General features: G+C 43.6%; 1 protein-coding gene across 2 annotated transcripts; it reads left to right on the top strand.

The window, feature by feature from the left end:
* Positions 1 to 12,150: 12,150 nt before the first annotated feature.
* AP1S3 (adaptor related protein complex 1 subunit sigma 3) lies at positions 12,151 to 70,504 on the top strand. 2 transcript variants are annotated; one of them, XM_036255039.1, is made up of 5 exons: positions 12,151 to 12,286; positions 55,285 to 55,463; positions 57,199 to 57,307; positions 65,438 to 65,575; positions 70,176 to 70,504. In XM_036255039.1, exons 1-5 carry the CDS (start codon positions 12,284 to 12,286, stop codon positions 70,209 to 70,211), a joined length of 465 nt encoding a protein of 154 aa, XP_036110932.1. In that variant the 5' UTR covers positions 12,151 to 12,283; the 3' UTR covers positions 70,212 to 70,504. The 2 variants fall into 2 exon arrangements, with proteins under 2 accessions (XP_036110932.1, XP_036110933.1); XM_036255040.1 differs by lacking the exon at positions 12,151 to 12,286 and adding an exon at positions 14,288 to 14,951.
* The last annotated feature ends 1,585 nt before the right edge of the window (positions 70,505 to 72,089 follow it).

Here is a 72,089-nt window from a genome sequence, read left to right as displayed (position 1 = left end):
ACTCAATGCCCAGTCAATTTTAGCTATTTTCATGTACCAAAAGATCAGAAATGAAAGACTGAGTCTCAGAGCCTTCAAGGTGCTCAGAGTCCCCTCATCCCATGCAGGTAGAGTCTGGGGATTCTCGTCCAGGCAAAGATTGTCGGCTGATCCCAGACCTGGTTCCCAGCCCTGCTTGATGAGGTGGTGCCTGAAATTCCAAATTGCACCCCATGGTTTCATGTCTGAATCTTTCTTCTCTGGTTCCTGATTGGCCTTTGTGACTCATATCCTTTTGGGCACAGAGATGGAAGCTACCCCAGCCCAAGGGCCAAGGTTGGGGGTCACGTCGACTTAGATAAGTCAGGATGGTGACTGTCAGGCCTGTGAAGTTGGGTGGGAATTTTGAAAGTTACATGTTTAAAGTAGCTGGAAGGTGACCAAGAGAGTATTGAATCTAATCCTTCATCTCCTCGATAACTGTGAGGCTGACTGGACCACCCAAGTCAAAGGCAAGGCAAACGCAAGACTAGAACCCAGATCCCCAGTTCGCATCACAGGCTCCTGGGATTTTAGAAACGAAGACCCCTGGGCAGTGCACAAACGTCTGTTTTTACAGATGGTAACACTGAGGTTCAGTGGTTGAAAGCAAGTTCTCTACTGGCCCCAGTTCACAGTTTCATTGAATTTGAGCTGATATTCTCATTAATTGAGTTGTACTTTAAAAGGTGGCAACCAATTATAACAAAAATGAAATGTCTAAGAATAGACATAGTGCATAAAGGATGTTTTCCCACTAACACCTTTAATTTTCATTAGACAGGGAGAAAAAAGGTTCAGACTGGTAGCTATTCCTCCAAATGAACACAGGGGGTCACCATGGCCATACCTTGCCCTGAAATTAGCTCAGTCTCAGGTCTTTGAAAACCGTACTATACCAAACTCACAAGACTGTTAACACTGAGTCTTTAAGTCTGGCGAGGAGAGGCAAGGTTATTTACTGCTCTGGGAGCTTCCTTTTACCAGAAATCAAACCCCAAGCTAACATTCGGGCTCGTTTTACCTGGAGGTGTAGATTTGATGTAAGAGAACTATCTAGGCAAATGTTCAATGATTACGAAATAGGAGAAATGAAAAATGGGGAACGTTGCCAATAATCACATCCAAGAAAAATAATTTTCTGTGTGGCATAGAAAGCACATAGCTCCACTGCCAAAGCCTGGGATCGGTGATGTCATTTCAAACAGGATTCAGAGAGGGGGGAAGGGAATGTGGGACAAGTATTCTGTTTGAGATCCTTTAATCATGGGAACCAATAAGATGTGGGTGCCATTTGCACCTGGCTGGTTTCCTTTCAGCCGGCAGGTTACACATTCCTCAGTGTTGCTCTTTGCCCCCTTTGATGTGGCTTTCCATCATTCTCTCTCACTGACCCCCCTTTAGCCATCACAGAACTCATCACAATTTTCGATTATTCTGTTTTTGTTGGTACTTGTTTACTGTACACGGAATTATCACCTCATGCCCTGGCCAGGTGGCTTGGTTGGTTGGAGCGTCATCCTATACACCAAAGGGTTGCAGGTTTGATTCCCCATCAGGGCACATACCTAGGTTGTGGGTTCGATCCCTGGTTGGGGTGCATATGGGAGGCAATCAATTGATGTTTCTCTCTCACAATGATGCTACTCTCTCTTCTTTCCTCTCTCTCTAAAAATAACTAAAAATCAATCAATCAATCAATCAATCAATAATAATAAACTCACCTAGGGCAGGGGTACAGTCTGTTCCAATGCATGTATACCGAGAACAGCACCTAGCACATAGTAGGTGTTGAATGCAAAATTGCCCAATCTGTGGTGCATGTGAATACGGAAAGTGGCTCTGGGGTCTTCGTAAGCTGTGAGTTCTATAATGGTTCATGTTAAAAACCGAGGGATAGGTGCTGCAACTTTGGGGTTCTCTAGCTAGGTAGCCCTCAGGGAGAGCTTCTTAGTAAGTAGCGTTTGGGACTGAACCAAATTTAAAAATCAGTGACTTTGGGGCCCATGGAAAGTGCAAGGTTGCCAGGGGCAGAGAAGCAGAACTCAGAACCCGCACTCTTCTGCTGGTCTTGGGGAAGACCAGTCTGAGCGAGAGCTTTGTTTTTGCCCAAGAGAGAGTCTCACAAACTTTAGTATCAAGGAACGGTTAGCTTTTATTAAGTGCTTACTGTGTTCCAGGACCACACGAAACACTTTACAGGTATTACGATTGTAGTTAATTCTCACAGCAAAACTGCGAATTGCACGGTGATACTGTCTTTACTTATAGATGAGAAAACTGAGGCACAGAGATGCTACACAATCAGTGCAAGGTTGTAGAGCTAAGCAGTGGTGAGGCTGGGACCAAACGCAAAGCCTTGTGGGAGAATCTGAGCACACAGCTACCTCGCTACAACCCTTGAACAGGTCTCCCGAATCAGCGTTTCTCTGGGCAGGGCTGGGCATGTGTATATTGAGCATGTTCCCTCAGTGGTTCTGTGCACACCAAAGTTTCAAGTCCACACTGGCTACAGGGAGAGGGGGTCAGAGTTCTTGTGGCTTCCCATGGCCCCGGCAGGACTCATGTCATGGCTGTTTGAGTTTGCCCTTGGATCGGTGGGGCCCTGACCGTGTCCAGGGTGGTGGCCCCACACCTCAGACTGGAGGAGGAAGTGAACGCTGAGTGCAGGATAGGGAGCCTGTCAGACTCTTACACATGTTGCAAGGTTTAGCTAGAATACACACAGCCAAGTGTCTTGGGAATGAAGAGGCTGAGAATCAGGGACAGCTCAGAGCTTGGATAAAGCCTGCAGGTGGCTGAAAGATAGCTGTGGGGAAATGATAATGGACTTCGGAGCCAAGGTTGCCCAAATCTGAATCCCAGCTCTGCATTTTACTAGAGAGCTGATCCCAACAAGTTGTTCAGCTGCTCTGAGTCTCGGTTTCCTCATCTTTAACAGAGGGATGATAACTTACAAAGAACATCGGGAGCAGTCCCAGTACGTCCTCAGAGGTGTGAGTGGGGAGAAAACGAGTGTGAAACAAGCGTGTCAGTCAAGGATACAAGTGACTAGAGAGGAAAGGATGGTGGTTAAGAAAACAGTCAATTGTAATCACTACGTATGGTGTCCGATGAGTACTAGACATAGCAGGGTGATCACTTCATAAAGTACATAAATGTCTAATCACTACGTTGTTTGTGCCCCTGAAACTAAGATAATATTACATGTTAACTTAACTGAAAAATAAAAAAAATGGGCCCTGGCCAGTTTGGCTCAGCGGTTAGAGCATCAGCCTGCGGACCAGAGAGTCCCAGGTTCGGTTCCCACTAGGGGAATGTACCTCAGTTTGTCCCCGGCCCCAGCTGGGGTCATGTGGGTGGCAACCACTTGATGTGTCTCTCTCTCTCTCTTCACCCTTCTCTCCCTCCCACTCTAACTGAAGATAAATGCAAAAAAAAAATAAAAATAAAAATAAAAACATGTAGAAGTATACTAAACCATATCATTGTAGGAAAAAAAGAAAGTAGTTAAGGAGGAGGATGAGCTGGCACAGGAAAACCTCTATGGCTACATGGTTTCCTGGCAATTTCTGGCCTCACCCAACTCTTAAAATACTAGATCAAAAGAGCAGAATCTGTGTGTTACAGATAAGATAAACGGCCAGTATTTACTACCTTACACTGTTTTTAGAATTCTGACCCATCCTGGAGAAAAGCCAACATGTCACAGGGTATTTATGATGGCATAATGTCAAACAGACAGAAATTAGAAGGCAAAGGACCCGCTCTCCTTCAACAGAAGGGAAGAGGTTCGCTTACACACATTTCTGCACGCAGGAGCCAGCTTGCTGACACGGCCTCAGGTGACAGCGACTCTCGCCTTTGCAGGTCCAGCACACAGCCCTAGGCATTCACACTGCTCACCCTAAAGAGCCTGGAGACCATGTGATCGCCCAGATCCGGCTGCGTGTGCAGATTGCTGTTCTGCTTGTTTCCTGAGCTTCATGTGAAACTGGAGTGTGGCGTGTACTGCTGGCACCGGCTTGCAGGAGCGGAGACGCCACCAGCCCATGCGCTCGGCTCGCTCTCTCCATTGCTTTGAAACATGCTTTTAAGAAAGCACGTTTTGACATGCTTTGGAAAAGGTATTTTGGTCAGTGAGGAAGCTTTTTTAAAATTTTATTTATTTTTTGATTCATTCAAATATTTATTGAGCAGCTAGGGAGATGCAAAGGTGATTAAAACAGCAGCCCTGGCCAGTTTGGCTCAGCGGTTAGAGCATCAGCCTGCGGTCCAGAGAGACCTGGGTTCGGTTCCCGCTAAGGGCATGTACCTCGGTTGCAGTTTGTCCCCGCCCCTGGTTGGTTGTGCTGGTGGCAGCCACTCGATGTGTCCCTTTCACATCGATGTTTCTCTCTCTCTCTCTCCCTCCCACTCTATCTGAACAAGAAATGGAAAAATGTCCTCGGGTGAGGATAAAAAAAAATAAAAATAAATAAAAAATAAACAAAGATTAAAACATGATCGAAGAGTTGAGGCCAATGTACAGGGAAGGAGAAGGCAAACTGCAAGGTTGACTGAGTCACAGCAGTCAAAACAAAGTGCTGTGGGAGGTCAAGGTTTAAAAGAGTTAATACAAATTAAAATGTATTACTAGTATGATAACCGCAGAAATGATCGAGTACTGATATTTTAATCCTGCCAATGTCTTTAGGAGGTGTGGATGAAACGGGGTTCTGTGGAAGGTAACCTCATAGGGTAATCTGATTATAAATCCCTAACTGGGAGGTCATGCTGGGTAGTCATGCCCCAGGCATATAGCTTTCTAGTGAAAGGTTTATCTTTTTTTGTTTGTTTTGTTTTTTAATCCTCACCTGAGGATATTTTTCTATTTTTCTTCAGATAGAGTGGGAGGGAGGGAGAGAGAGAAAGAGAGGAGAGAGAAACATTGACATGAGAGGGACACATGGACTGGTTGCCTCCTGCACGACCCTGATCAGGGCTGGGACACACCACAACTGACCGGAATTGAACCCATGACTCATTGGTCCCTGGGCCGACTGCTCTAACCACTAAGCCAGATTGGCTGGGGCTCCTAGGTTTATCTTTGCCTTAAGCAAGCCTCATCCATTGTTTCTGAACATCTAGGTTAACACACCTCTGAAATGCTCTCCTCAGGCCCCTCTAAAGCAGGACCACCCTTAAGAGAACACATCATCTTAGTCCAATCCCTGCCTTGCTTTCTCCTACCTTCACATAATTGTTTTTAGGTTCCCTCCTTCATTCCAAATGCATAGAGAAGCTGTAAACAGTCATTTTCTTAGAAGCATTTATCAACTGAGACACTCACCTCTCCTGTAAGACAATCCCAGGGCTCCGCACAGGTGCATGGAGCCAGGTTACCTGGGGCAGAGGTTCGTTCTCAACCTTTCCCCAGTCCGAACTTGCTGGAGGGCTAGAATCCAGCCGCTAGATGGTTCCGATTGTTCTCTTTTGACCTCCCCACTCCCTGCCCCAGATTTTGAATCACCGGTCTTGAGGTTCAGTCCCCTGTCCAACATGCACCTTGATCTGTTGACTCGGTACTTATGCTCAGATTATACGTGGCCACTTGATGACCTGGAGAGTACAGCTAAATGCTACCAAACTAAAAGTGGCTACTCATCCAGAGCACCAGGGCTAATGATTCTTGAGTTGATGTTGAAATTTAAAAATCAACCACGGAGTTCTACAGAAAGCTGAGAAATGTTTGATGCCACGGTGGCACCCAGCTTCAGACCAAACTGAAGGCCCCTCAGAGGAATGAGCCTCTTCCCCATGAGCTATGCATCTGGCCCCCAAACGTCACACCTACATGTTGGGCCATTCATCAGCATCACCACTGAATATGTTGAGCTGGCACAAGAACTCCCTGGAGCGTGGCAATTGCTTGAGCATTCAGCATTCCAAAGTCCGACAAAAGTGGGAGGCACTTTATTTTATTTTTATCATTCTAATTGAATTTATTGGGGTGACACTGGTTAATAAATTTATATAGGTTTCAGGGGTACAATTCTATAATACATCATCTGTATATTGTATCGTGTGTTTACCACCCCAAGTCAAGTCTCCTTCCATCATTTGTCCCCCCTTCACGCTCTTCTTCCTCTCTGCATCCCCCTTCCCCTCTGGTAATCACCATGCTGTTGTCTGCATCTATGAGTTTTGTTTTGTTTTTCTTAATCCTTTCACTGTTTTCACCCAGGCACCCAACCTCCCTCCCCTCTGACACCTGTCAATCTGTTCTCTGGCTCTATGAGTCTGATTCTATTTTGTTTGTTAGTTTCTTTTGTTCCTGAGATTCGATATATAAGTGAAATCATATGGTACTTGTCTTTCTCTGACTGGCATATTTCACTTAGCATAATAGTCTCCAGGTCCATCCATGCTGTTGCAAAAGGTAAGATTCCATTGTGTAAATGTACCACTGCTTTTTATCCACTCATCTACTGATGGACACGTGGGCTGCTTCCAAATCTTTGCTATTGTAAATAATGCTGCAGTGAAGAGAAGGGTGCGTATATTCTTTCACATTTGTGTTTCAGGTTTCTTTGGATATATTCCCAGAAGTGGAATTGCTGGGTCACAAGGCAGTTCCATTTGTAATTTTTTGAGGTAAGTCCATACCGTTTTCCATAGTGGCTGCACCAATGTGCATTCCCACCAACAGTCCACGAAGGTTCCCTTTCTCCACATCCTTACCAACACATGTTGTTTGTTGATTCATTGATGGTGGCCATCCTGAAAGGTGTGAGATGCGATCTCATTGTGGTTTTAATTTGCATTTCTCTGATGATGAGTGACAATGAGCATCTTTTCATATGTCTATTGGATCTGTATGCCCTCTTTGGAGAAGTGTCTATTCAGGTCCTTTGCCCATTTTTTGACTGCAGTTTATGTTTTTCTGGTGTTGGTTTTATAAGTTCTTTATAAATTTATGATATTTACCCTCTTGTCAGATATGTCATTGGTGAATATGTTCTCCCATTCAGTGGGTTGTCTTTTCATTTTGTTGATGGTTTCCTTTGGTGTGCAAAAGTTTTTAGTTTGATGAAGTCCCATTTATTTATTTTTTCTTTTGTTTCCCTTGCCCAAGGCGATATATCAGAAAATACATTGCTATGAGAAATGTCTGAGATTTTACTGCTTCATTTTCTTCTAGGATTTTTATGATTTTGAGTCTAACTTTTAAGTCTTTATTCCATTTTGGGTATATTCTTGTGTATGGTGTAAGAAGGTGGCCTAGTTTCTTTCTTTTTTTTTTGCACATATCTGCCCAATTTTCCCAACACCATTTATTAAATAGACTATCTTTTCCCCACCGTATGTTCTTACCTCCTTTGTCAGATATTAATTGACCATAAAAGCATGGGTTTATTTCTGGGCTCTCTATTCTGGTCCATTGATCATTATGTCTGTTTTATGCCAGTACCATGCTGTCTCGACTACTATGGACTCGTAGTCTAGTTTGATATCAGTGGGATCCACTTTTAAAAGAAATGATGCCAATCCTTTTAAACCAAGACCCAGAGTGGGGATGGCAAAGCTCCAAACACTGCCTGGAGGATCAAATCAATGGCCAGTCCTCAAATGTGAAAATGGTTTCTGTTTTTTTAATTAATTAGTTTATTTTTGGTTCTGTATATATGCATATAAGTTCTTTGGTTTATCTCTTCCCGCTCTCCCCCACCTGGGGTTTGTCAGTCTGTTCCCTACTTCCATGTTTCTGGGTCTATTTTGTTCATCAGCTTATTTTGTTCATTATATTCCACAAATAAGTGATATCATGTGATACTTACTTGTCTTTTTCTGACTGGCTTATTTCACCTAGCATAATATTCTCCAGGTCCCTCCATGTCATCTCAAAGGGTAAGAGATCCTTCTTTCTCACAGCTGTATAGTATTCTATTATGTATATGTACCACAGCTTTTTTATACACTAGTCTATTGATGGACACCTGGGCTGTTTCCAGATCTTAGCTATTGTAAATGTTTTGATTGATTCATAGTCTCTCAATCTTTTTTTTTTTTAATGAAAAATCACTGATTTTATTATTTTCGATTTATGTATAGTTGGTATACAATATTATGTTAGTGATATTAGTTTCAGGTGTACAATATAGTGATTCAACTTTCCTACACTTTACAATGTGGTCAGCCCACTAATTCTAATAATCATCTGTCACCGTGGACACTTATCACAATATGGCAACTATCCCTTTGGTCTCTGTTCTTATGAATCTGTTTTTATTTTGTTTTGTTTGTTTGATTACAGAAGAATAAAAATGAATGAGAGCTTGCCATTTGCAATAAGATAGGTGGACCCAGAGGGTATTATGTTAGGTGACAGGTCACACAGAGAAAGACAAATACTGTGTGGTTTTACTTATATGTGGAATCTAAAAACCAAAGACTCTCATTTTTACTTGGCATCTATTATGCTGAGATCTACTGCATTTTTAATGGTGATTTTTAACAACCAATCAAGGTATGTCTGCATTCCATGCCCTTCTTTTTTTGTTGGAATAGCAAAGATGACCATCAGCCTACTTTGTGAAAATATCTTGTATTTAACAACACTAACAAAATGGGAAACCCAGGAGCTCCTCCTCCCCACCCCATTTATCTTTAGTTTAGTTACCTTTTAACCAGATCACCATTATGATTGGAAAGAAAGTCCTGGTTCACTTCCTGACTAATCTGGTTTGAAGGCCTCTCCTTTGCTTCTTTTATTTTTTTAAACTCTTAGCTTGATCTCCCTCAATTTCTAGAAAATTACTATTTTGGGTTATGGACTGGCATCATTTTTGATGTGCTATCATGTTCCCTAACTTGTTCTTCTTCCCCGTGGCCTCCCTGGTGGCCTTTTCTGCATTCTCTGTGGCTTCTGTCACTCTGCAGCTATGGAGCAATTTGAGAAGTGAAACTCATAAATCGAGCTCACCTAACACCCAGGCTGAGTCACTTTGCACACACAATCGCACGCACCAGCTCAGAGACGACCTACTCTGAAACACACAGCACACCGTGCACGCTGGCTTCTGCCGACTGTGCAAAGTAACAGAGACAGAGCCGCTTTAAAGTGGACTCAAAGCTGTCATCCCAGAGGAACTACCTTTCACATCTCATTCCTCAAACCTCTGTAATGTTAAAACTGGGCAAAATAACCTTTGGACTGGGCCTGGGCAGCACTGTGTCACAAACTAATGTTTGTTATGACTAGAAGGGGAAGTGAAAGACATTGTTTAGAATGAGCATCACTATTCAGCCTGTCTGCACCTTCTGTGTCTTGCTCCTATTCATGGAATTATTTCCCTTCCCTTTCTCACAAATACCCGTTGCATTCACTTTGTAATGGGAACACTTTTTGGGTTTCTGCCTGAATCAGTGCTTCCCAAAAGGATATTCTTTTAGATCCCAAAGAAACACTTTTGCCTTTCACTTTGGCTATTTATTTATTTATTATTTTAATCCTCACCCGAGGATATTTTTCTATTTATCTTCAGTTAGAGTGGGAGGGAGAGACAGGGAGAGAGAGAGAAACCTTGACATGAGAGGGACACATTGACTGGTTGTCTCCCACACAACAACCGAGGTATGTGCCCATGGCCGGAATCGAACCCGCAACTCTTTAGTCTGCTGGCCAACACTCTAACCATTGAGCCAAACCAGCCAGGGCTGGCCCTTTAGTTTTGGGTTAACATTGTGACAGCAGATTTCGAGTCTTAAGCTTCATTAGGATTGGACCAGGGAAGCTCTCTGGGCAGGGAGGTACTCAGAGCCTTTGGGTACTCAGTGCGGTTGGCCTCCTCGTGGACCTCATGCAGAGCTGGAGCTTGAAACGGAGCAAAGATGAGACAGGGAAGTCACGGCTCAAGAATGCAAGTTATTCCACTGAGACATGTGAATGTTCTGAATAAACATTGCTAACACCACTGCTTCGTCCCGAGTGGGTCTGCCAGGCGCGAGGCTGCGGAGGGAATCGGCGTGAGCCTTGGCGCCTCGAAGCCGGGCTTAGCTCTGCCTCTGGTCGCTGTCTGCACTTGCTCTGGCCTCACCATTTCCGAGTCTCAGGCTCTTACCTTTACAACGGGAACAGCACTCCTTGAAAAAAAAAATCAACAAAATAAAAAGGCCACCTATTAAATGGGAGAAAGTATTTGCAAACCGTGTATTAAATCACAGGGCATCTTGAAGGCCAGGTAAGAGAACCTATGTGAATTGTCCAGACCTGAGAGTGATTTGAAAATCTGGAGGGAAGAGCATTAGGGGGAGAAGCCCAGGAGAGCAGCCACAGCCTATCTCAACAGGCTAACGAGAAAAGGCAAGGGATGCCAATAGTTTTTGTTACATTCCCCTCATTCCCTAATCAAACTCATGAGCCACACAGTCAGGGAACTTTGTCCTGCTTTAATCTTTTACTTAATTGTCATGGCAAGAGCACTGAGGTTTCTTCAGCTTTAAAAGTTACCTTTAGTCTTCCCATCTCTTTCCACCAGCAATAAAAGCCTTAAAGCAGAAAGCTCTAGGTGCTTTTCACAGATCAGCAAGGTGCGTGCAGTAGAGCTGAGCCCTGCCTTGAAATTCGAAAGAGGAGACCCTCGGTACAGTGAGGCCAAAAGGTGCAAGACGGGAACATGGAGCCTGAGTGGAGAATTAGGAGTTTGGAAGGCAGCTCTCCTGAATTCACAGTACTGTGGTCCCTCTGTCAGGAGGCAAACTCGCTCCATCACCTGAGGTTTAATTGTTAAATAATCCCTTTTGGAGCCCTCTGGCGGATGCCACACCAGGACCGGTGTGTAGCAACAGAAACAGGGACATGGAGGCACTGAGCTTGTTGAGAACTTTGAGGTTGGAGGCTATTGTTGTCTTGGGAGCTTTTAGTGTATATGATGCCCTAATGTAGGATAGACCCATTCACTGCCTTCTGGCTTCTGCTCACCTCTTGAACCTGCTCTCACTTAACTACAGCCACAGGGGCCTTGTTTGGAGTCTTTTGAAAAGGACAGCTAACTTTTTCCTCCCCTTGAGCACTGGCTTCTCATCTCCAGGTCTCATGTCACCTCCTCAGCGGGCAGCCTTCCCCGACCCCCTCGCTAAGTAAATGTAGCTTCCTCTGTGCCTCCCCAGCAACCTGTTCACGCGTTCATTGGAATCGTCTCACCTGCTTAGCGCAGCTCCTATTTTGTAATTATTTATTTATTTGTTTATTAGTTGTTGTCCCCAAAAGGCTCTAGGCCTCAGAAGACAGAGGCTGGTTTGCTCCCAGCAGGAAGCCCGCGCTTGGGTAGGCTGGCCCAGGGTTAGCGCGGGTAAATGTACCTGCAGTGCGCTGGTGGATGGAGCGTCCCTTACTGCCCGGTCACCTGAGCCGGAGAAGGTACACAGGAGACCCTGGGAAGGACTTCCACCAACTTTGGCTTCCAGGGGCGACAAAAGCAAAGTTTCTTAACCTAAACGGGTGTGGTCCCTTCAGGTATTTGATAAAACCAACCGGCCCTCCCGAAAGAACATAAGCATGCACACAGAATCCTAACGCCCAGGTAAAAACTCTAGACTTAAGAACAATCAAGGGGAGAAGGAGAGAGATTGGAGAACCAACACCAGTCTTGGGAGAGACGTCTTAAAACCGGATGTTTAAATTGCCCAGTGTCTTTTGACTGCATATCTGTATTCTGTATATAACGTAATAAATATACAAGCATGACGTCCATTCTAGCGCGGGCAAACCTTCCCTCTATCCGGGTTAGGGCCAGGGCCGCCGGTAGTTTCCGCAGGTGTATGGGGAAATCTCTTTGCAGGGTCTGGTAAACGTTTGTCGAATGAATGGACACTTTGGGCGCGGCAGAATCAGGAGAGCGGCCCCCTCGGGCCTCCCGGCGCAGGGATTGCTAGCGAGGACCCCGCGGCCTGGCGCCCCCGCGCGGGGCAGGCGGGGCCCGGGCGCAGCGGCGCGAGCGCAGGTGGACTGGCACCTGCAGCCGCCAGCGCGGCGCGGGGCGGGGCGGGGCGAGCTGCGGGGGGGGGGGGGGTAGCGGGAGGAGCGGGAGGGGCCGGAGGGCAGCCGACGGGGAGGAGGAGTCTGCAAACTTTCAGTTCGAGGGCATTGTGGGAAGCAGCCGCGGTCGGAGGCGGATGCCTCACCTGTCAGCCGCGCCGGCTGCTGCCCTCGGCTCTCGCCCTCCGGTGCACCGCGCTCGCCCCTGGGCGCTCGTCAGGCTGGCGCGGCGGCGGCCCGGTCACCATGGTGAGTGCAGGCGATCGGGGCGGCGGCGCTGACCCGGGGTGCGCTCTCCGAGAGGCACCTGCGGAACCGGGCCGGGCGCGTCGCTCGGTGAGGGAGCTGCCAGGTCCTGCCGGAGTCCCTGGCCGGTCCGCACCTGTGGCCCCGCCGCCGGGACGGTGCGGACGCGCCCAGGCACCAGCATGCCAACCAGGGACTATAGCGGCTGCCCGGCGCCGCTGCTTCATTCATTCGACCAACGTTTGCTGAGCACTTAATCTGCACCAGGCATGGTGCCAGGCGCTGGGGGCATCGCGGGGACCAGATGGGGACTTGGCTGTCTGGGGTTCACATTCTAGGAGGGAGGTGTGGCTGGAGGGAGACGTGTAATACACCAGTAACATAAAGATAACCTCTGAACGTCAGTGCTCTGCCGTCTCAGATACAATGGCATGGAGGGGTGGAAAGGCAAGTGTGCAGAGTGGGCTTGCATGCCGGAAAGGCCTCTCGGCGGCGGTGGTGACATCTGAGCTGTTGGAGGTCCTGGAGGGCCTAGCCTTGGTGGGAGCAGGGAGAGCAGAGGCCAGGGAGAATCAACCCTTGCTTGTAGCAAGAAAGGTAGATGGACCAGATGAGGCAGGGCCTCATAAGTTAAGGAGTTTTTGATTTTTATTCCAACTGAGTCGGGGATCCTTGGGAGCGGTTTAGCAGGAAAAGTAACCTCATCGCTTCTATACATTTAAATATCTTTTTGATGGTTGGTGAAGAGTAGACTGGTGTGTGTGTGTGTGTAGGGGTGTCAAAGTGAAAACAGGGAGACCAGTTGCAGTGCTACAGGTGACAGGTCCTGGTGGCTGCTCTTGAGTGGAAGCCACAGCTTCAGGTGCATCTTGCTCTCTTCTGCCCAGAGAGCGTCTTGAGAGTGCAGTGGCCTCAACTGCACCAGACCCACTGCCCCAGGTGAACTCACTTCCTAAGTCCAAGAAGAAACAAAAGTGACCTGCACGCCCCTGGTCTCTCTGCTCAACTGGCCACTCATTGCAGGCAGGACGGGAGGACCACGTGGGTTCAGAAAGTTGATGGACAAGGAGAGCTGTGGAGAGCTGAGCCCCTGGACGGGAAGACCACAGGGGCCAGTTTCTAGAAGAGCAAACTGCACAGACAAGAGGCGCTGCTGCTCTTGTTGAGCGTTCCTTGTAAATACAGCGTGATGCAAAAGGAGGCTGTAAATAATGGAGCAGCTCTCTTGGCTTGCTCAGGTTTCCCAAGGAACAAGGTGACAGTGAGCAGTGCAGCCCGCCAGCATCATTTGCCGAATGGAGGGCAGCAAGAGGCCCTGGAGTTTCTGAGTAGCAAAGGACTGCTTCCATCCCAGGGGCTGGGCAGGGTCCATGCCCGAGACAGCACCTGCCGTGGAGGTGTCTTGTGTCTTATTTTCAGTTGATCAGCAATGTGCGAAAGTTTCCCTAGGTTTCCACCAGATCTTGCCCAACAGGAAATATTAACGTTCTCGAGCACTTGTGATAGGCCAAGCGGGATGTACCCTTTGTATTCATGATCTCAATCCTTGTAACAACCAGATGAGGACAACTATTATACTCTTTTCCTTTTACCTCCTCGGACCTGTTCTAGCAGTTTGTCCTTGGATAAGCCCTTGACCTTTCTGTGCCAGTTTGCTCATGGAGATAATTGTTCCAACTCGTAAGGCAGGGGTTCCTAAAGGGCAGGCTGGGTGCCCTTAGGACTCCCTAAGACTTTTCAGAGGGCTGCGAGGCCAAACACATGATAGTATCTTCCCTGTTCATGTCCTTTCCCATGTTGCTGTACATGGAGTTTTCTTGAGGTGAATATGAATTTGACAATGACCTGGGATAGAGCAGCCGAATGAATGCAGAAGCAGCTGGGAGAGTCCAACTGCCTTCTGTTGAGCCAGAAATGCCCGACATGCGCCAAAATGTAACGGGGCCACTCCTCTCATGAACCCCCCCTTTGGAAAATATTGTTACTCTTCATAAAAAGTTATTTCTGTTAGTGTGTAATAACTTTACTATTTAAAAAAAATGAACTGGTAAATTAAAAATTTTTTCTCTGTTGAAACGTGTAATATATGGCTACAATCGACACAAATAAAAATTGGGGCAGGGACTGTTTATTTTTAAAACTGTAAAGGAATCAGAGACAGGTTCTGTGAGTTAATGAAGATGAAAGTGTACAGAACAGCTTCGCCCACTGTACGAGCTCAGTGACTATGATGTCTCATCTGTTTTTACTGTCACATGGTAGAAAAGAATAAACGGCCCTCCCTGTTGCCCCACAGAGCGAGGCTTTTTGGCAAGGGCCACTTTGTAACCCCTGGTCTTTGTCCCACTCCGTTCCTGACTCTTGCCAACCCTTGCTCTAGGGAACCGGAAGGTGCTTATAGCATCCCACCAGGAATGTGCGCACTGGGAACGGCTCCGGATTCCACTGTACCAGTGATCCAGGTTCCTAGCACAGAGATGTCATACCTCGCGCACCTTGGAGCTGTGTTTGTGTTTGGATCATACTCTCTGAATCAGCTCTGTACTACTGCGCCCTGCCTTTGTTTTAGAAATCTCTGCCTTGGAAAGCAATGCTGGGCTTATTGTGTTTCAGGGGCTCCAGCCCAGAGCACTTACACGTCTCACTGGGAAGAATCTGCTACTGAATGGTGAGATGTCGATGGAAGAGTTTTCTCATCTGTTTCTTTCTTTCTTTTTTTCCCTGTAAGAAGATAGCAGTGAGGATTTATAGGGTGAAGTTTAAAAGCCTTTGGGGAAACCATTAATAAAAATGCAAGCAGACTTTGCTTAATGCAGGCCACATGCTTCTGAAAAGCTGAGGTGACTTTTAAAACCACGTTGTGAACAAAACAGGAGAACTGCCCATTGAAAGAAACCCAAATGGAAAGCCCTTTTGAGAGATGAGTAATCATCTTCTTGTGTTGCAGATCCAGTTCTCGTAATCTATGTTATTTATCTCAACTGAGATAGACAGATGCTGAAAATGTCAGAGATTTCTTGGTGTGATTTGAAATCTTTAGAGAGACCTTCCGAATCTGAACTGAGCAGCCGTTTCGTTCCCAGAATCCACATTAGTTTGAAGCAGCACGAGAGCACCCTTCTCCTAAATGAGACCATTCCATTTCCCATGTTCACTGCAGTCTCTTTATATTACACTGACATACGAAAGATGAAAAGGAAGAGAGTGAGGGGGGAGAACCCCAACTCTGGACCTTTAGATCCTGCCACAAGCCCCCGCCCCACCCAGTAAATATTAATTTTACTGTCTGAGGCATAAGTGGATTGTAATCAGTACGTAGTTATTCGGGCAGTTTAAGTTTCAGTCTGAGGGTGAAATAGTCTGTTACTGTAATGAGCACTTTCCTCCCCTTGGGGCCTGGTCTGGGCTGCTGGCCAGCGGTTAGTGTGGGGGTCAGGGGGGTGGGAATAGGGAGGGAAATGACCCTTTGTGGTGTTCAGCTGTCCCGAGAGGGTTCACCCACTTCCCTTCCCACAGATCTCCCAACAACACCAGGGAAACTTGTATTTGCCTCTCGCCAGGACTGTTACTTCTGAGTTCCCATTACTTGTTTTTATGACAAATACTGACAATAGCTTACAATTTTTTATGTGGCATTTTATTAACAACAGCCAAAAGGGAATGGTCAGCACACTGGCTGTGTGCCGCTCTGTATTGTCAATACTTGTCCCTTTGGGTCTCCTGAATTATTTCATTATGGACAGACATAATAAATAAAGTGACCCTCTCCCCTCTCACACAAATAAAGAAAATCCCTTTAGGAGCCCCCAAAGATATGCATTTCTTGACATCTCTTTGAATCATTTCTTCATTTAAAAGATTATTATAGTTGGCATACAATATTATACTACTTTCAGGTGTTCAACAGAGTAATTTGACATTGATATACCTTATGATATGATTACCACAGTAGGTCTAGTAACTATCTGTCCCTGTAAAAAATTATGGTATTCGCTATATTTCCTGTGCTGTACATTACACACTCATGGCTTATTTATTTTATAAGTGGAAGTTTGTCCTTCTTATTCCCCTTTACCTTTTTCACCCATCTCCCCCCGTCCCCTCTGGCAACCATCAGTTTGTTCTCTGTAACTCTGATTTTCTTTTTAAACTTATCTTTACTGTTGTATTTGCCTCTTTACAGAGGTCCCTCCTTTTTTTGCCTCCTTGACCCCCTCCTCCCCACTCCCACCCCACTCCTGCCTTCCCCACACTATTGTCTGTGTCTATTGCTTGTGCATATATGCATATAAGTCCTTTAGTTTCTCTCTACTCCCCCACCTCCCCTCTTCCCTTTGAGGTTCCTTAGTCTAACAACCAATTTGTATTTTTTAATCCCTTCATCTTTTCACCCAACCCCCCTCCCTTCTGGCCACCAATTAGAAGTTCTCTGTATCTATGAGTCTGTTTCTGTTCTGCTTGCTCATTTTGTTTGTAGATTCAATTTTTGATAGATATGTACTTATTGCCATTTTATTGTTCATATTTTTTTTATCGTCTTCTTCAAGAAGACCCGTCAACATTTCGTATAATACTAGTTTGGTGGTGATGAACTCCTTTAGCTTTTTCTTGTCTGGGATACTCTTTATATGGCCATCAATTCTAAATGATAGCTTTGCAAGATAGAGTAATCTTGGTTGTAGGTCCTTGCTTTTCATCACTTTAAATGTTTTTTGCCACCCCCTCCTGGCCTGCAAAGTTTCTTTTGAGAAATTGCCTGACATCCTTATGGGAACTCTGTTGTAGGTAACTAACTGCTTTTCTCTTGCTGCTTTTAAGATTCTCTCATTGTATTTAACCTTTGGCATTTTGATGATGATGTGTCTTGGTGTGGGCCTCTTTGGGTTCATCTTGTTTGGGACTCTGTGCTTCCTGGGCTTGTATATCTGTTTTCTTCACCAAGTTAGGGAAGTTTTCTGTCATTTTTGTTTCAAATAGGTTTTAAATTTCTTGTTCTCTCTCTTCTCCTTCTAGTTCCCCTATGATGTGAATGTTGGAATGCCTGAAGTTGTCCCAGAGGCTCCTTACACTATCCTCATTTTCTTGGATTCTTTTTTCTTTTTACTGTTCTGATTGGGTGTTTTTTGCTTCCTTATATTCCAAATGAATGGTTTGCTTCTTGGCTTCACATACTCTACTATTGATTCCCTGTAAATTATTCTTTATTTCAGTTAGTGCCGCCTTCATTTCTGACTCGTCCTTTATTATCCTCTGGAGGTCCTCACTAAGTTCCCTGATGTTCTCATGAAGTTCCTTGAAATTCTCATTAGGTTCATTGAACGTCGTTATAAGCAGTGTTTTGAACTCTGCATCTGTTAGATTGCTTATCTCCATTTCATTTAGTTCTTTTCCTGGAGTTTTGTTCTGTTCTTTCATTTGGGACATGTTCCTTTGTCTCCTCATTTTGCCTACCTCCCTGTGTTTCTTTCTATGTATTAGGTAGAGTTTCTGTGTCTCCTGGGCTTCCTAGGGTGGCCTGTTGTAGTAGGTGTCCTGTAGGGTCCAGTGGCACAGCCTCCCTGGTCATCCAGCTGGGCCCTCGTGTGGACTTTATATCCTTCTGTTGTAATAGAATCTTGATTGCTGTTGGCACATCAATGGGAGGGTTTTACTCAGGCTGATCAGCTGCAAGGACTGGCTATGCCCAGTAACTACTGACCTCTGACTACCTTGGAAGACCAGCTGTGTAGGGGCCACCATACAAAGCAAGGCTTACTTCAGCAGGGCTCTGGTACCCACTGAGTCCATTCCTTGAGTGTGTCACTTGTGGAGGTGGTTGGGTGGTGGTGCTTCAGCGTGGTCTGAAGCTGTCCACCGGGTGTGCTGGCTCTGGGGCAAGGTCAGCTTCGCCTGTGTTCTATCTGGGACCACCCAGCATAAGCTACAAAGCGATCTGCAGATGGCTGCTTCTTGTGCAAGGCTTGGAGGTGCCCAGGCAAAGCGAAGCTGCGAACCAAGGCTGGCTGCTTCTGGTGTCAGGCCTGGGGCCAGTTAGCTAGAGGTATGGGGCTTGCCGTGGCCTGATGTTGCTTGTTTCAGAGAATTTAGGAAAATCTGAAGCAGGAGTCAAAACAGGCCAATCCTATGGTAAAGCCTTTGGAAACAGCTTGGTGGGTCCAAAGGTTGGGTGGGGCAGGGCCTCAGGGAATCACCAGGGCGGGGCAGACAGGTTGCTGGAGTCCTAGATATGGCCGCCATCTGCCTGCCCTGTGGGGGAAGGGCTCACCAAAGGAACCAAAGGGTGTGGGACCAGCTGGGGCCTCCCCCAGCTCGTCTGTCCAGGGGAAAGCTGCCTCTCCAGCCCTCTCCCCAATGCCAAACAATTCAGTTCTTCCCCAAATGTCTCTGGTGCCTTTCAAACTGCCTCCCCTCCACACTGGAGCTCAGAGGGACTGGGTCTGTGTAAGTCCAAGTGCGGGCCCTTTAAGAGGAGCTGCCTGGAGCTCCAGCCGCCGCAGCCTCCTTCAGCCTCAGTTCCCGCTGGGTTTTCAGCCAGAAGTGATGGGGATTCTCTTCCGGCACTGGCACCCTGAGCGGGGCACCTGGTGTGGGACGGGGACCCCTCAGTCCCAGGGAGGACCTTCCCAGCCCAGGTATCCCTCCTGGTTTTTATCCGCCACACGTGGGTGTGGGCCCAGCCCGTCCCCTCCCGCTCCTACCAGTCTCCATGTGGCTGCTTCTCTCGTTTTGTAGTTGTGGGACTTCATTCAGCTCGATTGCAGGTGGTTCTGAAGGGTGTTTGCTCTGTAGTTTAGTTGTAGTTTTGATGTGGTTGTGGGAGGAGGTGAGGACTGTGGTTACCTACGCTGCCATCCTGACCGGAAGTCCTGTATCTGTGACTTTCAAACAGAACAGAACAGAAACGAACTCCTTGCATTTCTGTTGTTACTATAGCCAGAGACTGCCCCAGAGATCTGAAACTTCACTGAGTTCCTCCTTCCCTGGGCCTGTCCGTGCCCCTCAGAGTCTCCCTCCCAGGTAGATCTTATTCTTCTCTGATGGAATTCTTTGTTTCCCCTGAAATGTCCCAGCCATTTACCCAGGACAGACTCCCTGATCACCCTTTGAAGCCCCAGATCCTGGGATGGGATAAAATGTATGCAGATACCGAGGCAAATGCCCCTCAAATTCTCTCAGTGGGGTACTAAACTGTCATGCCAGGACCCTGCCTAGGAAATTGCTTACTGCATGGCTGCCAGTAGCGGAATACATTAAGAGTTTATACTGCAGATTGTTTAAGTTAGAAATGAAATGCCATTGACCCTTATGAGGAAGGTGGACTCAAAAAAAAATCTTCGATAAAGTTCCAAGTCTGAAAACTTTCTGACAGATAGATCTGGTGATGAGATAGCTCTCTCGGAATAGTTTCTAAAAACTGCCTGGGAAAAAAATAATACAACCACTTATTAGTCTCTCAGTCCACTGGGGCATAGACCTCAAGTACATACAGTCAAGAATAAGGGCATTCAGGGTTCTATTTTAAATGTCCTTGCCCAGCAGGACTGCAGGGCTGATAAGAAGTGATAAGTATGTGGGGAGGTTCAGTGGACACTAAGATGCTCCCAGGGGCTTCCTTCGATCTGAGTCTATAAGGAGGAGGAACTAAGGTCATGACTTGCAAACTGAGGTGCTCATGCCCCCTTTACACTCTTCCTGGCAGAGGGGGGACCTCAGGGGATGAACTCGACTCTTCCAGATCATTTCAGATTAAACATTTTTTTTTTTTTTTTTGCATTGCAGCATGAATATATTTGGTCCAAGATAAAAATTCACATAAGCTTTAAAGATAAAAGCCTAAGAAATAGCTTGTTTATGGCTAGTTGCCCAAGGCTCACCCTCTAGGCTTCACAAGGCTACCTGCCTTTGTTCCTGTTACAATTATTTGGGTAAAAAAATTTAAGGGGTCAGAAAAAAAATTTCTGTGGCGGGCTCGATTGTAAATGTTTCAGGCTTTGTGGGCTCTGTAGTCTCTGTCACCATTAACTCAACTCTTCTATTGTAGAGTGAAAGAAAGCATGGACAAGGTGCATACGAGTGTGGATGCGTTCTAATAAAACTTTATTTACTAAACAGGGGAGGACCAGAATGGTTCTATAGGCTGTAGTATTTTACCCACGTTGTAAGACAACTCACGCAGTCACTCATATGTATGTTGGACAAATACCTTGGACGCCTGCCCCCTGACAGGCAGTGTTGCAGGTACAAGTGGCTGTGTAATTCATGGTACCCAATGCAGAATGAAAATGTAGGAGCCCTTGTTCAGATTTCACTGAGAATTTCCAGCTGATGACAGCAGAGCCTTAAACCAAGTGTGGTCCCTTCTGAACCCAGGTCTCTAGTGTCCACAGAAACCAACCCTACATCTGGGCCCCAGACACTGTGCTGAATAAGCCAGAAGCTTTCTGTTCTCTGGAACCCCCATTCTGGGTGGGAAGTTCTGTAAACTTTCTACATACTTTGTATCAAGCACATAGAAGAAGAGTATACTATAAAGCCTGGCTAAGTCCTCATCTCATTTTGACTTGATGGAAATTGCCGACGTTTCTGAGGCGGGCGGTGTGGGGACCCCGGTGAGGAATCTGGATCCGGGAGCAGTGCTGGCCTTGGGGGCTAACTCAGGCCCTGACACCCCAACCCTTCTTGGCCTGAGGGGGGGAGCATTCCTCCAGCTGGCACAGCCTTGGTAGGGTTACTTCCTGAACCAGTTCAGGAGCATGTCCTGCATTTAGATCCAGATTATTCTTCTGCTGCAGGCCGGCCTTTCTCCGTGTCCCCGCGGAGCCCTGGGCACAGCACACAAAGGCTTCCCGGCCCCGCCCGCGGCTGCCCTGTTCATCGAGGTGAGGCATAACCTGTCAGCTTGGATTCTGAACATTCTTCCCCCATCGGTGTAAAATAAATGGACAGATCTGCCGGTATATAAACAGAAAGCTTCCAGAAGGATGTGCAAGGGGCAGCAGTTGTCTCTGGGAAGGGCTCTGAGCATCAGAAGCAGATTCTCATGGATTGTTCTGTGTCTACTGCTTTCCTCATTTTCCTTGAAAAAGATGAAAATCAGGATAGTAGTTTTTCATCCTGCAGATGAAACCTGAAAAAAACAACAACAACAGCGAATGTTTCTTTGAAGTGCAGTGTGAGAAGTTCATCAGGTGACGGGACAGGCGGTTTGAAGAGACTGCTCTGTCATGTGACACGGAGCATTTTGCACAGGTTTTCATGAAGCCTGTTTTGAGTCTAAAGGCAGGCATGGGACCCGGTGTGATGTAGCAGGTGGATGCCCAGGCCCTTTGTGTAAGCTTGGTGACCCTGGACACATGGCCCATCCCTCTCCTAGTCGGGCCCACATCCTCGGGTTGCCTGAGGGTTGAACGAGAGAATCCAGTTCAGGCCTTTTGCACGGGCCCTGGAATTCATTCCATAAATGTTAGCTAGGCTATTTTTAGAGAGACAGGAAAAAAACAAAACAAACAAACAAAAACAAATGAGAACCCGTAAAAATGGTCCATAAGGTTTATTTTTTCCTGAGGAATTCATTTGAACAGATGAAATAAAGAAACAAAATATTATAGACGGCAAATATCGGGGAGGTGGGAGAAGGTAAGGGTCATCCTAAGATCACGTTTGTCTCAAATGTGGTTCAAAACTCCATGTACGTATAGAACATTTTTCTTTTATTTCTTAAACAAGCCCTTAGTTCCTTTACGAAGAAGTCACGTCCTCAGGTCTAAGTGTGCTGTGGATGAATCCTACTAAAGTCCTTTCGGCCTCATGGTGTTCACACCTGAAGAATTCAGAAAGTCTAGTCTTCACCAGCCGTCTTTGGGAGGCCTGACTATACAGCAAGGCAGGGCAGCTTGAACCTGAACTCCGACAGAGTGTGATGGTGCCATCTCCCACCTCTTAGCACGTTTTGTTCATAACTATAGGCGTCCTTATCAAGCTTAGAGGCCCTGGGCTCTGATTTTTAATGAGTGCTGAGTAGGCCGCAGTAGGAAGAAAATGAAAGTCCTTAGTAAACATTTAAGTGGTCATTCCCATGTTTCGCCTATTTAAACATGGTCTCTTGAACAAAGTTGTTCCTGATCTCTCTCTCTCACACACACACACACCCACACACACACACTAAGATCAAATAAGCATCACTATGAAATATAAATAGGGTCCAAAGTTGTTAACGTTTCATTCAATTTCAAAGTCGTATTGAAAATTGCCTGGACTTCCGCCCCTACTTCCGGAATCGTTATTTTCCTTGAGAGACTTGAAACAGAACCAAAGGCCAGTCTGCCTCTCAAAAGACTCCAGGAGGAAAATCTAATTAGTGTGTACACGATAAGACAAAATTAGCCAACTAAGAGGTATCCTTGATGTGATCTCAGTTGATTATTGTGTCCAGAGGAAATGATAAATGGAGAAACACTACATGAATCACTTCTCAGGTTTTGTTTTTTTTTTTTTTCTCACTTGTTAACCTCTGTGTTCTTAACTGTGGGGGTTATTAGAAAAGAACCCACCACAAGTCTGTGGTCTGTTTCCTGATTACAAGAAACGACGCTGTTGAGAAGGAGCTTCTCACATCAGAGCGAACCTGGCCTCGTCCGGGTGGATGATGGAGCCGGGCAGCGTGTTGTCTGGAGCATGGAATCGCTGCAGGGAGGCCGTGCAGGAGGCCATGGGAGGGGTTCTGCAGGGACAGGTGTGGGGCTGAGCCCGGAAGGGTGGCACATCCTGCCTCCAGCTTTGCAGAAGAGTGTGGGTGTGCATGTCTGGTATGTGTGGGTGGGAAGGGGTTAATGCATGGGCCGTCAGGAAAGGAAGGGCCTGGAGGGGGGCTTGCTGGGTCTCTCAGGGCAGCAGGTTCTCAGTGACTCTCCATCTCCACCCCTCTCGCCTTCGCCTCGAACTCTGCCTACCACCCAACCCCACTGAGAGAGGATTGTTCCAGAATATTCAGGCAATGACATTTCTCACAAGCAGACTTTACAGATAACCAAAAAGGAAAAGGTTGAAAAAATTTTTTAGAGTTCAAAAATAAATATTGATACCCCTCTTAAGCATTTGGGGAAATGGGTCGAAAATGGTTCGAAGCTTGTCCGGGGTCAGGAGGAGCCTGCTTGGTGTCCGCCACATGGTTTTGGAGATGACTTGTCCCCGTAGCAGCGAAGATGCAATGTTGCTGAAGGTGCAGGTGTACTTAGGGGGGATGTGTGTGTATTTTGTCTCTGAGTGGGTTAGTTTCCTTCTGTATCTAAAAATCCATCTGCTGTTATCTCCCTCCACTACCCTGTATGTCTGCCCCTTGAGTTTTCGTCCTCCAAGACCTGAACGTTTGTTTTGAGAGAGGAACTTATTTGAATAGCAGTATAAGGCAACGATCACTAGAAAGACGAACGTGATGCTTGGGAGGATTGGGGACGGGAAGGTGAGGGGATTGAGGTTCTTCACCCAGCTATGCCCATAGCCCTGACCTTCACCAGGTCACCCAACTTCCCAGGACACGTTCTCAGCTGTCACACCTGGAGAGCTTGGGTCTGAGATATAATCTTAAAAATTCTTTCTGGCTCTCACACTGTTATCAGCAACAAGGAAAGCATATGCCTTTCCAATCCTAATACACATTAGGATCAGAATGAGAAGCTGAATTGCTGATCCATGTGTCCTTGTGTTACTGTTGATCAGGAGCTGGGCTCGTCCTGGATGTGGCTTGCAGGTGGGGCTCTCATATCGATGCTGGCATGGAGGGACAGCGTGTTGTCTGGAGCATGGAATCGCTGCAGGGAGGCCGTGGAGGAGGCCATGGGAGGGGTTCTGCAGGGACGGCCACACTAGCGGAGAGCGCGTGTAACTGTCTGTGGAGCATAGCATTGCTCACCCATCTGTCTGTGCGTGTGTCTAGGCACCGACTGTTTTTTTTTTTTTTTTTTTTTTATCCTCACCCGAGGACATTTTTTCATTTTTTGTTCAGGTAGAGTGGGAGGGAGAGAGAGAGAAACATCGACGTGAAAGGAACACATCGAGTGGCTGCCACCCGCACAACCGACCAGGGCCGGGGACAAACTGCAACCGAGGTACGCGCCCTTAGCGGAAACCGAACCCGGGTCCCTCAGGACCGCAGGCCGACGCTCTAACCGCTGAGCAAAACCGGCCAGGGCGGCACCGACTGTTTTAAGTGAAGTTTCGGCTTCGGTCAGGTTGAGCGTAGAAGTAGCACAGCAATCGATGTTTGCTGTAGGCACACATTTACTAAATACTAGCTGTGTTCTGTACCTGGAACTGGAGATTACTAAGAGATATAAAGGAAACAGAAGTGATTATGCTTCTGATCCCACAGGAAGGGCAACCTATAAATAGAGCAGCTGTCACACTCCTCTCAACTGCGGGTTTCTTTCATGAACACTGAAAATGAAAATGTGATCAGGAGGGTTTAGGGTCTGGGGGAGTGTGACTTTCGAGAGAAGTTCTGAAAGGATGTTATCTGTTCCATTCTCCCTTTAAGAAATTCATAGTATTGGCAGATCTAACGAAAGAAGAACAAGTGTCCAGAATTGAAGACATGCAGTTTATCTTCAGCCCTGTCTGCACATGGCCGTCTGCTCTGTGCTGGGCGTGTTCTGGGGCCGGCGGCCCCCGGCAGAGAACAGAGGCCCTCTAGCCAATGCCCACCCTTGGTCACGTCACATTTTAAGATAGAAAAAGACCCATAAAGAAATCATATAGTAAGATTTGCAGGAGGTGAGGTTCACTATCAAATATTTAGCCCTGGAGTTACTTTAATGGCAATTAGAATAGTATTAAACTATTTCCTATGCCTGATGCTTTAATCCATGACAGTTAAATAGAGTCATCTTCAAAGAAGCCGATGGTTCTTACAGTGTTCTGGGATAAGAACCCTTTTGGGAATCTGCTAAGTTTTCTGGATCTTCTCCCTAGAGCAATGCTCATAAATCCAAACTTTGGCATCTACTTTCCAAAGCCCACTGACACTAGTTCTCCCTTCCAGAGTATCCTTAGGCCTTGTGGATTTCTTGCAAAGCTGTGGAATCCTAACTAAATTCAGTGCCGAGCCCGGTCATCTATAGCTCGATGACACGGGAAAGTCTTCTAAATGCCACGGCATACTTCGTTTTGATCTTCAGGATTGGCCCCTCCCTCCGGTGTGTGGAGTGAACAATCTAAGGCATGTAGATGTGCTCAGCGTTGTGCCTGCCACGCAGGGGTCACTGTTGTTGATGAGTACAACTGTCGTGTGGACTGCCATGTTCGGATTAGTGGAGCAGCCCGTGTGAGTCTTCCTGGAGGAGGGTGTGCCTGAGAAGTTCAATGATCAGAAGGGGTCATGGGAGAGCTTGGGATCAGAGTAGTGAGCGGTAGCAGGCCAACGGCAACGCCTGTAGGGTCTGCTGACTCCCAGCTGTGGCATCTACCCCCCTCCAGGTAAACAGTTAGCAGCAGGTACTCACAGAAGCCAGACAAGACACCTTTTTCCCCTAGAGGTGCATTCACATATTCTTTCAAATTGTCTGTTTTCAAGGATGCTAAGCAACCATTTTTGTTAATATGACCTTCTTCAGACAGGCACAGGGACGCCAGAGAGACATTTTCAGGGAGTCATTGTAGCCATATCGTACTGCCATGGTCGTGTTGATTGGACCATGTCTGCTACAGTGGGCTAATGTCACTGCCTCTGGGCTAATTCCCAAGTTATGGGGATTACCTGTGGTCTTCTGTGAACCGTCTGCAGTATTGTGGACTCTGTCTATTTAACACAGATTCAAAAGGTTCGTGTGGTATAACCCGCAGTCTTGTCTATACTGAATGCATATGAAGACTGCCTTTGATTGGTGGGAAGGCCTGATGCGTGGACGGTGGGAAGAACTCAGGCTGCAGAGTCAGATCTGTGTTGGAATCTCTCTCTGCCATTTCCTAGCCTTTGAGCTCAGTTGCTAACATGAATGTTATGGGGCATCTCCATTGCCTCATATGAACATTCACTATCTGTTCCTTGCTGGTGTTTATTATAATTATGATGCCAGTGGATACTCACGTTTTCTGCTTCTCTTAGTAACATTGTGTCTTCATGGCCTGGAACACTGGCTTTGCTCAAAAAGGGCCATCTATCTCTTGATTTGTTTTTGACAAGTGACCACTTGAAGTAGTTTTTTTTTTCAAATGCATGGGAATGGAAGGAATAATCACCCATGATCGTTCATAGATTGTTTATCATCGAATATGTTATATTACATTCCTAATTTAACTAATGAACCTAACTGATGATAAAATTCATTCTGGTAGTTCTATGTGTTCTGTGGAATGTGGAGTAATGTATATATAAGAATGATTTATGTGCTTGGATTATGCTGTGGAATTAAAACAATTTGAGATTTCTTAGGAAACTAGGACCCTTTGCCTTAGTTTTTCTTACAAGGTTCACATGTTAGGTTGGTTAGTACCACAATTGATAGGAATCGGAGGTTGGCTGATAAATTTAGGAGGGAAAAGGATTATTATCTGAGAGTGGGGTCCGACCCTAAAGAATTATCGCTTGGGTCTGTAATGAACCCAGTCTCTCCACTTTCCTTGGATTGCATCCAAGATCAACCATGGATGGTTTCTCTCAGAATTAGCTCCTCCAAACTCTTCCTTCCAAAGAAAATGTGTCATGTACACTGAGCCCATGGCTAACACTTACCAAACAAGGAGAATCAATGACAGTCCTTAGTTTGAGCGCAAAGGATAGCCAAAGGTTTTCCAGTGAGGTTTGTAGAACATTGATATTTACTTTCAGAAACAATGGTATTGTTTTACTAACTCTATCAACCTCAAACTAAAGTAAAAACTGAATCACATTCATTTCAAACCCAAGAAGATTGGGTTTTTGTTATTATTGCCAGCCTGAGATCTCCTGTACAGTTTTAGAATGCTTATACTTTCTAGATTAAAGTACTAATCTCGTTTTGATTGAAGTCCAACTAAGAGTTTCTGTACATGAAACAGACAGTTTAGATATTCACATAATCAGTGAGAATTTTGTTTGTGAGGTTTGTTAGGTCACTGGAAAACTGGCCCTGGGCACCTGCCCCTGATTACTTTGCCCTGGAGGGAGGCCAGGGATGGCTTCAATGTTAGCTTTCAAGTATATTTGGTTCCAGAATTCGGTGATGTCTGAGAAGCAGAAAGGACAATCCTTTGTCATTTTTGCCTCTTTATGAAACTCAGTACTGATGGGCCTGGGCTCTGCTCTCAGGCCACAGGCTGTGAGCTGGAGAGAGCAGAACAGAAAATGAAAGGCAGAGAAAGTCACTTCCCATTATGAAAGCAGAGAACAAGGAGCGGAGAGTGAGATGCCATGAGATGCCAGCCGTGTCTACTGCAACCTCTTCCCCCGGATTTTTCTCTAACATGCTCAGCACAGTGTTCTTCCCAGTGAGAGTCACAGGGGGTCAGGGCCTAGGGGGCAGAGGAGGCAAGAGAGCCAGGCCACTTTCATATTCTGAAGCCACTGGTGTGTGAAACAATGAAGTGCCCAAGCAGAGCTACGTTGTGGCACCTTTTCAAGCCTTGTGCTTTGCAAGCCAATCCATACAGCGTGTGTGCAGTACTGTGCACTTGCCTCTTGCCTTTTGCAAAGTGCTTTAAGGATTTATAAAAATATATCAATTCACTGTGTATGTATGCCGGGAGCTTGAGCTGGTTATAGGACACAAGCAGTGGGATGAACACCCCTGTCTTCCAGCCTCGTTGGGGTTTCTCTGTGCTAGCCTGAATAATGCACAGTTCTGAATTTGAGACCCTTTGTGGATGTGAGGCCTGTCCCCTCTTCTCACCCGTCACTCAACAGGGCTGCCTCTGATTCCAAGGATGATGTGTCTTTCTTGGTGGTCCCACACATAGGCACTCATTGTTGTTCATATTTGAGAAAATGGGTTGCAGGAGAGATGAAGGGACCGTGTCAGAATGGGTTGCCTTGGCTGTGACCTTAAAACAGGGCTACAGTTGGTAAAAATATTCAGAGCTGGAGATCTGCTGCCAATCTGCCTGGCTTCCAAGTCCAGTTCTACCACTTATAGCTGTGTGACTTTGGGCAAGATACTTAACCTCTCTGGCCCTCAGTTACCTTCACTTAAAAGATGGAGAATAATTGTGATTTATCTCATGGGTTTGTTGTGGGGATTAAATGAGGAAAAGTATTTAGCACTGGGCCTGACATGTAGTAAATGATATTCCAATTAATGTACGATAGGAATGGTTTGTTGTATTATTCATTCTTTTCCCCAATATATTTATTTTTAATTTTTATTGATTTTTAGAGAGAGAGGAAGGGAGAGGAAGAGAGAGATAGAAACATCGATGAGAGAGAACATCGATTGGCCGCCTCCTGCATGCCCCCCACTGGGGATCAGGCCCACAACCTGGGCATGTACCCTGAACAGGAATTGAACTGGCAACTTCTTGGTTCGATGCTCAACCACTGAGCCACACCAGCTGGGCCCTCAAGATCTAAATCTGTTCACTCTCTTGTTCTTGGGCCCACACAGGCCCGTGAGTGTCCTGCACGGAGATGCTCAGTCTTTGGCATAAATTCTGAAAGTCAGGCTTTGGAAGCCACAGAAAAGTGCTCACTGATGCTTTGTGATATACATTCTGAAGTCAAAACGGCACACCTGCAGCAGCAGTAGTGGAAGAAGAGTGAACTTGTTTCACTGTCTTTATTGATGGTTTGGAGTCCAGTTTATGCATTTTTTGACTTTCTCGCACGTTGCTGATTTTACTCCTCCCGTCTCTCTCCACTGCTTCAACAGTAAGACAGCCAGGCTCCAGCGAGCCCCTCAGTCCCCAGCCTCTCTTTAACCACAGCTGCTCAGATTACTTTTTACCCTTCTACTTAACTTATATTTAGATCTAGAGTTTCTGTGTTTAAATTAATCCTTCAAACATGAAAAGCACCTCCCTGAGGGCAAGGGTAGGAAGGGGAACGAAGTAAGGTAGTTCGCCGATCTAAACAATGGATCACGTACCTACGTGCAAAAACGGGAGAAGACTTTGGCCAATGTGCTATTTGTGTTCTGTAATATTTAGTTTCTGAGAAGTATGCACGTCATGCTGTATGACTGCTGACCCGAGCATCACTCTCTGTGTCCCATTAGTTTAGACAGTGAATAGTTATCATTGCCTTGTGTGATAGGTGACTAGTGCCAGACAGTTAGAGTTGACAGGGGCCTTGGAAATTATTTCAGGTCCAGCACCCCAGAGATGCTGGTCAGTCTGCATAGTCACATAGAGCTGGTCCTTGGCAAAATCTGGGTTTGTAACCACATTTTATGCCATATTGTTTTTCCTAAGGCTAGTGTTTTACTGCTTAGTAGTAAACAGGAAGAGAATAAGCAGGTCTTAAACTAAGACACATAAAAATACCAAATCACATATTCTAATTTTGGCAGCTTATGTCCAAGAGGTCCTAAGACTTACACCCAACTTCCATGATCCACATCACCGCTGAACCGAACACCCCGGTGTTTACAATCGTATATTGATGGAAGTGTTAAAAATGGAGCCAAGAGCAAGTCAATGAAAAATATGGACAAAGGGCTTCAATAGACATTTATCCAAGAAAGATACTCAAATGACCAATAAGCACATGAAAAGATCCTCAATATCACAATTCATAAGGGCAATGCAAATCAAAACTATAATAAAATAGTATTTTACATTAGAATGGCTACTGTTAAAAAAATAGAAAGTAAGTGTTAGTGAGGATGTAGAGAAAGTGGAATTCTTATGCACGGCTGGTGGGAATGTAAAACGGTGTACCCACTTTGGAAACCAGTGGGCGGTTCCTCAAAAATGTTAACGTAGAATTACCAGGTGATCCAGCAATTCCATCTCTGGGAATGTACCCAAAAAGAATTGAAATCAGGGACTTGAAGAGATATTTGTACACGTATGTTTGTAACAGAATTATTCACAATAGTCAAAAGGTGGAAAAACCCAAGCGTGTCAATGGATAAATGGGTACAATGTGCTATGTACATACAACATAGTATTATTTAGACTTGAAAAGGAGGAAACTCTGACACATGCTACAACATGGGTAAACTCTGAAGACATAACACTAAGTGAACTAAACAGTCACAAAAGGACAAATACAATATACTTCCACTTAGATGATGAAACTAGAGTAGCCACATTTATAGAGACAGCAGAATGGCGGTTGCCAGGGGTGGGGGAAGGGCAGTGAGAAAATACTAATCAATGGGGACTGACTTTCAGTTTGAGAAGATGGAAAAAAGTCCAGGATGGTAGTGATGGTTGTATATTAGAATGCGTTTAGTATCACTGAACCTAAAGATGGCAAACTTTATATTATGTGTATTTTACTGCAATTAAAATGTAATCCATATTTAAACAAACAAAAAACCATAATGTGCATCTTAAAAGAATGTTGCAGTGAGTGGGTCTATAAGGGAGGAATCCTAAATGGCCTGTTATATTATAAATAATGATTACCTAATTATTGGGAGTTTCTTACGCGTTTCACAGTATTTGCTGAGCAATGTCTGCAAAGCATTTTTTCTTTTAAAGGTAGGACAGCACTTTTTTTTGCGTTTAGGTGAGTAGACATTATTTCTGTGCTGCTGCAAGAAAGGCAATGCTATGGCTTCTTTGGGCCAGGTGTAAACTTAAGAGTAGTATATTTAGAAAATGACAAAAGAGAGGAGGGATTATGATGGAGGTGAGGGAGTGACCCATTCAGTTATCTGGGGCAAGAGGGTGCTGAGCAGAGGGCATAGCTGGGGCAAAGGCCCTGAGGTAGGATGTGCCAGTGGGGCTGGGATACGGTGAGTGAGAGGAAGAGGAGAGGATGATGTCAGAGTAGAGAGGGGGGTTCGAGTGGGGCCTTGTAGGTCATGGTCAGGACTTGGCTCTTGCTTGGAGAGAAGGGTATGGCCTGTGCTGACCCACAATAATCCGGCCGCCGTGTGAGAGCAACGGGCAAGGGAGCAACAGATGAAGCAGTTGCTATGATCTTCCTATTGAGGTCTCCTCAAACTTCACCAGCCTGTCAAACTGTAAAGTAAATTAAGTTCCTACGGAAATTTATTTATATTGTTTTCTATGCGTGAATTTAGTGCATTCAGGTTTATTTGCCATCACTATCAAAATGTAGGGGTCTGTTTAGGTTTGCCTTAATGAAAAGACGAGTCATTTACGATTATAAATTCTACATCTTTCAACTTTCTGATGTAAAAGTGATTGAAAAGCACCCTTCTCTCGGTGGTGTTTATGGTGTCCTGTGGAATGACCAAAAAATAAAAATAAAAACATGCCCCTTCTGTGTAGCGTTAGATTAAATTCCCATTAGGGCTACGCAGGGCTGAGCAGAGGCAGCCCTCGGGGTGGTGCTGGTGCCCAGCTGCCAGGGCACCTGGGTTCCAGAGTCCTTGAAGCTCAGTCTGCTGTCACCTCCTGTGTTCTGTGGTCTTACTTTGCCATTGGGAAGAATTTATGTTAACTACTTTTTTTTCATTTCTGATTAAGAAAATGCTTACAAATCCTGGGCTCTTTCTTGACCTAATTCCAACATCAACAAAGCCATATTTCCTTGGGTGGGGTGCCTTGGGGCATGGGGTAGGGGGTGGGGCAGAGTCCCTGTCCAGTGCCCTGGGTGATGGCTCTGCCTCCAGCTGTCCAGCAAAAGTCCTGGAAAAAACCAAACAACTTGAACTATGTACACTGCTTGGCTAACCAGAAAACCCAGTTTTTCCCTTCCTGGGTTGGAGTATTCTGTTTCCCTAGCAATTTTTTAAAATTTATAAAATTATGATAATACATAGTTATTATAGAAACTTTGAAAAAAAAACCCTAAAAATTTAAATAAAGAGAAAAATAAAAGCCTCCTGAAATAATGCTTTGAGAGAACCATGGTAATGCTGTTTATATTATTACTTTTTTCTTCTAATATAAAAAGTGAACATGAATAACATCTCATTACTAGGGCTCAAAAAAAGAACATTTACAATCTCAATCACATCTATATAAAGAATTTACATATATTCCAAATCCTGAAAGTATAAAGTTACCTTCTAAAAATAAGAAGAGTTAAAAGGGAGCATCCAAAATGATACAAAACGATAGGTAGCTAAAATGATATAAAGCAGAGCTAACGAAGTGACATAAAATGATTTCAAAAGAATCATATAAACAATATAAACTATATAGCCAAAATGATACACAATAACCTTTCTTCATATCAAAAACCGAAATGTGGCCATGTATTTCACAAGGCGTGCATCTCACATTTACTGGTGTGACTACCAGAAGGGGTTTGGCAGTATCAGTAATGAAAGCTTGTGGGTTGTTCACTCGGTTGGAACTTGTCAGGTTTCTTTTTAACTTGGCAGGCATGCCTGCTAGAGAGTTATGCAGGTTTCCCAATGTTTGTATTCAAGTCTGTTTTTATTTTTATTTTTCTAGAAGTTGGAAGTTTCTCACTCCTCCCTCCCTCCCTCTCTGTAATTTGCAAAGCCTTTACTTTGTACAGTACCAGTTCTGTAACATTTGTGATCAAATGTTACAGATCAATAAATGTTAGAAACAAAGGGTTCTGGTGCACTCACACTAGTGAAGGCACAGAAAGGATTCACATTGAACCTCAGAATCATTATTTGCAAAAGTCCTGGAAAAAATTGTAACTAAATTATGTATACTACTTGAGTAAAATGAATAAAGCAGAAGAAAGAGGGGGGGGGGGACCTCAACTCACTGAAATCTCAAAGCAAAACAAGTTTCAGATCAGCCTGTGGGAAACCCAAGCACATTTTCAAGAGTATGAGGAGTTAGATACAGTTCTGAATGTGAGGCCTCAGCACGTATGTATCTGTTCACGTAGAGTGGTATTGGAGACACATCTAAAGAATCGGATGAATCATTTACTCTGCAGAATACATTCTGAGACTCAATGATTTTGTCTTGACAGCAGAAGTAAGCACGGAAGGCTTTCTGCTACAGTCTTCAGAAACGTCTCTGGAAGTTGTCCGTACTATATACTAACGTGGCAGGAGTCGCTGCTTCTTTCCAGGGTGCTGTGCTGCTTCTTGGCTGAGCCATTCAGAGGCAAGGTCTTTCTGAAGCTGTCCTCTGTGAATGTTCTCTCGCGGGTTCTTTTCACTTGACTAAAGGTGTACAAGTGAGTTTCAAGCCTATATAATTTCAGCTGTTAGTTTAGGCGGTTTTCAACTGTTTAGAACTGGCTCATTTCCCAAACACTGTTGCAAAGTTAGGTCTCTTTTTAAGGTTTCATAGTCAAGATGGACATACAAACACAATATGCAGATCTCCCCATTAATATCCTCACTTTAAAAACTCCCCTTCCTTTTGTTTGATTCAGAAGAGCCTAGTCTTTTTTTTATTCTCCCATAATTTGGAGTCAGTGACTTGGAAAACTGGAAGAAAGGAAATGATGGCTTTGGCAAAGCAGGCGTGTTCACTTGAGTGTGCACTGTGAAGTTAATTAGCCGTTACCCCTCCACGTTGGCAGCGGGGAGGGTTTGGCGTGCGTGCTCAGCCACGGCCTGCTGGCTGTTCTGTAACGCCGGAGCCCTGAGAGGGACCTAAATTTAGGAGCCCGAACCAGGCATCCGTTGGGAGGTTCTCCACGTCTAGCTCTCCCTGGCTGTAATCACAGCTTCTTATTGTTAAAGGACCATTGTTCATCCTATGGGAAAGACAGATGCGTGTAGAGTGAATCACAATTCAACGTTCTACTTAAGTTCGAATAAAGACACCCCAGCCCTCCACATCCACGCTGTTCAGTCCACCTTTCAAAGGCCAGGGAAACTGTACTCATTCGCTGAGGGAGCTGAGGCGTCCATCTTCCTGGCTCCTCTCTCGTAGTCACTTCAGGTTTCCCACATTGTCTTCAAAAGTCAGGCAGACCCTTTTCACCGGGGCGATAACAAGTGAGCTACCATCCTGGGACGTTTCAGAGCAGTGATCTTTGAGAACACGCTATGGCCTGACCCATCGCCTCTACCCACCTGCCAAGTGCTGTGCTGGGGGGGAGACTAGTCAGCGGTTGCATGAAGTGAAAAGCACTTACATGTGGAATTCTAGCAGTAGCATTTGCTAACACTGCAATTGCATGGGGAAATTGGGGCCTTACCAACTGCACCCGGTTTCCCCTTCCATTTCGGCTCCTTTGGACTCATCTTGGATACAAATTTAAAAATAAACTGGCTGCATTTGACTTTGAGTAGTTTTAACTTTCTGAAAGCGGAAGACCTGTACGTGAATTTATCCCTGATGTGAAGACATATCAGTTGGGAGTTGGGGTGGATTATCTTCACTGAGTACCAATGATTTACAAGAAGAAAGACCAATATTCTCATTCGATTGATAGTAGATGTGTTTGTTTGCATTGGATAACATCATTGCAGTTTTAGTTGCTTTAAACAAGGTATGCCCTGTCACAGAAATAGGGTGGTCTGTACTATCAACCAGTACAGAAATTCTCATGGATGGGAATGCTCGGATTTTAACATAATTACATAGATTATAGTAATGGAAAAACCATCCTACTGTGGTACTGCTAGCATATTCTGGTTTATATACCCAAGGATATATATACATGCTTATTTACTGTAATTTCGTCCACATATCGGTCGTTCAGGGGTAATCCTGAAGTAGAGGTTTGCAGAAAGATTTCTTTTCTTTCTTTCTTTTTTTTTTTAGAAATGTGGATAGAGGAGTGGAATCAAAACGTCAGGAAAAACACTTATTGAAACTATTAATGAAACTCATAACAATTGACTTCACACTGAAGTAGAACACGTCTCAGAGTAAATGCAGGAGAAGCATCCTATTACAATGGTTTGCCTTTGCTCATTTGGAATTTGTGACGTTATTTGTGAAAGTGGCTTAAGAATTATTACAGTCCACATAGTGCCTAAGACTATAACTTATAATTATGGCAATTATTTTTTTAAAGGTAGGATTTGTGACTAGGAATAAAAAAGGCAACAGATCACTAGTGATTTTGCATTGCGTTCTATGAGAAAATACTTTTATATGCCCTTATGTTGAAAAACTGTGGCATTTAAAACAACCTAAGAAATAATCACTTCATTTTTCTTACGCTTTTAAAATAACATTGACTGGGACCTTTTATATAAGCATTACTGATTACATGGTTCATTACTGGAAAATACTGAGATTCCCCCCAAATCTACCCAGTAGTATTATTATTTTTTTCTGGGATATTTTGAAATGCTTTCTTTTAATGAATTCAAAATGTAAAAGGAGTAGACAGCATAGGATGCAACCTTTCTCACCCAGTGGGGCAGATTTGCTCTAGGGAGGTAATGGGGAGGGTACAAGGTTTGGCTCTGCTTCAGGGAAAGCACTGTAGGGTGGTGAACCTTGGTCTGCACCCCACATCCGATTTCACTCACTCTCTTTGGCGTCTTAATGAGTCATTTCCCATCTTGGTGCCTCCATGTTTTCAGTTGAAAATATGGGATTGGAGCCAGAGATTCAGGAGACCTCTTCCAGCTTCACGATATTCTAAGCCTCTGCTGGAGAACAGACTCTGCATGGTGGAGGACCTTAAGATGTGACCTGATGCTGTATTCAGACCTGTTACCACCACCATGACTGCTCCCTTTCCTCTCCTTTGGTTTATCTTCTAATCCTCCTGGGTTCCTTGGCTCAGAAAATCTGCCACCAAATTATTATTATTATTGTTATTTTAGATAGATTGTAAGGGAGGGAGGGAGAGAAACATCGATGTGAGAGAGACAGAGACACATCAATTGGTTGCCTTTTGCATGACCCCAACCAGGGCCGGAATTGAACCTGAAACCCTGGTACGTGCCCTTGACCAAGAATTGAACCCAAGACCCTTCAGTCTGAGGGCCAATGCTCTAACCACTGAGCAAAACTGGCGAGGGTGGGAATTCTTCTTGCCTCTTCTCTCCTTTTCACACCCACCAAGTCCCGTTGGTTCTACTACTTAAATAGGTTAGAATCCTTTACTTCCCTCAGTCCTCACTGCTACACACATGTATCAGCGATACATGAATCACTCCATTTCATGCTTCTTCATTCCCTTCACCCTCAGCCCAAAGCCCTCACTTCTTACATAGCCTACAAGACCATCCCATGTTTGCAGTTAGCTGTCTCTCCCCACTCCCCCTCCAGTCAGCCAGTTAGCCGTCTGTTTTCAGTTCTTTGAAGTCGCCGTACCCTTTCTCTCCTGAAGTCTTATCTCCAGTTCCCTCTGCCTGGTCATTCTTACTTAGCCGTACCCTCTCCTTTCTCTGCCCCTTTCCATTTGGCTAATCCTCTTCATCTTTGAGGTCTTATCTTGAGAGCTACTTCCTTGATATGTTTAGACAAGGTTCTTTTATTTTCCCATAGCTGCGTGTGCCTCTTTTGCTTTAACACATCGTACTTGGATAGAATTCTGTGTTTAATCGTCCATCTCCCCCTGCAAGGATGTGTGTTCCAGGAGGGTAGGAGCTTGTCTGTCCTGTTCTTGGTGGTATCTTCATCTCTCAGAACAGTGCCTGATACATGGTAGACTTTCAGAAACACTGGTTGAATGACTACATGAAAGGAATAAGGGAAGAAAGGAAGAAGGGGAACACTGAGTGCATTTTCAATAAGAAGGCTAGCAGGCAGAAACTGTACCTTCTGCCGCTCCTTTCTGGCCATATTTCAGCCCACCCAGGGATTTCCCTGCCAATCCAGGGCCTGTTGAAGCTATTTATAATCTCAGGGGAAGTAACGGCTGTTCCTCTCTGAGGAATTACAGACCGTTGGTAGAGATACCCAATCCATTTTATATTTTGGTAAGTTCAAGTTCCTCATTGCTCTTATTTGTATAAAAAGAGATAAGAGCCCTGGCCAGTTTGGCTAGGCGGTTAGAGCTTTGGCCCATGGACCAGAGAGACCCGAGTTCGGTTCCTGCTAAGGGCACGTACCTCGGTTGCAGTTTGTCCTCGGCCCTGGTTGGGGTCATGTGGGTGGCAGCCACTCGATGTGTCCCTTTCATGTTGATGTTTCTCTCTCTTCCTTCCTCCTTCTCTCCCTCTTGCTCTATCTGAAGATAAGTGCAAAAAAAAAAAAAAAAAAAAAAAAGTCCTCTGGTGAGGATAATAAACAAACAAACAAAAAAGAGATAAGGGCCCCCTTTTGATCTAGTTCAACTACATAGATGACTTCAGATTATTTTTTCTGCTAGCAAAAAATGGCCGGTCCCAGAAGCTTTGCTTAAAGCTTTTTTCACCCATGTTGTTGCTGCTGCGATAGATTTAACAGTGGAGACCCAGACTGATACAACGCTGATGTTATTACCTTTAGTTGAGTATTTATTTCTTCTATCTTAATATCTAGAAACTCAGGCCTTTTCCTCCTTCTTGCTCATTTTAAAAATTGGCACAGAAACTCTTGGTATTAGATGGGGTAGGGAGAGCTTCAAGAAATACCTTCCAGCCACTGTGGAAGATAGTGTGAAAGCTCCTTAAAAAATTAAGAATAGAGTTACTACATGACCCAGCAACCCCTCTCTTGGTATCTATCCAAATAAGTGGAAAACATTTAGTCACAGAAGTATACGCACCACTCTGTTTACTGACTCATTACTCACGGTGGGCGAGGTGTGGACACAACCGAAGTGTCCTTTGCTAGAGGACTGTATAGAGATGTGGTATGTGTACACAGTGGAGTACTACTCAGCCATGAGAAAAGATGAAATACTGCCATTTATGACAACATGGATAGATCTTGAGAATGTCATGCTAAGTGAAATAAGTCAGACAGAAAAAGTTAAGAACATATGATTTCACTCATACGTGGGATATAAAACTGAAAGCAACAAATGAACAAACAAGATAAACAAAAACTCATAGATACAGACAGTAGCATGTTGGCTATCAGAGTGAAGGGGAGGGTGGAAGAGGAGTAAGGGTAAAGGGGTCAAATATACGGTAACAAGAAGATTTGCTTTTGGGTGGTGGGCCCACGATGCAATGTACAGGGGATGTGTCATAGAAGTGTACACTTGAAATGCATGTAATCTTATTAACCAATGTCACTCCAATGAATTTAATTTAAATAAAAAAGAAATACCTCTAGTTGTAAACATGGTTCAATATCACATTGACTTTTTTTTTTTTTTTTTTTTTTTTTTTATCCTCACCCGAGGATATTTTTTCCTTTTTTTTTTTTGTACAGATAGAGTGGGAGGGAGAGAGAGAGAGAAACATCGATGTGAAGGGACACATCGAGTGGCTGCCACCCGCACGACCAACCAGGGCCGGGGACAAACTGCAACCAAGGTACGTGCCCTTAGCGGGAACCGAACCCGGGTCTCTCCGGACCGCAGGTCGACACTCTAACCGCTGAGCCAAACCGGCCAGGGCGACTTTTTTTTTTTTTTTAAATATTTTTATTGATTTTTTAGAGACAGGAAGGGAGAGAGATAGAAACATTGATGTGAGAGAGAAACATTGATGTGAGAGAGAAACATTGATCAGCTGCCTCCTGCACACACCCTACTGGAGATCAAGTCCACAACCTGGGCATGTGCCCTGACCGGGAGTCCAACTGGAACCTCTCGGTCCATGGGACAGTGCTCAATCCACCGAGCCACACCAGCTGGGCTCATATTGATTTGAACAGTGTGTGAAGCCAGCCTAATTGTCCAAGTCTGTGTCTTTCCTTCTCCTCAAGAAGGCAATGTTGCGTAGCCAGCTACAGAGTGGGCTCTAGTTCAGAGCCCATATCTGGAACCTTCTAGCTGATGGACCCGGAGCAAGGTACTTAACTGATTTTGCCTCCAGTTTTCTTACCAATAAAATGGGGCAACAGTATTACCTACCTCTTACCTGTTTTGATGACAAATCAATGGGGTACAGCCTGTAAAGTGCTTAGCATGGTGTCTGGAACACTCAACACAGTTCAACCCGTATAAGTAGGTCTCTGGTGTTAGCATATGACTTGCCTGGTTATAATTATTTACATACATGGAAAAAAATGAACAACAGTAGTAGTTTTAGCTTTGCCAGAAAACAAGAAGTGGCTTAAGGTGCCAAGTGCAAAGAGCCTTGGGCTGGGAGCCAGGAGATCGTTTTCTGTGTGCCTCTTGCTACTGCACGGCCGAGGGTCCAGCCATCCGCTCTCCGGGTCTGCACGTCCTGACCTTAAAAGGAGGCAGTTTGCACCAACCAAGCTCTGTTGTTCTTTCTAATATTAGCATTTTGTGAGTCCAGGTATGAGGGATTATTTCATTTTAAGTACCTCACTGAGGTAGACACTGAATAAATATTTGTTAACTTGCATGGAACCTGCTGATATCTCTGGAATGTACACGACTTGGTTTTATGATTTTGAATTGTAAACATAGAAGACAACAGTAATGATGTTTGAGATTAAAAAAAAAAGACATAAAATTCAAAGCCAGAGACATGCCGTGCATTAAGGCTGCGGTAATGTGCTGTGAACAGGCTGAGTGGCTTAAACAGCAGAGATGGATCTTTTCGCAGTCTGGAGGCTGCAAGTCCAAAGTCAGGGTTTCAGCAGAGCTGTCCTTTCCGGGACTCTGAGACCGAGTCTGTTCCCAGCTTCTGGGGCGTGGCTGGCCATCTCGGCATTCCTTGGCTGTGCCATCATCTTCAAAGGGTGTTCCTCATGTGTGCATGTCTGTGGTCAGATGTCCCTTTTTAAAAAATAATGATACCTGTCATATTGGATGAGTGGCCCAGCTCACTCTAGTTTGGCCCCATCTTAACCTGTAATGACCAAGTCACAGACTGAGGTCCTGGGAGACGGGGTTGGTTAGGACTTCGACACATGCATTTTTAGGTGATGCAGTTCAGCAAAAACAGGCTGCTGATCCTGTCCTATCAGTATCACTGTCCATCTCTCCACCTTTCTATCCATCCTTCCTTCCAGTAACCCTCTGGTGAGTGCAGGTGGACACATCACAGACAATTTTATGAGGACTTTTCTTTACAGAAGGCTCTTGAATGTTTTCCATAAATGGCCACCAGCTAATTCTCATCAGTTACCCTTTTAATTTGTGGATTGCTCATAACTTTTGTTTCCGTTTCATTCCTTCTCCCCCCCCCAACTGTTCCTCTTTTTCAACTCTTCCTCTTTCTTCCTCACCCAATTCACCTGCATTTCCTTCTTCACGGAGCATTTCACTTGTTATCAGGAGATAGCTCTGCCACCAGATGGTGTGCAAGGATTGGGAAAAGAACAACTGCATTGGCCAATGTGGCTGCTTTCCAACACTTTATTTCAGGAAAAGCGTTGGCATAACAAGCCTGACAGGAGAGTCTGAGCTTGTGTGGATTTTACTTTTCCATATAAATGTTCTCTTCCTTTATTGTGGAAACAGAAACCTGACCTGGGAATCTGGAGGAACAGAAACCTGTAACATTTGATGAATAGGAGTTACTAGGAGATTCTGATCTCAGTCAACATGGGGCTGAGATGTGGGAACAAGGTTCTTGGGCCAGAGGGCCACTTCCTCAGACAGAAACCACAAAGCAGGGGAAAGCCACTGGGTGCAACACGCTGTTGAATGACATCAGAGGAAGAAGGGACTTGGGTTGTCATGGAACTCAGCGCTCCAATGGGGCCTGCAGCTCCACAGCACCACCCCCTCCACGCACAATATGCTTTGTTTAGCTTGAACGGGTTGTTATTATGACTCTTGTTAATTCCCAACATTAAAATCATCCCAATATTTTACACGATCATCCAGATTTCAGGCTTCTCTGGGGGAAAAAAATCAGAAGACCTGGCAATACTGGCTGATATGTTTTTTGTTGGCAACACCTTATTATGGCTGAGTTACGGCTGTCCCTTTAGTTGGAACTTGTGATTCACTGTTTGCTCTGTCTCTTCCAACCCCTATTGTATTACAATGAACCTTTACCCTCATTTAAAATGTTGCCTGCCTCTGCCTAGCCCATGAAAGGCATTTGACATTTGACCCTGCTGTACTGTTTTAAAGACACAGATCCAAAGCCCGGAGAGGGAGCTGCTGGATGGCTCAGGGCCACACCGGCCCTGTCACTCCTGTTGGGCCACGCTGCCTCATGGAAACCAGGTGGGAGAGAGCGAGCAAGGCCCCCACGCAGGCATGATGCCATTCAAGCAGACTCATGAGGGAAGGTGAACACTGAAAATGAAAACAGCCGCTGCCATCACCCAAATGTAGATAAACTGGAACCATGCACACCCGGGAGAGACAAGTGGAGGACCCCAAAGCAAACACCTTATAGGGAACTTGGAGAGAACTAACCAGTGCTTGATCAGAAGACCATGGGTTAGCAGTCAAAAGAAAGACAGTAATTTAAGGGACTTCCCTGCAAGTTTGGGTTGTCTGTAAACTCACTCTTTAAGCATTGGAAAGGTGATTGATGAGACCAAGTGATTAGGGAGACAAGGTAGCAAGTCAGCTAGGAATTGGTTGGTTTATTACCCAAAGGATCAGCAGAGTGTCTTTCTGGGTACCTGTGGAATGGCTGTCAGAACCTCCTTCCGTCAGAACATGGAGCCAACTGGGGAAAGGTGATAGAGGAGGAATGGAGTGATTCACCAGGAGGAAGCAACCCCAGTGAAGATAAATGGCAGTATAAATGGGTGGAACAGTCTCCTGGGTGATTTATTGATGAGAGCAAGCATTTATTTTATTTTATTAAAAAAAAATTAATTTTGGAGAAAAGGAGAGGGAGAGAGAGGGAAACATTGATGAGAGAGAACATCAATTGGCTGCCTCCTGCATGCCCCCCAGTGGGGATTCGGCCCTCAACCTGGGCATGTGCCCTGATTGGGAATCAAACCAGCAACCTCTTGGTGCACGGGTTGACACTCAACCACTGAGCCCCACTGGCTGGCCAAGAGAGCAAGCATTTATTGAGCTCACATTGTGCTAGGCACTGTACTAAGAAGTCGACATGTACATTGCATCCTCCAACATTACTGATGTCATTACTATTGTCATCCCTATTTTACAGATGAGGAGACTGAGGTCCAGAAAGATCAGGTGACTTTTCCAGGTCTACTTAGCTCATAAATGACAGAGCCAGGATTCAAATGTAAGCTCTCAAACTACCTGTTAGCAGAGTCTTCCCACTTAACTACCAAGCCCCTCCACTGCCCCAACCCCCGGGCCGGGCATGTGGCTTGGCCTGGTGATGGGTGCATGCATGCCCTGAATCAAGTTTGGGTGGCCTAGTATGCCCTGGGCTTGATCTGAAACAGGGGTCAAAATGCACCATTTTGGTTGGATACCATGTAACAAATTTGAAATAACTGAAATGTTAATTTCTGGGATGTAACAAGTTTGTTTCAGAGAGTCACCAAACTTGAGGACTGGCAGATTGTCAATGAACCTTCATGCTAAGAATGCATGTAAGTGGCTTTTGGGAAACTGTAGACTGGTAACTCTGAATTCTACCCTGGGCATGCTGGTGAGGCTTAAGCAAATGCCTTTGCAGAGGAGACAGCTTGGCTTGTGGAGGAGGGAACTGTATATCCTGGAACCCTTTGAGAAGGTGAATACATGAGGCTGGTGAGGATGTCGCTTCCCCGTTCCGAAAGCCCCTGATAGGGCTCAGGTGGAAGGGTGGTGCTTCAGACCTGGAGGAACAGTCCTGTGGCTTTCAGAGCAGGCGTAGAGGGAGGAAATCGGAATTGTTACAGGGTTCCTCCTTACATGCGAATATAAACTGTAGGGTCCTGAAAGGGGGGGTGTCCAGAGCAATCGTGTGTGACACTGTTGCAACCGATCTAGCAGAGGGGACAGAGCCGCTGGATCTCTTGGTTTGCGGGAGCTATGAAGCTCTCCTGGCCAAAGAACTGTTAAACCGGTCAGGATAAGCTGCTGGAAGATCTGGCGAATAGAACAAATGCTAGTTGACTTCGTTGCATCTAGAGAAAGGCAGTCCCAGTTTTAAGCTCAGTAAAACCCTGGGCTTGGAAAAGAAGGTCACCTCAAGAAAACCATAGTCTTGTCACGCCCTTAGAGAAAACCCAATTCTTTACTCAGAATATTAACCCAGAGCTAGTTGCCATTTCTCAAAGTTCCACTGTTCCACCAGTGTTTGTGGAGTCCCTGTTATAAGCAAAGAATGGAGTTAGATGTGATTCAGGAAGAAACTTGCAGGTGGTGAGAAACCCACAGTGTGAAAAGAAGCTTCAGAAGGGACTTCATTCTGCAGGCGAAGGTTGAGGGGTTATAGACTGACTTGTTAAAACACGAGGGATAGACACAGAATCAGCAAAAACTTCCCTCAGTTCCCTCTTCTTAAAAATTGTATTTGGAACATTAGAATTCAAGTCAAATGTTGGATACCTCGAAGTAAAATCAGGACATATGTCAATGTATAAGCAGACTTAGCTACTTAGCCTTATACTGCCCTTCTTTTTATTTTGAGAAGTAAAAATACCTTTTTTATTTATTATGAAACTATTGTTTATTCATTGTAGAAAAACTAGAACATAGACAATAGGAAAATAAGGAAAAGCCCATTTAAGTCCAGAGGTACTCATTGTGACACTTTATATTGATTCAAGATATATTTCCACTGCCCTTGAAGCTCGACTTTCTGACTGTTTATACTCAGTGGTTGCCACACCCAGAACCCACTGCAAAAAGTTGCTTCCCACACTTGGAAAAAATTATATATATATTTGTCCTTCCTGGTACTCAGCATTCTCTGACTGTAGTTATTAACACAAAATGAAAAGGTGTTTCCCTGTTAACATTTCCTTACTGTCTAGCTTTGTGTTAGAACATTTATTCCTACTTTTCTACCTTGTTGTGAATGACCTCTTCACTAGGCTTGTTGTCTTTGTCATCATCTCTTCCTCCTCCTCCTCCTTTTAGCCACAACCAATTACAAGAAATGCATTTTACACTACTACCCAGTAGAAGTACATGAAATTGAAACAAAAGTTTCTTGAAACACACACCCTTAATATATGTGTTTGTTCTGGAATTCGAGAGTGTTCTGAAATTAGAGAAAAGTGCTTACTAGGGCTCCCCTATCTGAACACAGCAATGCTCATTTTTATAATTCCTTACCTGCATCTTTGTGGTTATGCCTACCTCCATAGTCATGTGGCCAGGGGACAGGCTGGAAACCAGTTTGTCTGGTCACACAGAACTATAGGATCTCCCGAGTAGAGTACAATTTCCTTGAGGTATAGATTTATTTGTTCAAAGCACTTTGACATTTACTTAGTATTTGGCCTTTAGATAGAATGTTGACTGATTTTTTATTGAGCTCGCTAATATTCTTTGCATTAAGCATTTTTTCCTCATTAAAGAATCACACAAATGAATTAAAAAAAATCCAGGCAAGTACAAAGAGGGAAATAGCATTTATAATCCAACTCTTCTAAAATAAACATAGTGAACAATTCAGTGTATTTTCTTCATATAATTTCCATGCAAGTATAGTTTTACATTGTTGCTATAATATTCTGTTTTTCTTTAAAAAAAAAAAAAAAAAAAAAACTTAACATATACCATAGGCATTCTTACTCATTGAAATCATTTAACAAATACCATTTAATTTTTTATTATTGGCAATTTAGGTAGTTTCCAGTTTTTATTTATTTATTTATTTATTTATTTATTTATTTATGTTACTATAAAGACCTGCAGCAAACATCTAATGCCTGAATACGTATCTGCATATTAAGACACACCCTTAAGAAAGATTTAGAAAGTAGACTTACTGGGTCTACAGGTATGGACACATTTGGACACTTGACACTGACTGCTGAGTCGCCTTTCAAGAAGGTTGGAATTTTAGAGAAGATCATTGTTTTAAAAGAGGAGAAAGAGTTAGTTATTCAGCATCGACATGGGAGGTCTCAGAAGGGAGGGACAGAGATTGGCAGTGTCAGAATGATGAATCTGTGTTCCCAAAAAGGTAGGTGAGAGTTGAAAGCCAGGCCTGGAGATGATATGTCTCCTGACAGGAGGAAAATAAATCTGCTGAGGGTGGGCATGACCAAGTTTGTGCATATGGCTGCACAGGTGTGGGAGGAGCCGAGGAGACCCCACAGAATCGTTTTCATACTCGTGGCTTTTCTTCTCAGAGTCAGGGAGTGAGGATGGAGATAGGGAATATGAGGGACACGGTGGGACCTTGAATAACTGTGTAGGAAGTAAAAGAGGGATTTGCTTAGTGACCCTGTAGAGGAAGAGGTACCTGAAAAGTTTCCAAGTAACATTGGTGATTTGGCCAAGCTGGACCATAATGCATTTGTGGTTGTTCCAATCGGCAAAGGGCCTTAGTATGGAAGCAAAGATGAGAGTGGACGGCTTCTCTGGGTTGGGAATTTGAAGAGAGGTTGCAGAAGTTGAAAAGGGGCAAAGGAGGTGAGGACCCTAGCAATAGTGTTTAGGTGATGTGTCCTGGGATCTGGACATGGGGAAGGGCCTGTCAGGTTGATAGAATGGGAGGGCAGGGACATATTGTGTATTTATATTTACAACTTGGATCCTGAAATACAAGCTAGTCCTCAAAAGGTGGTGTTCATGATGTGATAGCGTTGGGGACAGAAAAGAGTCCTGGATACTCCTCTTCTTGGGAGCTGATTGTGGATCCACTACCTGGGTTCAGGTCAGGAGCAAACATTAGGAAATAAAGCTGCTATTGGAAGCCTTCACTGTTTATCTGCAACTAGAAGGAAGAATGCAGACTGGTGCAGCCACTGTAAGAAAACAGTATGGAGTTTTCTCAAAAAGTTAAAAAATGGATCTGCCTTATGACCCAGTGATTTCACCTCTGGGGTTTATCCAAAGAAACCCAAAACACTAATTTGAAAAGATATATGCATCCCTATGTTCATTTCGGCATTATTTACATTAGTCAACCTTTGGAAGCAACCCAAGTGCCCATCGATAGACGAGTGCATACAAAAGTTGTGGTACATATACACAATGGAATATTACTCGGCTATAATAAAGAATGAAATCTTCCCATTTATGACAGCATGAATAGACCCAGAGGATATTATGCTCAGTCAAATAAGTAAGTCAGTTTTCACTTATATGCGAAACCTAAAGAACAAAATAAACGAACAAACAAATTGCAACAGACCCATAGACACAGAGAGAAAATTGGTGGTTGCCAGAGGCAAGGGGGTTGGGGGACTCAGTGAAAGAGGCTAAGGGATTAAGAAGTACCAATTGGTAGTTACAGCCTAGTCACAGGGATGTAAAGTATTTCACAGGGAATACAGTCGATAGCACTGTATGCTGGGTACTGGAAATATCCAAGGAGCGCTATGTGAAATTTATGATTGTCTAACCACTAAGGTCTACATCTGAAACCAATACAAAGTAAAATTGAAAGAAAAAGATAGGAATCGATACAAAAATAGAAGGAAAATGCTGATACTGTTTCAGAGCAGCAGCCCAAGTAGATTGGTGCTGATCTCTGCTTTGTGCTTCCTTCAAAGGCCTCATGGCACCTAGACGGGCCTCATAAGTTTATGCTGAGTGGTGATTGCCGGAGGGAAGGGGTGGGTAGAGGGGATGAACGGTGATGGAAGGAGACTTGACTTGGTGTGGTGAACACACAATGCAACATGCAGATGATGTGTTATAGAATTGTATACCCGAAACCTATATAATTTTGTTAAACCAATGTCACTCCAATAAACTCAATTTTTTTTAAAAAAAGAAAGAAATATGTAATGAAGAAAACAGCAGCATAGTTTCTGGGTCAAGGTGAGAAGTTTGGGCTGTGCCCAGTGGGATCAAGTATTGTTCTAGAAGACACTCTGAGGACAAGGACTGCTGGGGTTAACCTTACATATTTGGATTTGAGGGACCATCCTGGGCAGACCCCTCAGAAGGGTGCTGAGATAACTGGTTCCTTCTGGAATGGGGATGGGAGATAATGGTGAAGCTGGGCGCCCAACATGCTTTGGCCAAATGGAAGCAGACAGCCCTGCTCAACAAACTTCATTGGATTGTCTGATTATTTCTGGAGGTGGCGTTTGTAGGTAAGACCAGTCTCTCCATTACCCCTTTCTTCTCAGCCACATTATTGAAAGGCATGTCTGGTGGTGGTTTTCTGAAGTCAGATGAAGTTTGTGAATGACATCAACTTGAATTTAATTGGCTCTTTGTAATTATTGAAGAAAAATCCCCGATTGCCTTTTTTTTCTTGCTCTCAAGCAAGTGCTAATCAAAAATGGTATTTGATTAACCTCTTGAAACATACTCAAATCTGCCTCGAAGGACTGATTTGATAAATTGATCAAATCAAATCCTGGAAGTGATGACTCTTGTGAATCACTTAATTCATTCTGCTGAGTCTCTCACGCCGCACTGTTCAGTCTGGAGGAGATGTAACAGACACCAGACATCAGAACAGAACTGGGGAAGCCCAAATCTTTCAACACCGTCTTATGCGGTGCAATTACTGGATACACTTGAACCTATTTGTTGCTTGTTTTGAATTGGGAATGCATTTTTATATTTTGTATGGGCTTTATGGATACATGTATTATGTCCCTGGTTATCCTTTCTCTTTGAATCTGTTGTTAGAATGAACAAATTGCCCTTTGTTTATTGTTCTCCAGTGTTGATCCATGATTAAAAAGGCAGGCACTTGATCTTGAGTGCAGGTGGCAACATAGAGGAACTGGAAAGTATTCTGCAATTAAACTCAGCAACAGGTATAGCCTCTCACTGGGACTTTGGCACTGATCTGAGTGACCCGAATTAAAAGTAGGGCCTATGGAGAAATCTGGAAGAATTGTAGCCATGATTATTTGGACATCTGAAAATAGAACCTATGAGGAGAAGATAGGAAACCAGGGTAATTTCTTCTGGAAGGAAAAAATTCAGGCTACACTAAAGACTGTCTTCAAACATGCAAATGTAGTTGTTATTCCAAGGATAGTGATAGGTCTTTTTTTATATTCTGTGGATAAAATTGAGGTAAATTGTTTTAAATTGTAACAGAAGAGATTTAGATTAAATGGGAAGAAGAACATTTTCTGTCAGGAAATGCAAAGTGAACATTAAGAAGGTGTGTGGATTTCACTTCTCTAAAAAAAATCTGCTTATTCAGTAGGCAGCAGATAGCGAAGAGTCTTATCTATTGGTGATTATCCCAAAAAGGGCCGTGTTCTCAAGATCGTGCGGTTATGTTATTCTACCATCATTCAATTTTGTCCTTTTGATGTCACTTTTGTTATGTTTTCATGGAAGCAAAAATACCTTTCTCAATAGGATTCTTAGAAAACAGTAACTGTGTTCCATTTTTGAATCATCTATACCTGCTCTGATTGTGAAATGAGTCTTTAAAAAAAATGCGGTGTGCTAAGCAAATGTTTAAAGTTGCAGACTGAGGTTGATTTTTCTTAAAGCTGCTAGGTGGATACAGCCCTTTAACTGGCTTTCTCTTCATTTGTCATGTCCTGGTTTTCAAGTCCTTGTAGTAACAGATGTTTCCTTTCTGAGACAGAAGATAGTTTATTAAGAAGACCTCAGATTTATAGGCTGGGGGTGAAACAAGCTTGAAGGAAAGTCTGGTTTCTTTTGGTCCTCAGATATCACCACTTATTTTATTGAGTCTGTATGACTTATGCCATGACATTTAGAGCCAAACTTTTCCCTTTCTTTCTTTCTGTTTTTATTTTTATTTTATTTTTTTATTAATTTATTTTTGTTACAGATGTTTCTCCTTTTTACCCCATTGACACCCTCCTCCCCATCACCCCCACCCGGTCCCCAGCTTTGTTGTCCATGTCCATCGCTTACGTGTACATGCATATAAGTTCTGTGGTTTATCCCCCCCCCCACTCTCTCTTCTGGGGATTGTCAGTCTGTACCCTACTTCCACGTCTCTGGGACTACCCTGTTCCTCAGACTGCTGTGTTCATTATATTCCACAAATAAGTGAGATCACGTGATATTTGTCTTTCTCTGCTTGGCTTATTTCGCTTAGACTAATATTCTCCAGGTCCCTCCATGTTGTCCGAAAGGATAAGAGATCTTTCTTACAGCTGAACAGTACTCCATTATGTATATGTACCACTGCTTTTTTATCCATTTGTCTATTGATGGACACTGGCTGTTGCCAGAGCTTAGCTATTGTAAATAGTGCTGCTAATAGATGTTTGATGGAGTCTTTAGGGTTTTCTATGTATAATATCATGTCATCTGCGAATAATGACAGTTTCACTTCCTCCTTTCCAATTTGGATCTGTTTTATTTTTCTTCATGTCTGGTTGCTGTGGCTAAGACTTCCGGTACTAAGTTAAATAAAAGTGGCAAAAGTGGGCATCCCTGTCTTGTTCCTGTTCTTAAGGAAAATGCTTTTTGTTTCTGCCCATTGAGCATGATGGTGGCTGTAGGTCTTTCATGTATGGCCTTTATTATGTTGAGATATGATCCCTCTATTCCCACATTGCTGAGCATTTTTATCAGAAATGGGTGCTAGATTTTGTCGAATGGTTTTTCAGCATCTATTGATATGATCATGTGGTTTTTATTCTTCATTTTGTTTATGTGGTGCATCACATTTATTGATTTGTGAATATTGTACCAGCCTTGCATCCCTGGGATGAATCCCACTTGGTCACGGTGAATAATTTTTTTGATGTATTCCTGTATCCAATTTGCTAGTATTTTGTTAAGGATTTTGGCGTCTAGGTTCATCAGGGATATTGGCCTGTAGTTTTCTTTCTTTGTAGTGTCTTTTTCTGGTTTTGGAATTAGAATTATGCTGACCTCATAGAACGAGTTTGGAAGTCTTCCTTCTTCTTGAATTTTTTGAAATAGTTTGAGGAGAATGAGTGTTAGTTCTTTTTTGAATGTTTGGTAAAACTGTCCCATGAAGCCATCTGTGCCTGGGCTTTTGTTTGCTGGGAGAGTCTTGATTACCTCTTCAATTTCCTTAATTGTTATTGGTCTGTTCAAGTTTTCTATCTCTTCCCGGTCCAATTTTGGGAGACTGTGTGTTTCTAGAAATTTGTCCATTTTGCTTAGATTGTCAAATTTGTTGCCATATAGTTGTTCATGGTAGCTGTTAACGATCTTTTGTATTTCTGTGGTGCCGGTTGTTACTTCTCTTTCATTTCTGTTTTTGTGTATTTGGGTTCTCTCTCTTTGTTTTTTGGTGAGTCTAGCTAAGGGTCCATCAATCTGGTTTATCTTTTCAAAAAAATAGCTCTTTGTTTCATTGATCCTTTGAATTGTTTTTTTGGTCTCTATGTCACTTATTTCTCCTCTGATCCTTACTAGTTCCTTCCTTCTACTTGCTCTGGGGTTTTCTTTTTGTTTGCTTTCTAATTCTTTAAGTTGTGACGTTAGACAGTCAATTAGAAATGTTTCTTGTTTCTTGAGGTAGGCCTGTAGTGCTATGAACTTCCCTCTCAAACCTACTTTTGCTGCATCCCATAGATTTTGTGTTGTTGTGTGTTCATTTTCATTAGTTTCCAGGAAGTTTTTAATTTCTTCCTTGATTTCCTTGGTAACCCATTCATTGTTTAATAACATGCTATTTAGCTTCCATGTGTTCAAATGTCTTTGCATGTTCTTGTTGCAATTGATTTCTAGTTTCATGCCATTGTGATCTGAGAAGATGCTTGGTATGATTTCAATCTTCTTGAACTTGTAGAGATTTAGTTTGTGCCCTAACATGTGGTCTATCTTTGAGAATGTCCCATGTGCACTTGAAAAGAATGTGAATTCTGTAGTTTTGGGGTGTAATTCTCTATAGATATCTATTCAATCCATTTGGTCTAGTGCTTCACTTAGAGTCTCTGTTTCCTTGTTAATTGTTTTGTCTAGGGGATCTATCCAGTGGTGTCAACGGGGTGTTGAAGTCCCCTGCTATAATTGTATTGCTGTCGATTTCTCCTTTGATGTCCTCCAGCAGATTTTAAATATATTTTGGTGCTCCTATATTGGGTGCATATATGTTTATTAAGGTTATATCTTCCTGTTGGATAAATCTTTTCAATATTATGGACTTCTTTGTCTCTAGTTATGGTCTTCATTTTGAAATCTATTTTATCAGATATGAGTATTGCTACCCCAGCTCTTTTTTGCTTGGAAAATTTTTTCCCAACCCTTCACTTTCAACCTATGTGAGTCTTTTGTTGTGAGGTGGGTCTCTCGTAAACAACATATAGATGAGTCATGCTTTCTTATCCAATCAGCTACTCTGTGTCTTTTTATTGGAGCATTCAGTCCATTTACACTTAAGGTGATTATTGATATGTACTTATTTATTGCCATTTTTTATTAATTTGGTTATATTTCTCTTTCTATTTTTTCTACTAATTATAGCAGTCCTTTGAACATTTCTTGCAGTGCTGGTTTGGTGCTAATGTATTCCCTTTGCCTTTTATGTCTGGGAAGCTCTTTATTTGACCTTCTATTTTGAATGATAGCCTTGCTGGATAAAGTAGTCTTGGATTCATATCCTTGTTTTTCATGACCTTAATTACTTCATGCCATTCCCTTCTGGCCTGTAGTGTTTCTTGTGAGAAGTCAGCTGATAGCCTGATGGGGGTTCCTTTGTAGATAACCTGTTGCTTATCTTTTGCTGCTTTTAGGATTCTCTCTTTGTCTTTAATTTTTGGCATTTTAATTACTATGTGTCTTGGTGTGGGCCTATTTGGGTTCTTCTTACTTGGGGCTCTCTGTGCTTGAACTTGAATGCCCTCTTACTTCACAAATTAGGGGAGTTTTCTGTCACTATTTTTTTGAATATATTCTCTAACCCTTGCTCATTTTCTTCTTCTTTGGGGATTTCTATGATGCAAATATTATTACATTTCCAGTTGTCCCATAGTTATCTTAAGCTGTCTTCCTGTTTTTTAATTGTTTTTTTCCTTTTGGTTTTTTGATTGGTTGATTTTTTTCTACCCTGTCTTCTAACTCACTGATTTGGTCCTTAGCTTTCTCCCCTCTGCTTTTTAGACCTTCCAATGTGTTCTTTATTTCTGATATGTCATTTTTGATCTCTTCTTGGTGGTTTTTAATTTCCAATTGGTTTATTTTCAGTAACTCTATGTCCTTACTCATGCTGTTGAGCTTCCTCAAGATCATGGCTCTGAATTCTAGCTCTGTTAACTTGCCTAAATGCTCCACATTGACCTCATCTTCAGTGGAAGTCTCTTGTTCTTTCATTTGTCTTTTGTTTCTGTGTTTCACCATTTTGGCTATCATAGTGGGCTTTGGAGCCTGTCAAGTTCTCCCTGTGGGTGTTGGTGTTCTGCTGTTTGTGGCTCCCTCTCCTGTATTTAGATGAGCGAGGGAGGACCCACGTTGAACACCACTGTCAAGTCTTACTTTCCTGGTTAGAGTTGCTAGCGCAGGAATGGAACTGTTATCCTCTAGCTTTTTGCCTGGAGGCTAGCAGTCAAGGTTACGTGAAGAGTTTTGGGTTGTCAGTTGATTGAAAAACTCCCTCAGGTGCTCAGCATTAGGGGATTTCCCCGAGGGTGGGGCAGATGCTGGTTGTTAGTGAGCCTCAATTAGCACTTCAATGGCCCACAGGGTGGGGTTGGATCTCCAAAGGAGGGGCTGCTGCCTCTCCTCAGAGCCCTGGGAAGGAGCAAGATGGTCACCGTCCTGCGAGGCTGCACTCAGCCAAAGCTCTGAGCGCCCTCTAAACCCCGAGTGTCCCCACACAGCTCCAGTCCAGTCCGCCCTCCCTCTGCCGGAGCCCAAGGCAATGGCTTTGGCTAATTTAGCCTCTGTCCCGGCTGCGCTGTGGAGCAGCTTGAAAGCTTAACTCGAGGGCGCTGCTCACAGCTAAGACCGCTGCTGTCTGTGGGCTCCCAGCCCCCATCTCACGCCTTTGCAATCCTACCAGGATCGAGTCAGTGTCCCTGGTTATATGGTCCTCGCAAGCTGCTTTTTTGTTGCTTTTTCCCATCGATTTGTCTGTGTTATGGTTGTAATTCCAGTCTGGTTCTGGGAGACGGTCTGTGTAGCTCCGTTCCCTCCACCGCCATTTTGGAATCTCTAGGAAACAGCTTCTTGACATTGGTCTGGGCAATGATATTTTGGGCATGACTACAAAAGTACAGGCAATAAAAGCAAAAATATACAGATGGGATTGCACCAAACTAAAAATCTTCTGTACAGCAAAGGAAACAAGCAACACAGTGACGAGACAACCTGTGGAATGGAAGAAAATATCCAAAATAAATAAGAAACTTAAACAACCCAGGAGCAAGAAATCAAATAACCTGGTTGAAAAATGGGCAAAGGATCTAAATAGACATTTCTCCAAAGACATGCAAATGACCAACAGGTATATGAAAAGATACTCAACATCAGTAATCATTAGGGAAATGCACATCAAAACCATCATGGGATATCACCTCACACCAGTTAGAATGACTGTCCTGAAAAAGACAAAAGATTAGTGTTGGTGAGGATGTGGAGAAATGGGAATCCCTTTACAATGTTGGTGGGAATGTAAATTGTTGCAGCCCTGTGGAAAATGGTGTGGAGGTTCCTCAGAGAATTACAAATAGAACTACCATATGATCCAGCAACCCCAATTCTGAGTACATTTCCAGAGAAATGAAATCAGTATCTTGAACAGATATCTGTACTCCCAAGTTCATTGAGGCATTATTCACAATAGTCAAGATATGGCATCAGTCTGTGTCCATTGACAGATGAATGGATAAAGAAAATGTGACCCACATATACACACACATACAATGGACTATTATTCACCCATAAAAAAGAAGGAAATCCTGTCATTTGCAGTGTCATGGATGAACCTGAAAGGCATCATGCTAAATGAAATAAGCCAAGCACAAAGACATATACAACATGATCTCACTTATATGTAGAATCTAAAAAAGTCAAACTTATGCAGACAGCAGGGTAACAGTTACCAGGAGCAGGGAGGTGGGGAGATGGGGAGATGTTGATCAAAGGGCACACAGTGGCAGTTATAAGGTGAGTGAGTCTGGAGATCTAATGTATAGCATGATTACTATAGTTAGTCATACTGTATCAGATACTGGGAATTTGCTACAAGACTATATTTCACTGCTTTCATCACACACACAAAATGATAACTATGTGTTATGTTAATTAGCTCAACTGTAGTAATCACTTGACTGTGCAAATGTATCAAATCATGTGGTACACCTTAAATATGTACAACTTTTGCTTAAAAACACAGAATACGGTCCCCTTGTCATGTTCCCACTTTCCCCCCTCGCTTCATTTTCATTTCTTTCCCTTCTCTCCTTTATTTCTCTATCATTATGCACCCATAGTAGCGATATGGAACCAGGATACAATTTTTAAAGAAAATTCTTCCACTGTTCTTTTTTAAATAAATTTTTGTTTTTACTTATTTTTTTTTAGAGAGAGAGAGAGAGAGAGAGAGACAGATGGAAACGTTGATGAGAGAAAAACATCAACATCAATCAGCTGCCTCCTGCACGCCCCCTACTGGGGATTGAGCCTTCAACCTGGGCATGTGCCCTGACTGGGAATTGAACTGGCGACCTCTTAGTGCATAGGTTGACCCTTAACCAACTGAGCCACACCGGCCAGGCTCTTCCACTGTTCTTAACATTTGTTTTTTGGCTTGTGAAGGAAGAATTTAATGAGTTCTAAAAAGAGTTATTTACTACCTTGATACATTTTTCTCCCTAGACTGCATTGGTGACTCATAAAAGGAATTAAAAAAAGAATTTGTCTTTCCCCTATAATATCAATAAACTTTGTGGTGTACACATTTCTTTGCTTCTCTGATGGGTTAAAGGCAATTTCAGAGATGAGGGTATTTTCAGACTGGTAAGTCTTTTTTTCATCTGTTCAGAATTATAATCCTTTGTACACCCTGCCACTGACTTTTAGTGTCTACATAGAATGATTTGGTTGACCAAGTTCTATTTCTTTTTCTGTCCCTCCTTCATTGTAGATACATTTCATATTGCTCTTCAGTCGACAAGGGAAATTACGGCTGCAGAAATGGTACAGGACTCTCCCGGACAAGGAAAGGAAAAAGATCACCCGGGAGGTTGTTCAGATGGTTCTCTCTCGTGGTCAGAGGACCAGCAGTTTTATCGACTGGAAGGAGCTAAAACTTGTTTATAAAAGGTGTGAGTAACTTGATGAGAACTGCATTTATTTCTTGTTACTGCTTTGGTTTGTTTAATCCTGAACATTTTAGATTGCAACACCAAGCTCATCATTTACTGAAATCTTTGAAGACTGGAGCCCAAATATCTGTACCAGTCGACTAACTAGGAGAGAGCGCTCATTTGTTGAAAGGCCTTTGATGTGCCAGGATGGATTCTCGGTACTTGGTCTCCACGTTGATAATGCACACTCGCGTCCAAGAAACTCTCGGGAGCATCTGTTCTGCCCTGTTCCCAGCACTGTTGTGGTGGCTGTGGATACAGTAGTGAGCAGGGCACAGAACATTCCTGCTCTCGCGGTGCTTACTCATTTGTTGAGTAAAAAAAATATTTCCAGTTAGTAATAAATATAATGGGGAAAATGCAGATTAGTGTCCCGCAGAGAGGGGAAGATCTTTTTATTGTTATTATTGCTCATATTTGCAGATGAAGAAACTGAAGCCACAGCGAGTTTAAGTGATTCGTCCCCAGACACAGTAATGGAGTGGTAATTTGGCAGAGCAGAAATGCAGATTCAGGTCTATCTTGCTTTAAAACCTATACATTCTCTTTACTGTACCTGCTTGCATGGGAAGACCATACTGGAAAGAAAACTCAGTTTATAGATGAGGAAACTGAGAACCCCAAGAGATAAAGTAATTTTGCCATAAAGACCCAGATGACTGATACCTAAGCCAGGATCAGGACACAGCCAACCCGCCCCTGTGTGCAGCTTCCCATTACAGCTTCTAGAAGGAAACACGCATTCGAAAGACTCCTGCAGGGAATGTTTCCAGGCCCTAAAGGGGAAAGACAGCATAGCCTCCGCAGACTATATTTAATGGATTAAATTACCGGAAAGTGGGCAAAGCTCCTTTGGCTGGATCCAAGGTAAAACATTTTAGCGCTTGCCCACCAGAAGCTTGTCTGTATTCTCTGCTTGCTGGTTTCCTAAAACTCTGGGTTCAGTTGTGTTTAAGTCGTTATATAAAGAACAGGCTTCCGTGGTTCTCTCAGTAGATACGACAGGCACGGGGTATGCGACAGTGGACAGGCAGCCTCCGCACCTGCCTGAAGGAAGCTGCTGGTCTGGCGGGGGAGAGACAGGTGACATGGACCTTGAAGAGACTAGGTGTGCTGCACGGGGAGGGACAGGGGTGCATGGCGGGGCATCCACCCAGTCAGAGAGGACAGACGTTCCCTGGAGGAAATGGCTCCAAGCTCAGAGCTATAGGACAAGTAAGTCAGCCACACGAAAGAGGTAGGGAAGAGTGTTTTAGGTAGGAGAAACACACAAGAAACACGCAGGACTGGACAGTCCTAGGGTGGAGAGGTACAGAATGGCTGAGGGAGGGAGGGGGTGGGCAGCGTGCCTCTGGGACCCTCAGCCAGCTGTTTGGGATTTACAAGGGACCATTCACCAGCCAGGGAGGGGCATGAACAGACACCCTGATTACTGTGGACCAAAGGACTCTGTCCCCCTGATAATAGCTCCTCAAGGTCAAATTTGGTTGCCTTTCACATAATTAACAGTAATGCTCCCATTGCCCTAGTCTCTTTCTGTATTTTACTTTACATTTGGGGAAGATATGGAATGTGATGAATAATCTGGACATGGAAGGGCAGGAGGTAACTGTGTCTTCACTGGGGCAAAACCATCTTCAGGTTATTTAATGGGTCATCATATTTTACTTTATTTTTTTTTCTTTTTCAAGGTATGCTAGTTTATACTTTTGCTGTGCAGTAGAGAGTCAGGACAATGAGCTCTTGACACTAGAGATTGTGCATCGCTATGTGGAGTTGCTGGACAAATACTTTGGAAATGTAAGTGTGTTGTTTTGCTTTTTTCTTTATTGATTTTAGAGAGAGAGAAAGGGAGAGGGAGAGAGAGAGAGAAATAGCAAAGAGACAGAACATCAACTGGCTGCCTCTTGCACCCCCCCCCCCCACTGGGGATCAGGCCCACAACCTGGGCATGTGCCCTGACCGGGAATCAAACCTGCGACCTTTTGGTGCATGGGTCGGTGGTCTAGGAGAAACGGCGGGTCTCCATCTCAGCTCTCACTTCAGTCTTTCATCACATTCCTCTGTCTCTCGAGTGTAAAATATGAATCGCATGTGTACCAAGGATCGGAACACAAGGCTTTCCCCACTTCCTGTAGCTCTTAAACAACAGATTTCAAGTATCCAAGAGGCAGGTGCTGTCTCAGGCTTCAGCGCACAACATCAGAGACCTTGTTTAATGCACGGGAATGGAGCCGTGAAGGGTTCCTTCTTTGTCATTGACTGTCGTCTCTCCTCTAGTTGGATGTTTTGACCCCTCTCTGGCTTGTGTCACTAAGTTACACATGTTCTTTAATATTATTTATACATAAGAAACAACAACAGCAAAATAAACAAAAATAATGCCACTCTGCTTCACATTGCAATCGTGTCCTTGCGGAGTAATGTCTTACACGAGGTGGCTCCACCTCTGAACGCGTTCACCCTGCAGCAGCTACAGCTTGGGTCCCGCCTCTGCTGCTCCAAGGAAATCAGTTACCCCTGCCCCTCCCTAGGGGCCAACACGAGGGACTCTTCTTACATCTTCACCTGCTTAACCTCCTGCAGCACTGGACCCTGCTCACCACACTTCTTTCTTTACTTTGCTCCTTTTTCGCCATGACGCTGCATGGTGCCGATGGCTGGGTTTCTGCAGGCCCTCCGGGTTCCCTCCACTGAGCTCCCTCCCTCTGCCTGTTCTCCACATGCCTGCCACCTCTCCCGACTCTCTTTGGTGTCTGTTTGGTTTTCTCCCCTGGAAATCTGCCACCAAGTGGCTGTCTCTCACTTTGCTGAAGATGCCGTTCACTGGGTTTCTCGCCATCATCTTGGTCTTTCACACGACAAGGACGAAACTCGCCTTCTGTTCTGTCCTGTGATTGAATTTCTGGTGTCCCAGGATCCTTTCATTTTTCTCCAGCCTTTACTACAATCTGCCTCTGTCTATGCCAATTGGACTCCAATTCGTCTCCTTCTTTCCTGTCACTAGTGGAGGTTTACTGGGGATCACACTTCTGTTTCGCTTTAAACCTTCTCTCTAGCCCTCATCTGGTTCCCGTCTTCCTAGAAAGCACAGATCCAGGGGGACCTTCCTCCTGTCCCTCTCCGTCTGTGATGAATGAAACCCAGACCTCCTAGCCTGGTACTTAAGCTTTCTAAACATTGGTCCCAGACAATTCTCCAACTCTCTCTCTTCACCTCCCGGACACACCCAGCTGCAGCGACATAGACCAGCCTGGTATGACCCTTGACTGGCACAAGGTTTGCTTGACCGCAAACTGCAAGTCTCTCGAGGTCGTGACCCAGGACTCATTTGTTTGTTTTTTTCAACACTTGTAACCAGCTCTGGACCAGATTATAGCAAGTGTTCCAGAAACAATCAATTTTGTTCACACTCTGAGTAAATAAATCGCTGGATTTAGAAGATGATTTGGGACGTGATTTCTTGCTCACTGAAGATTTTTATTTTGTGTTGTTAGGAGTGTTTACTTCCAGAAGAATTTTCTGTATTCCGTTCAATGGAATGGGCAGATTGCAGTATTGGTTGGGGTTTTATCAGATTTTTTGCAACACTTATTATAGGAAGAACATTTGAACGGTTTCTGAAAGAATTTTCCTGCTGTGTCTTCTTTCTTTCCTTTCTTCCCCCATTTTCCTTTGTAAATGATGACAAGACCTAAAATGTTGCTTCGGGGATGTCAGGTGATTGGTCAGAATATAGAAGTAACAAGACAGCCAGGTCATTTTTCTCTCTCTTTCTCCTGGTTCGCTAAGCTTGTTTATTTGTTTTCATTTTTCAAGGAGATTTGCAAAGACATAGTAGCCTATTTCTATATCTCAGATTATTGAATGTTATGCTTTCTGTCACTATAATGAGTTCTGACATTTTGGTACTTCCTTTGGAAACAAAGTCCAGACTTGGCCTTTTGCAAAGGCCTGGAGGTCTTTCCCTGAGGCCCAGGCCTCCCCGGGACTTGCCTTTCCCCCCTCATTTCTGCACTCTGGTCTGACCTGCTGTTTCTTCTGGATTAATCCAGCTATGATCAGTGAATCGGGGCTAAATGTGGATCTCGATCTTATCTGACCAAATTGCGGGCATTTCCGAACACGTGGCTTTCTCAAGAGAATGAGAATTACCTTCGCTAATGCGAGGCTTATTTAAAGTACAAGGAAAGTCAGATGAATTCCTATTTCTCTAACATCAATTTTTCATCCTGTGTTGGCATACCTTTAGAAGCTCTGTCTTTGTCGGGAACCAAAATTTAATTCACTAAAAAATTCAATGAATCTTTCATTAAGCTAAGAGCGGCTAAGAGCAATTCAAGGCTATCTGCCCAGTAGGCGTTCAATTCTTATTAATTAAAGTGATGAGCAAAGTGTACTGATTCTCATTGACATTGTCTCAAGAATATGGCTCTTTGGTTCACTTTTACTCTGGTGTTAATGCTGAAGGTTTCCTTGAATTCTGCCCTTCTATTATCTAAGCAAAAACTTTGTATGAGGTCCCTTATATATAACGCTGGAAAAATATTACTTTCTGATGACAGATACATCAAAATCTCTGGCTACTAATTTAAGTTATGTATTTTTTTTTTAGCACTTTTCAATTCCAAGGAGATTTACAAGGATTAATTAGTTAATCTTTCGATCTTCAGTAAGTTGCATTAACCCCAATTTATAGAGGCTAAGAGGAAATGCCTTGGACTTTCTCAGTGCATCAGGGTCTGTCCCAGGATCTAGAGACCTCCCCTAGGCCCTGTTTCCGGCCGCGGGTGAGTTTTCGCGGATGTACTCAGAAGGTGTGGCTGTTGCTGTCTCAGGGAGCTGGGATCTTGATGGAGGGAATTTTCTTGTAGGAAGAAGAGCACCCTGAGTCCTACTGGATCCTGGTGTGGGTTCGCTCCCTGATCAAACCCACAATTTGGCCCGTCTCATCTGTCATTTTTACAGATAAGAAAAACAACACTTGAAAAGGTTAATGGAAATATTTACTCTGCTAACCCCATGGGCTGTTTTGAGGACCAAAGTTTAGCTCACGGTATAGCTAAATGTACTTCGTATGCTATCCATTGCTATTTAGCTATTCCTTGCATTATGATTATTTTATATATAGTTGTATACAGTTCTTGTATATAATTTGATATATATATATTTTTGTACTGTACTTTAGAATAGAGTTCAGGAAGGGAAGGTCCTTCTCAGATTCTATCCAAAAGGATTTTGTTATCGAATACCAGAAATAATTTTACTACAAAATATATTCTGTTCTAAGAGAAGACCCTTACACCAAATTATAGTAAAGCACAAAGCTTGAAGATCAAAGATAAAGTTAAATAATCACTGTTTCTGCCTTCTATAAACCTTCTGCCAGAATATAGATACACGAGAAAAAGATTAAAAAAAAAAAAAAAAAAGAGATACTCGTGCTGATTAACACAGAAACCATGTGTCTTTGAGTACTTAGGTGGAATGAAGTCATTTGAGCATCTGATAGACTGGGACAGGGTGCCTAAGGTGGAATTAGAAGTATTTGAGTAGTAAGGTAGTAGCCGAAGAACCTGCATTCAGACTAAGTTTCCCCTGAGATGTTTTCTCTTCTTACTCTGCCAGATATAACCCCTTGGGGTTAGACTCAAGGAATAGCCGTAGAGAAGAGTTTTGGAGTTGCTGTCTATGAAATAGCTGCTCATTGGTAACATTCTCCATTATGCCAATAAAACGTGTGCATCCATTTCCCTTATGACCTAGAGATAGTAAATGTATATGCAAGATGTGTGTGTATGTATATGCATAGTGTCTCTGTGTGTTTTGTGTGTATTTGACTTCGAATACCACTTTACCTTACCCCTATTCCTTGAACTGAGTTCAGTAAATTAATTGCCCCTTGGCTACTGGGGAACCCTACAGGCTTGGGGAGGGGTGGTGCTCTGAGAGTGGGCTATGGGAGGTTCTCAGAGAACTTGCATTAGTATCAGCTTCACTTTGCAGAATTTCTGGTTGCTGGTTTCTCCTAATGAGGCTCCTCTCTGTCTTAGATTCCTGGTCTATGCCTGCCTTGAACTCTGAGGTTCCTCAGCTCTTGCTACTGTAACTCCTGACTTCCTGCTTCTTCCAACCTCTGGTAACTGCTTACTTCTCATTATTCTTTCATGTGCATGCTCTCTGAACTACTGTGCTTTCTTTTTGTTTATCTAGCTTGCTTACAATTGCAAAGTAATGCATATTTTTCCTATCTTTCTAGACATATACTTTTAAAAATAAAAATGGAATTGCATTATATATCTGTGTGTGTGTGTGTGTGTGTGTGTGTGTGTGTGTGTGTGTGTGTAGAGAGAGAGAGAGAGAGATTCTTGAGGGAGGAGAGAGATAGATGTAGATGTACTATATACACACTTGTTGGTTTGGTGCTTTTTTTCAATGAATGAAGAAACCATAACATTTGCAGGTGGGTTAGATGAGTTTTTCTTTTTCCTTTCTTTTAATCTTCCACCCAATGATTTTTTTAATTGATTTTGGAAAGCAGAAAGGGGGAGGGAAAGAGAGATATTGATATGAGAGAGAAACTTATATCAGTTGCCTCCCTTATGCGCCCCAACTGACGATTGAACCTACAACCTAGGTATGTGCTCTGACCAGGAATCAAAGCCCCAACTTTTTGGTGTATGGGATGATGCTCCAACCAACTGAGCCACCGGCCAGAGCTAGATGAGTTTTTCTGAGTTGACCATTTATTACAGTGGTAATACATTCATTTGTTCTTATGCTTCTAGATTCAATTGATCTGTCAACATAAACCATTTCCTTGTGGAATCTGCAAGGTTATTGAACTAAATCCTGAATATATGGAGCATCTTGCTGAAATATTGACATCCATTTTATGTAAAGTCACAACATTCACTAGTATTAGAGAACTGTTGATCCCCAGTGTCACAGAAACTAGGCCTATTTGGTGGCTGACTCATTCATTTATACCTCAGACTTTTACTGTGTCCTACTATGTGCCAGACACCAGGAACATAAGAGTGACCAGGACAAGATCTGTGCCTGAGCTCACAGTGTTGGGGGAGTGATTGACAAGTAAGCCTATGCTAGTGAACACACTGAATGAGAGGAAAGAGGATTTGGGGGAAACACTGTGCTTCTAACTTCTGAATTTGGCCTTGAAAAATGAGCTTACAGAGAAAGACAAATACCATATGCTCTCACTTATTTGTGGAATGTCATGAACATAACAGTCTGAGGAATAGGGTAGACCTAGAAACATGGAAGTAGGGTACAGATTGACAACCCTCAGAAGAGGGTGTGGTGGGGAGAGGGAAGAGATAAACCACAGAACTTATATGCATGTACAGCATGTACGCATAACCAATGGACGTGGGCAACAAAGCCGGGGACGGGGCAGGGGGGATGGGGAGAAGGGTGTCAATGGGGTAGAAAAGGAGAAACACCTGTAACAAAAATAAAATACAATAAATAAAAATTAAAAAAAAAATGAGCTTGCTTCTGCCAGAAGAATAAAGGAAAGGACACTTAGAGAACAGTCCAGGAATTGCTGGGAGGCAAAGGGCCAAGGCATGAAAGGACACGGTGAGTTTGTGGGTGAGCGGTGTAGCAAGGAGTGAAGACTGTCACAGGACGCCAGAGAGCAGGGTGCTGGCTGGGGTCTAAAGACTCCGGTGTGCCATGCTGAGGAACTAACACTTTGTCTTAAATATAAAGCCTGACACAGCGGAGGAACAAGATCAGCGTTTCAGGAAAGTGTTAGTGGTCGTCAGCCTTGAGTAGGCAGAGATGCCACTGAATGTGGCAGACCTCAGCAGCGGCAGTGCAATGGAGAAAACAGGAACGCGTAGAGGTTTATTTGTACGATGGGATCAATAAGAATCGGTGACCAGTTTGAAAGGCGTGAGGCCAAGGGAGGGAGAGGAATGAGAGGGACCATCAAAATCATTTATAGCTAAGCCCTGGCCGGTTTGGCTCAGCGGTTAGAGCGTCGGCCTGCGGTCCTGAGAGACCCGGGTTCGGTTCCCGCTAAGGGCACGTACCTCGGTTGCAGTTTGTCCCCGGCCCTGGTCGGTTGTGCGGGTGGCAGCCACTCGATGTGTCCCTTTCACATCGATGTTTCTCTCTCTCTCTGTTCCTCTCCCCCTCCCCTACCTGAACAAAAAGTGGAAAAATGTCCTCGAGTGAGGATGAAAAAAAAAAGAAAAAAAAAAAAATCATTTATAGCTAAAACCATGACTCTTGAACATTATTTGATATAGATGTAAGATCCCTTCACTACCTCAGCACTATTGATATTTTCTCAGCATGGGCACATAGATGTCTGAGAGGGAGCGGGAAAATACGTTGAACTGTAGAATGCATTAGGATGAGCTCCTAAATAGAGGGTGTGCCCACTAAGGAGAATGGAGACTAGAGGAAAAAGGATGTGCTTAATTTCAGTTTGGGTCGTGGTGACTTAGGCTGAGGACTGTCCAGGCAGAGATGTCTAGTTAGGTGAATATATGGGACTAGGCATCTAGCTTTGTTGAGCCACCTGCATGCTAGACAGAACTGTAGAGAGTCTAGATCGCCCAGGAAAATACACGTAGTGCAAGGGGAATATAGATCTAGGAGAATGCGTGTGTATATATCCTCATGACAAACACCAATATTCCAGACGGAGGTGGAACACTGGAATGTAAGCACGTTGGAGCAGAGAGGTTTGTTTTGCTGATTGATATGTTCCAAGCACTCCATAAATACTTTTTTTCTAAGTAAAATTAATTTATTTTCCAATTACAGTTGACATACACCATATATCAGTTTCAGGTGTGCAACATAGTGATTATGAGGTGATCCCCCCGATAAGTGCAGTACCCATCTGAAACACTTAAACACATGTAGGTGGGGGTTGGGAGAGATAAACCATCCAAGGAGCTTTAAAAAGAATCGTCAGAGATGGAGGAAGAGGACAGGCGTTGAGTGGATTGTCAAAGTCCGGGAGCAAGAGAGAGAAGATTGTCAAGGAAGAGGTTGATGGAGAGTCCCCAGTGCTCCAAAGCTACTGAGAGGTGGAGGTGGGGGAGGACTGAAATGTGCAGACCTTCAAGAGGGTACAGGGTCGGAGAGTTAGGTGTCAGCAAGTTGAGGGACACAAGGGAAGGAAACAGCAAGGAGAGCACCTGGTGGCTGTCTGGGTCAAGAATTGGAAACGAGCTTTATTTGGATTATGGGAAGTAGTCTAGTTACTGATTCACACGACCAAATCCATCAGACTCTGCTCTGATCTATGATCGTGACAGTGGTTCAGGACATGTCCAGCATCATTTGTGTCACCTGGGAACCCATTAGAAGGTCGAACTCCCAAGCTTTACCCAGGCACACTGAATCAGAAACTTCAGCAGTGTGTGTTTTAACGAGGCCTCTGGGTGATTTAGACATATTCTGAAGTTTGAAAGCCCCTGGCCTGTGACACAATTTTGAGAACAGTTAGCACAGTTGAGCTCAGAGGTGTGAGCTTCTGAGGGTCCCAAAGCTAGGAGCCCAGATTTTCAGACCAGAGAGCAGGAACGCAGAGCCTTCCCTCGTGCCTGCACGGTAGTGGGGGCTTGGCTTTCGCCTGTGTAGATGGGACGATGAGCTGGGCGTCCTTGTTCCTCTAGAGTCTCAGATTTCTTGTTGGGACATGAAGCATTACCCAAGGACATGCTCTGCTTCAGTAGAATGTGATTTTTCCACTCTTATTCAGGCCTACAATTCCCTAGTTTTATTTTTCTCATAGTATCATATCCTCCTCATGCTATCTGACATTTTTATCGTTGGTGTGTCACAGCAGGTAACTTGAAAAAGCTCGGGACACTGGCAGATGTTTCCCCTGATACCACTGCCGGTTTATCAAAACATTTGTTGTTGTTTTTGTCCCACCAGGTCTGTGAACTGGATATTATCTTTAATTTTGAAAAGGCTTATTTTATCCTGGATGAATTTATAATAGGTGGAGAAATTCAGGAAACATCCAAGAAATCTGCTGTCAAAGCCATTGAAGATTCTGATATGTTACAGGAGGTCAGTACTCAATTTCTCATGTGATGGGAAAAGCTGCTGCTGCTGCTGCTGACGATACTGGTGATTGTGGTGGTGGTGGTGGTGGTAGTGGTGGTGATGATGGGGTGATGGTGGTGGTAATTGTGGTCATGATATGGTCATGTTGGTGCTGATGGTGGTGGTGGTGGTGGTGATGGACACAATGTGGTCATGGTGGTGGTGATGGTGGACATGATGTGGTCATGGTGAAGATGATGGTGGTGATGGTAGTGGTGGTAATAGTGGTGGTGGTGGTGGTGATAGTGATGGTGGTCATGATGTGGTTGTGGTGAAGGTGATGGTGGTGGTGGTGGTGGTGGTGGTCATGATGTGATTGTGGTGGTGGTGATGATGGTGGTGATGATGGTGGTGATGATGGTGGTGTTGGTGGTGGCAACAGTGGTAATTATATATTAGCTGATGCTTATTAAGTGTTTATTCTGCTGGGTACAGTTTCCAAGCAACTTACATGTATTTATTGAATTATCACAGCAACTCTAAGAGGTAGGTAGTGTGGTTACCCTCATTTTAAAGATGCACAAACTGAGGCACAGAGAGGGTAAATGACCTGCTGAACGTCACACAGCTAGTAAGTGTGGAATAGAGATTTGCAGCGAGGCAATTGGGCTTCAGAGTCTTTGCTCTTCACGTTTGAGCTTTTTAGCGAGGATACCTCGCTACCAAAAAGTATCAGATACTTGGTGATATTCTTTCAAGAATGATTTTATGAAGGGTATAAAAAACCTTCCGTTAAAATATCTGTGCTGCCCCGGGAAAGGCGAACAGCGGCACATCGTTATTTTACTTGCCAGGGCCATTAGAGCTTTATTATCGGAGATGGCATTAATCATTTTAATTAAAATTTCCCCCAGCTCCTCAGGAGGCTGTGTGTGCTCCGATTTGCATAAATTGGGAACACTGTGGCTTGCTTGCCAAGGGTAAATGGCCCTGAAGCGTCCATTGTCTGCGCTCCTGACCTGTGATAATCATATATAATAGAGAGGGGCTTTCCTTTTAGTTGTAGTCCAAGTGGCATTGTACCTAGTAAAGGAACTTCCCTACATTAGTCCCTTCCTTTTTCACAGTTTCTCACTGTGAGAAACAGCCCTTCGCCCCACTGACCTTTGCCCTCCTAAATGAGATGGTCCAGCTCAGCTCTGCCACCTCTAGATACTTCTTCCCACAGCATCCTTGGGTCTTGCTGTCTTTCTATTTTCATAACAGCAGGTCAGGAGATTCCAGAGTGTTATAAAGTATCTTTGAAAATGTGGCATTAAAGCCCTCTTCCTGCTGTTTGGAAGTAACAGACTAAGTTAATAAAACAACATGAAGCGTGATTTCCCAGCAACTGTGTTTGCGTGTCTTTGAGCTGATTACTTGTTCCTGCCCATCTGGGGGACCAGTCTTCATACACAGAGAAGACATTTGTCTGTGTGGGTGTCCCACAGCCTGTGCCTGTGCCTGTTAGGAGGCTGATGCATTTATCACTGGAGGTGTTGTCACCTCAAAAAGTGCACATAAACTCTCTGATGTTTACTCGACTTTTCGCAAATGCCACAGGAAGGGAATTTTACAAGGTACTTGAGAAATCAAGTTCTTAAAACATGCCAGCAGGTTGTTTATAATTCTGTCCCTAGGGCCCTTACTGTGGAATCTCCTATAGGAGAAACAGACTTTAAACAGAAGCTTTTGCTGGCCTAGGCCCCTCTGAGGCTGCAGGCGCATGTGGTCAAATTCACAAACTAACTGCCAAGCAGGAGTAGCCAGACAATAAATATAAGATGTTATAGAGGTGTGTCAGGCGCATAATGATTAAAAACCATACGCTCTTGCTCTGGATTTTGCAATATTTGTCATCTTTTAAAAATCCCTCCTCTACTGTCATTTTTTCCTCATTGTACATAAACTTTATGCCCACTTTTGTATGTGTAACTTTGTATTCTTTTTTAAGTGGCATAAGCATTGGATGCCACAAAACAGGCACAGGCTCCTGGCCAGTGCGATGCCCTTGCTAAGTTTAAAGAATTGGATGGCATCTGTAAAAGGAAGTACAGGGAGAGGTCTTGGGCTGTGGGCTCTTCTTGGCCAGTGCTCATCTAGGAGGTGTAAGAGCTTGGCAGGGAGGTGTGGGTGACTGACCACAGTATTTTCAGCAGAGGAACACCGGCATTCTAGACAGAGCTGGTGGAAACCAGGTAGAACACCTGACTTGTAACCTATATTCTCTGAATAATCTGGTTGGCCTTGGTCTCGGTCTGTTTGGCCCATGCTGGTTGATTGTCCTCCGGGCAGGTGAATCACGTCCCCTGGGGTTCAGGTTTAAGAATGCATTCAGCATCACAGATCGAGCTGTCAGGGGCAGAGGTGTTACCTACGGCTCCCCACTTGGTCTCTCTTCTTAATTCCACCCAGACACCACTGGGCTACACACAGAGATCTTACAGGAAAGAGTGCACAAGGCAAGTCCATCCGTGGTACATGGTAAAGGACTTGCAACATCACTGTAACTTTGAACTCTGCCTGTACCTGTGAGCCCACTCATCCATTACAAAAAGTGCCGGACAACCCTGGCAGGTTGGCTCAGCGGTTAGAGCGTTGGCCTGCGGTCTGGAGAGACCTGGGTTCGGTTCCCGTTAATGTACCTTGGTTGCTGTTTGTCCCCGGCCCTGGTTGGGTCATGTGGGTGGCAGCCACTCGATGTGTCCCTTTCACGTCGATGTTTCTCTCTCTGTCTCTTCCTCCCACTCTGTCTGAACAAACAATGAAAAAATGTCCTCGGGTGAGGATAAAAAAAAAAAGTGCTGGACAGTGATAACATTTTAGTGAGAGACAAATTATCTTATAATCTTATACCACAAATGAAGAAAAAAATTGAATATTAGTTTTTATCTTAAACCTTTAAAATATTTACATTTATATTATATAAAAACACATACATGTTATAATAGACATATTATAGATAATATAATATATTGTATTTATATACTAAAGATAGACATCAAAATAGTTATGTTATTTAGGGGTTCAAGATGTCACTGATAATATATATCACATACACACATACATGTAAAATATATATTTGTGTATGTGTGTGTAATAAACATTTTACTTAGAAACTTTGGTTTACCTACAAATAGAAAAAAAGTGCTGGAAAAAATTCAGGGCCTTGTGTCATGTTAGCAAACTCTGTGATCGTTAAGGAAGATGAAGAAACGATTTGTATACTTTGGAGGAAATCCTCTTCAAAACATGTGGCAGAAAGTCTTAAGACTTATGGTTGTTTATTCATTACGTCTTGACAATCTGTGTAAGAAAGATGTCCTGTGCAGTGTCTGTAGCACTAAAGATGTTATACAAATAGAATCTGGATTTCTCACACACATGCCTGGCAGTAGTCACCGTGATCAGTTCCGCACACACACTTATCTGAAGTCAACAGTGACGTCCTACAGCTGTCGCTTTAGCATTGCTCTTAGCAGGCATGCATTGTATGGCCCAGCTCTGCTTCTCCTCGGTTGAACATTAGCGGTTTGAGCCATATGGATGTTTATACAAATTACAGTCAAACCTTGAACCACATTTTTTATTAGAAAACAGAGATTTATGTCCACACATACTTTTCTATTTCTTTTTAATACTTAATTTATGAATTTTTTAAATTACAGATGTCCTTCCTTTTCTACCATTTGATACCCTCTTCCCCACTCCCACCCTCCCCACCTTCACTGTACTATTGTCTGTGTCCATTGATTGTGCATATATGCATATAAGTTCTTTGGTTTATCTCCTCCCACCCCCCTTTCCTCTGTCTGTCCCCTACTGCCATATCTCTGGATCTATTTTGTTCATCAGCTTATTTTGTTCATTACATTCCACAAATAAGTGGGTTCATGTGATATTTGTCTTTCTCTGTTTGGCTTATTTTGCTTAGCATAATACTCTCCAGGTCCCTACACGTCATCTCAAAAGATAAGAGATCTCTCTTTCTTACAGCTGCATAGTACTCCATTGTGTACATGTACCACAGCTTTTTTATCTGTTCATCTACTGATGGGTACTTGGTCTGTTTCCAGATCTTATCTATTGTAAATAGTGCTGCTATGAACATGGGGGTATTCTTTCTGATTGGTGTTTCAGGCTTCTTAGGGTATCTTCCTAGAAGTGGGATCACTAGGTCAAATGGCAGATGAATTTTTAACATTTTTGAGGTAACACCATATTGTTTTCCATAGTGGCTGCACCAGTCTGCATTCCCACCAGGAGTGTACTAGAGTCCCCTTTTCTCCACACCCTCGCCAACACCTGTTGTTTGATGATTTGTTGATGGCGGCCATTCTGACAGGTGTGAGGTGATACCTCATAGCCGTTTTAATTTGCATCTCTCTGACGATTAGTGACATTGAACGTTTTTTTCTATGTCTCTTGACTGTTTATATGTCCTGTTTGGAGAAGTGTCACACATACTTTTCAAAACGACGTGTCAGTAATGGCAAAGGAATAAGTAAAAGCATGAAAAAGATTTCACAGTCTGCTAAAGGATGTGGCTTAAGGGAAAACTGTTCTAATTCTTGTTCTGTTTCAGACACTGGAAGAATACATGAACAAGCCTACGTTTTAACCGTGCGTGCTCTCGAAGACTGAGTGCCGTGTGTTGGGCGTGTGGCCGGAAGCGATGCCTTGCCTCCGGCTAGTGGGTGCAGCCTCCGGCACCATGCCAAAAAGAACTGAAAAGGGATTGTTTTGTTAACTAGCAAAATTTAAAGTTGTTTAACATAATATATTTATCATTATTACATATCTGTATTATATTGTATATGATTACTTATTGTAGCTCTGGCTGTTCACATAACCACTTCATAACTCAGTAGATTGAACATCTGTTGACAATGTTATTAACCCCATGTACTATCTTAACCTAATTTAAATATATTTGTTGTAGTACTTATTATTATTATTATTTTTTTTGCTGCATTTGGTCCCCTACTGATAGGCTGAAAACTATATTGTAATAATCCATGATTCAAAATTTAAAGTAGCAACACTTTTGCTAAATGTTTAGCTTTTAAAATTGTATGATAGAGAATTCAAAGTTATGTTAATAGCTCAGAGTTTATACATAATGCTAGACATTTTAAATATACTTAATAATGTAATTTCATTCCAGATACAATGTATCTGATTTTAATGTCCTGAATTTATTTATTTTTCAGGGTTGGAATGAAGGAAAGTAACCAAAGCTAGTATGTGAGTTGTGTTTTTGAGGCTTTGGAAGCTGCTGTCTTAGCTGAGGTTTTAATTTTACCTTTTCATTGAATATTAGGGACAGCACAGTAAGGCCATGTTTCCTACAAACTCTATACGTTGAGTAAGGTTTTTAGACATCTGGAGCTCAAGTTTGTGTCTATGACGTCCCTTATTATAAAAATAGAATAATTGAGATTAGTAATAATAGCAATAATTATTATTACTACTACTCTTTTAATAGTCTTTAATGTTCCAAACACTCTTAGTTGCTTGGAAGATTTTGTTTCAAGTATGTTTTAATGTATTTCTAAGATATTTGAAGACTGACTGTTCATTAGGCTTACTTAGAACATTTCATAGAGGGTGGGGCAAAAGTAGGCTTGCAGTCGTTTGTATGGAAAATGATACCATTATTAATAAATAATAATGCAAGAATAAACTCAGTTTTTTGTGCTCATACCTACTCTTGCCCCACCTTGCATGATTGCTACATGGTAGATGCCCTTTCTCCTTTTTTTGTTCCTCACTCCCCAAGAAAATATTTGCTGCTGACATTATGATTGTGAATCTGTGACATCCGTACTTCCTGGAATGAAAGTTCTATGTAACCAGGTAGTGAATGTGATCAGACACTGCATAGCAGTATCTTGTAATGTTTCATCTCAGTACCCCACTTTTGATGTCTTACCTGTACATTTTCAATGTTAGTGTGAGGTCTGGAATCGTTCTAAGAGTGGGCTTGCTATTGGACCCTCTCCCATAGGGTAGACCTTTGGAGAACTCATCAATTTATCTTAACAGAGATATTTAGGGAACAATGTCAAGGCACCAGCAGAACAGAAGGAAAAATTGACCTGTTCCTCAATACAATCATGAGTAAATGGAAATAGGTTAGTATATGAAGTAACTACTGGGCTTTCAATAGCTAACATTTCTCCAGTTAATCATGTAGTTATGATTATGGCATCAGATTGAGGTTTAACGACCACTTTTGATCACTCTGTTCACGTAAGGTCTTCAATTTGTGGTTTAGCTTATTGTTGTTTTCGTATGGTGGAACTCTATTTTTAAAAACAGTTTTGGAAAGATGGACTTCGAACCTCATGTCCTTCGTATTCTGGGGAATTCCATACTAGACACTGTCTAGCTACAGACGGGGCTCCTCAGGTTCATGTCAGCATCACTCGTAGAAAATGAATATAACAATATGGTATACTGGGGTACACTTGAGGGATTTGGGGGACATCTTACC

Source organism: Molossus molossus, unplaced genomic scaffold, assembly GCF_014108415.1.
Source record: "Molossus molossus isolate mMolMol1 unplaced genomic scaffold, mMolMol1.p scaffold_m16_p_11, whole genome shotgun sequence".
NCBI lineage: Eukaryota > Metazoa > Chordata > Mammalia > Chiroptera > Molossidae > Molossus > Molossus molossus.
Note: the sequence above shows the minus strand (reverse complement) of the source record. Positions and strands in the feature narration are given on the sequence as shown.

What these genes read in the sequence shown, in the direction of transcription:
- AP1S3 (XM_036255039.1), top strand. An exon ending in TGGACAAATACTTTGGAAAT is followed by an intron (nt 57,308 to 65,437) that starts GTAAGTGTGTTG and finishes TTGTCCCACCAG; the next exon opens with GTCTGTGAACTGGATATTAT. An exon ending in ATTCTGATATGTTACAGGAG is followed by an intron (nt 65,576 to 70,175) that starts GTCAGTACTCAA and finishes GTTCTGTTTCAG; the next exon opens with ACACTGGAAGAATACATGAA.